General features: G+C 44.5%; 2 long non-coding RNA genes across 2 annotated transcripts; one reads left to right on the top strand and one right to left on the bottom strand.

The window, feature by feature from the left end:
- The first annotated feature begins 17237 nt into the window (after window positions 1–17237).
- On the top strand, window positions 17238–41405 carry LOC143823930 (uncharacterized). Its single transcript, XR_013226650.1, has 3 exons — window positions 17238–17429; window positions 17553–17690; window positions 40820–41405. It is a non-coding gene; the product is annotated as an uncharacterized LOC143823930 (long non-coding RNA).
- Window positions 41406–52850: 11445 nt separating this feature from the next.
- LOC143823329 (uncharacterized) lies at window positions 52851–61637 on the bottom strand. The gene is made up of 3 exons (XR_013226458.1): window positions 61547–61637; window positions 54203–54335; window positions 52851–53228 (listed from the first exon to the last, which is right to left on the bottom strand). It is a non-coding gene; the product is annotated as an uncharacterized LOC143823329 (long non-coding RNA).
- Window positions 61638–72089: the final 10452 nt, after the last annotated feature.

The raw sequence follows: 72089 nt of genomic DNA, 5'->3' as shown, positions 1-72089 counted from the left end.
GGGACGCTTGCTGAGTTGCTTCACCTGCCAGGCTAGCTGAGCAGAATAGCCTGAAGGAGGCCCAAAACATCTTACAATCGCCTTCCCTTCCTCTCCCCACAACAGACACCCCGATAGGTGGGGGAGGCCGAGAGAGCTTCTGACAGGACTGCTCTGTGAGAGGAGCACTATCAGGGCTGTGACAAGCCCAAGGACACCCAACTGGCTGCACGTGGAGGAGCGGGGAATCCAACCCGGCTGACCAGATTAGAATTTGCTGCTCTTAACCACGACACCAAGCTGGCTCTGGGCCCATCCACCTAGAGAGCAGCTGAAGACTCATGTGGCTTGAGCACAGACCCAACTGGCCAATAGCTTAAAGACCACACCTAGCCACACCTGGCTGGTCAGTTGCTTGGAGCAAGGGAGGGGATGGGGCTGTCCTACGGTGTCAAAGGTGCCGAGGCCCACTCTGGCTGGACACATAGTGTATTTAGCACAGCTTAGGACCCATTGTGTTTGTGTGTGGTGTGTGTGTTGCGGCCTTGTGGGCTTGCAGATCGAACTGGTAGGGGCAAGAAATGCAGTGGTCCAAGTAGACTGAAAAGGGTTGAGAGTTTTCTGATTCCCATTGGCCTGTGCAAAACCATCCATCTGCCCTGATACGAAACGCTGACCCCTGAACTGAACGAACAGTACAGCATTTCCCCCCTTAAATCTCCCCCACAGCATTTATTACGGTGCCTAAGAAAGTCTGGAGTGCACTTATGACATGCCAGTCCCGAGAAGTTCGAATTGTTTTTGGTTGTGTGGCCAAGAGAAATACCGACGGCGGGCGTGACAGATGAATGCCGACCGAACCTGTAATAACTATGCAAATGTAGAACTATTCATTTATTTCAAACTCATGCGGGCGGAGAGAATGATATCGCTCCTAATCTAGTGTTAGTCCATTCCCTGCATCATAAAATTAATTTGTCTAATTAATGGCATTAGTCCTTTTATACATGCATAATTCATATTAATTGATAAGTCCTCCCCCCCCCCCAAAAAAAGAGAGAATACCTTGCAGAAGAAAAATGATCCCATTAGCACCAGTTTAATCCAAATCAGGAGTGACAACACTCAGTTCTTCCTAGGCTTTATCGTCAGCCTTTGTTAATTGTCATAAGCATTCTAAATTGATTATTCTTACATTAGCATAGGACATTTCATTCATCAATGCTTGGGCCGCCAAGGAAATTTGTCTAATGGATTTGGGTAGAGGCTCTAAATAAGTACATCGGTCCATTTTTCCACCGTGGCTCAAGGGTACTCGAAGCATATTAATTCGCTCATACCGGGGGAAAAATAACTCCCAAATATATAGAAATATCATACAAAATGAGATTTCTGACACTGAATAATTTTTGTGATATTCGTTCCGGGGGTAATTGAGTGCACGCTCGGCCCGGTTTTTATTGCTTGTCTGTTTGGCGAATGTCTTGATAAACAGCAAATGTTAATATTTCTGATGAGCGATGGGAGAGGCCCCTTGCAGGGCTACTGGGGCACAGGAAGCACAGGGAGAATTAGTAAAATAAGCATTTTAAGGAGCTGCTCGAAGGAACAAAAATTATCACGTCGTCAGCCGGCGTAACGTACAGCCCTGTAGTTAACGTTTTAATAATTCATCTGTGGAAAATCAAGTTTACAGCTGGCCATCCAGAGGGCAAGAGGGAGAGGGTACGCTTTAAGTAAAAGCCAGGCCTTTCCAAATCCCTCTTCCCGCTAGGTTTACAATAATGCGTTTTTGAACGTATCCATAAACAGACAAATTCCTGTTTCCAAACAATCCGTCTGGGTTTTGGGGATTTTTTTTTTTTTTTTTTGGTATGGAACAGTTCATTGCACAAACTTTTCCATGAATGCTAACTTGGGACACAGAATGGATCGTCCTGCAGTGGAACGCTTTTAAAATGGCTCCCCGGTTTCTTTGCCCCAATCACCTGACAGGTTTTGTCAGGTGAGCCAGTTTGGTGTAGTGGTTAGGAGTGCGGACTTCTAATCTGGCATGTCGGGTTCGATTCTGCGCTGCCCCACATGCAGCCAGCTGGGTGACCTTGGGCTCGCCACGGCACTGATAAAGCTGTTCTGACTGGGCAGTGATATCAGGGCTCTCTCAGCCTCACCCACCCCACAGGGTGTCTGTTGTGGGGAGAGGAATGGGAAGGTGACTGTAAGCTGCTTTGAGTCTCCTTTGGGTAGGGAAAAGCAGCATATAAGAACCAACTCTTCTTCTTCTTCATCCCCATGCAAGACTTTGCAGAATCAGTATCAATGGCAGGGGTCAGGCAGCTAGTTACTTCACTGCTGAAAACTCGCTTCGGCAAAGGAAGATAATACAGTGGGGAACCAATAGAAAGCAAACGTTTTCTGTCTCTGTTTGGCGACTTGGCAACGGGGACCTTACGGATTAAGACGTGGGACTCTGAGAAGGCCTGTCCTCTATTCAACTAGCCCTGTTCCAGGGACTCCAAGCATGGGAATGTTCACATCTCGGGACTCAAGCCAACAATGTTTAGTTTTATTCTTTCAGCTGCATCATTAAAGTCAGACTTGGGAAGTTGGCCAATGCATGGTTTGTCCATTATTGGAGCGGGCAGGCCAAAACTTAGTTCAAACAGCCGTATATAAAAACTGGACTCTTCCCCACCCAACCCATGTTATGCTGGGTGGACGCCTCTGTGTTCTCAAATAGGCTTAGTCAGAAATGGTCAACGTGGAACTTAATGGGAAGTATGCGGAGGGGCTGCATCTTCAAGCCCAATTTAGATGTTCCACCAAATCTGTGATAAGGGAGAGAGCTGGTGCAGTGTAGTGGTTAAGGACAGCAGCTTCTAATCTGGGGGAAGTGGCTTTGATTCCTCCCTCCTCCACATGCAGCCATGCTGGTGGACCTGGGGCCAGTCATAGTTCTCTCAGAGCTCTCTCAGCTACCAGGGTGTCTGTTGCGGGGCGAGGAAGGGAAGGTGACTGTAAGCCGCTTTGAGACTCCTTCAAATAGTAAAAAATGGGGTATAAATAACAACTCTTCTTCTTCTTGACGTGAAGTTACAGGTTCTGATCCTTGCCTTTTCCATAAAATTTGCTCGGAGACCACGAGCTCTGTCAGACTAACAGACCTCACAGTAATGTCACGAGGAGTGATGAGATAATTAATTAATGTACAATTAATTTTATTATTTAAGAACACGAAGAGCTGTTTTTCTTAATAACCTGCTTTTCTCTACCCGAAGCGGTTCCAAAGTGGTTTACAAACACCCTTCTCTTCCTCTCCCCACAACAGATGGGGCTGAGAGAGCTCTAAGAGAACTTCTCTGTGAGAACAAGTCAAAGAGAACTGTGACCAGCCCAAAGTCACCCAGCTGGCTTCATGTGGAGGTGATGGGCAAGCAAATCTGGTTCTCCAGATTAGAGTCCGCAGCTCTTAATCACTGTACCATGCTAGTAGCTTGCCCTACCATGCAAGTAGGGGACCAATGCAGAAATCAGGAGATTGTCCACTAAATTGGACAACCTGGCCACCATATCAATGAACTGACTATGTACATATGTTGTATGTCCTATATCTGGAGTAGCCAAACTGTGGCTCTCCAGATTTCCATGGACTACAATTCCCATAGTCCATGGACAACTGGAGAGCCAAAGTTTGTCCACCCGTGTACTATATAAATCCAAAGGACTGGCTGATCCCGATATGGACATGTCCTCCTCACCAGATGTAATATGTCCTCCTCCTTTGCTCATTTCCATCCTTCCCATGCGACCAATGTGCAAAATGTTTGGTCTGGGTTTTGTATTTCAGTAAGAAGAGAACATTTCTGAAAGAAGTCCAGTTTAGTTAACAATGGACAATGTTTGTGAAGAGCCAAGGGTTTCATTAAATCTCAGTTACAATATAACAGATGTACATCTGGTGTGTGTGTGTGTGTGTGTGAGAAAATAATAATTTTAATTCCTATCAGTAACTTAATATGTTGTGTTTTTTAGACAGAAGGGTGCAGTCCAAGTAAGAAACGTTTCAGTATGGGCTTACAGAGAATGGTATGGACAATTCAGGGCTGATTAAAAGCCACTGCTCGTGTACAAGAGATAATAATAATAATTATTTATTAAACTTTTATATTGCTGCTCCTAGCCAGCTAGCCTGTGGTAGCTTGCAACATAATTAAGACAATAAAATCAAAGAAACAAACAAAACAAAAAAAGCTTCTCCCACCCACCCCTTACCAAGCTGCCAAATTTCTGCCATATGTGCCCAGAAGGTATAAAAGATAGAGTGCCATATGTACTGGAGGCACAGGGGGAGTGGGCCAGATCTTCAACAACCTGGCCTCAACCCAACGCCTGGTGGAAGAGCTCCGTCTTACAGGCCCTGTAGGACTGAAGAAGCTCCAGCAGGGCCCTCAGCTCTTCCGGGAGCTCATTCCACCAGGCAGGACAAGGGCTTTCTTGGACCTGGCTCCTGCCTGGCAGAATGAGCTCCCAGAGGAGTTCAGTGCCATGACGGAACTCACCAAGTTCTGCAAGGCCTGCAAAACAAAGCACTTTTGCCAAGCTTATAGTTGGGCCTGCGGAAATATACCTAGCACATTCGGGCCACCAGTTGGCTGCATGTGGAGGAGTGGGGAACCAAACCCAGTTCTCCAGACCAGACCACAGCTCTTAATCACTACACCACACTGGCTGCCTTATAATTCCATTTATTTATTCTAAATTTCTATGTCCAGAATATGATTTTATATCATCCGCCCTGAGACTCAAGAGACAGGGCGGAAAATAAATATAATGATGCTGATAATGCTGAAGAAGGTGGAAACAAATCACCTGACTTACCCTCTTCCATGGATTCCCCAGGGTGACCAGGCTCCTGAATCTTTGCCCTTTGGCGAAAGGCCTAAGAACGCTCTCCCAGACTTGAGCTTGGCTGTTTACAGTCCAAATAAGAGTTTCTTTGCTCTCTATAAAGCAAGGAATCGGCTTTTCTTTAGTTCAGTCCTAGGCCCAAACCTTCTGCTTCTAACATGTTTCCGAAAGATTATCTTTTTTAAAAAAATATATATTTTGTTCCAGAGCCGGCCACTTTCAAAGGGAACGGTGGCCTGCTCCCAAATAAGAGTTTAGCACAAATAAAAAATTGAATTTCGCCTTTGTGTTGACAAGCTGATTGATCTGTGAGCCCTCCTCTTCTCAACGGGTTCCCATTTATCATGTGCGAGATAGTTTCAGAATCAATAGCCACAGAGGCGTTTCTTCACGGACATCTTTTTGATTTTTTTTTTTGAACAAGCGGACTGCTTTCTCACCATCCGTTATTCCCCCTCCCGACAGAATTATCTAAACGTTTTCGCTCTGCTTCCGTGGCTCGGCTGAAGAATGCCTTGAAATGGAAGGTTTTCTGAGGCGTTTTGATAGGTTCGTTTTTTGAGTCATTCTTGGAGATTGCTCAGAATTACAACTGATTTCCAGTCAACAGAAATCAGAATTTCTCCAGAGAAAATGGCTGCTGGGAACAGGGGGGAACACTCTCTGGAAATATATTCTGCTGAAGTCCCTCATCCTGCTGAGATCCCTTCCCTAGAGAAAATGGCCGCCTTGGAGTTGGGTCTCTATGGCAGTCTACCCTTTACCCAAACCCTGCTCTCCCCAGGCTCCACCTCTTAAATTCTCAACCCCTAGCAATTATTTTTGTGTGGTGTGCAGTTGTGTCGTTGTCCAGGGTCTAAAGCAGGCATTCTCAACCAGGGTTTCGTGAAACCCCTGGAAAGGTTTCACTGATTGGGTGGGAGTTAATTCATTTCTTATATGTTTTTTAATTTTGTTAAACGTTTATTGGGTGACATGGCCATATATGGTCATGTTGCCCTGCTGCCCCTCCCAAAATGGCCAGTGATGGTCCTGGAGAGGGTGGGAAGGGTTGGGACCCTGGGTGGCTGTGTCCACAGTTCTGCTTCCTACCCGTATTCTGCACGATCCCACCATTTCTGAGGTTTCTTGAAGTCTGAAGAATGCTTCAGGGGTTTTTCAAGAGTAAAAAAGTTGAGAAAAGCTGGTCTAAAGATACCACTTTCAGGAACTGCTCACTTGAAAGCACATGGAAAAGAACACCCTTACTGATGCCAGGTTTCAGTGGAGGTAGATGTGACCCAAAGGGACAGGGCTAGCAGCCCCACAGGGAGTATCAAAAGACCATCTCAGACCAGGACAAGGAAAGTGTTCAACTGGGAGCCAATAGGAAAGGAGTCCCATGGTACCTTTGGGAAAGAAATCGTTTGCTCAAACTATTGAGATTGAGAAGAAGGTAAGAGCCATAGAATAATAAGGGGGCCTTCGGTAGGCTACAGAGAGATTTGCTACTTAAAGGATCAACTCATCAGTGACCATGGTGGGAAACCATGGAGAATGAAGGGACAGAAAGGCCCCTACTGTATGAAAAGGCCTTGGGGCAGTCTTCTTCTGAGCATTGGGGCTATACCCTCTGAGGCCAATAAAGATATCAAAGAGAGGTCATTGATTAATGCAACCAGGCTTCCCACCCAAGGAGACATCCGACATCTGCTCTCCAAGAGAAGCTCTCCTGCCTTGCTTCCGTGCTCTCTGTCTGGAGATCTGTTATAAGCCTGGAAGATCTCCAGACCCTGCCTGGAGGTTGGCAATCATAGACAAGACACCCCTCCTCCCGCAAGCCCAAGGAAAATAACATATGTATTAATTCCTGCTCCCCTTCTTACACCCCAGCTGCATTTCTGAAATATAGGCTGGATGTTTAATAATTTGTACGAAATGCCTCATGTGTGTTTCACCATAAATTCCTATTAGGCCTTCTTTATTTTCCAGAATGGGAAATGATGATAATTTATACATGCAGACAGATAAATGATTCAATTCTTAGTTACAAGAGAGGCTTGACAGTGATTACTGATGCTCATTTCCTTTCTGCGCATTACGTGGGGGATGAAACACCACTTTTAGTGGCCTCTTCATGTGACTCCCCCCCCCCTCCACGTAAATCATTGTGTAATAATAATTATTAATTGGTGCCGGGACTGAAGACGATGATACTTTATGGTGGAAATGCCTGGTGAAAAGCTACCAAGTTTTGTAGCTTCAAAACTGTCACTCTTAACTAGGGATGCCAGACTCCAGGTAGAATTTGGGGTTCCATTGGGATTGCAGTTTATCACCAGAATACAGAGGTCAAGTCCCCTGGAGAAAATAGCTGTTCTGGGGGCTGAACTCTAGGTCATGGTACCCCACTGAGAACTCTATCCATCCCCCCCCCAAACTCCAGCCCAACTTGAATCTAGCAACCCTACCCCCTACCCCTTCCCTGGCCAAAGGGAACCAGGCAAACCTGAACCAGAAGCAATGACTGATAACCTGATAATGTTATAAACTCAGCAAGGCTCTTGAGTCTGTCAACCATCTTTGTTAGGCTGTGTATTTGTTGGATATCTTCATGAGGATGCTTACTAATTTACTGCTCGTTTACTCTCTCATATACATCGTTTGGTGATTTTCGTTTCATTGTCTGAAGAAACGTGCAGGCACACAAAAGCTCATGCCTTGAATAAAAGTTTGTTGGCCACCGCTGACTTATGGCGACCCAGTAGAGTTTGGAAGCCAAGAGACAGTGGTTGGCCATGGCCTTCCTTTGTGTCACAACCCTGGAGGTCTGCCATTCAAATACTGACCAGGGCCAACCTTGCTTGGCTTCTGAGATCTGATGAGATCAGGGGGCCATTTCTGCACACTTAGGATAAGGCACTTTCAATGCACTTCAAAAGGTTTTGCTCAGGAAAATGCAGCTGCAAAAGCACATTGAAACCGCATATCCAATATGTGCGGAATGGGCCTTGGTTTATCCAGGTCAGGCCCCAAAGAAATATAAGAAGAAGAGCTGGGGTTTTTGTACCCCACTTTTTACTACTCAAAAGGTTCTCAAAGCAGCTTCTGATTGTCTACCCTTTTTCTCCCCACAACAGACAACCTGTGAGGTGAGTAGGGCTGAGCGAGTTCTGAGAGAACTGTGATGGGCCCAAGGCCACCCGGCTGGCTTCTTGTGGAGGAGGAGCAGGGAATCAAACCCGTTTCTCCAGATTAGAGGCCGCTGCTCTTGAACCACCAACAATTGATTCACTGCTTTACTGGCCATGTTATAACTGTAGCAAATGCTACCCCACTGTCTCTTCCAGTTGAATCTTTTCAACAACCTATAAAAATCCTTGTTTGTGATATGCCAAATTTTCCCACAAGCCGTGCCACATCCCACCTGCTTTAAAAAAAAATGTCCTTGGAACGCCCCCGTTGTTAACAGCCGCGATTGTTATTGCAATGATTTTCGTGTGCCCCAGCGGCTCATTTGCTAACCTTTCTATTCAAATTAATATTTAGCTTTGGGGATCCTTTGAGCTGGAACGAGGATGGGAGCGCCGTTCGATGTTTAGATCTTCGAGTCACGAAAACGTCCCTCGCCCGGCTTTACCCGGCCACACACGTAATCACAATAAATAGCATCTAATATGTTTACAGTAATGGATGGATTGAGCTCACTTCTGTTTTCATATTGATAGATTCAGCTGGATTTTAAATTCTATTGTTTACAACGAGTTACATTTTTGTTGTTGCTGTTTCCCCGCTGCCCATTAAAGCCTCCTTCCAACCGCTAACCCCTGGGATTCTCTGATATACAGAATATGATAAACAGTATTAGCCAGTCGCCTATGGCTGACGCTCATTAGACATGTGTGTGTATACGAGAATCATAATTTTTCCCCCCTCTGGAATATAGGACGAATCATCTTCTTGGACATTTATTTGCTTAAAAGCTGGATTAAAAAGTTTGTTCCAGTGAAGCTGCCTTGCTTCCACATGTCTATTAAAAACAAAAAAAACACAAGGGTCATTCCAGTTGAAAACGCAAAGAGATTTCTCCAGCTGAGCCAAATGGCTCAGGAGCTGAGAGGGGCTCACAGTCCTCAAGTGTTCCATTTTCTTTTTGTGCATGTAAAGTGCCTTCCACTTGCAGCTGGCTTAAGGTTACCCCCTCTCAAGGTGAGAGACTAATACAAGAATTCCCAACTGGGGGTCCATGGACTGCTGAGGGTCTGCAGGCACTCTGGAGGGGATCCATGGTTTTTCCCCTCCTACCTTAATTCCATCTGTGAACAGCCCTCACCACCAGAAAATGCTTTCTAATATTGACGTGGAAACACCTTTCCCATAATTAGAAACCCACTGCTCCTAGTCCTTGTCTCAAAAGCTGCAGGAAACAAGTTGGCCCCCTCTTCATCATGTCTATCCAGCCCAAGGAGTGGGGAATCAAAACTAGTTCTCCAGATTAGAGGCCACTGCTCCTAACCATGACGCTCTTGCACCACTACACCGCTCTTAACCACTGCACCTTGTGTCTGCTTTGGGTCCCCGTTATGGAGGAAGGCAGGGAATAAATTAAGGAAATAAATCATGAATATAGCTGAAGATGACGGAACAGATGACAGTTAGGTTAATGGGTGGGTTGGAATGATGAAGACAAAAAAGACGACGAAGATGTAGTAGTAGTAGTAGTGTAGTAGTAGTAGTAGTAGTGGATTTTATAGCCCTCTTTTCACTACTCAAAGGAGTCTCAAAGTGGCTTAAACTGTTACAAGACCAAGATCACCCAGCAGGCTGCACGTGGAGGAGCAGGGAATCAAACCCAGTTCACCAGATTAGAAGCCACTGCTCTTGACCACAACACCAATCTGGGACTGTCAGGAATGGGAAAGAGTAAATGTTGTTGTTGTTATTATTGTTGTTGTTGTTATAGATTTATTTCCTGCCACTCCCGAGCTGACTCATGGCGGGTTACAAGTCATAAAAACCCCATTAAAAAAACCCAATTAAAACATAATCCCCAACATGGCGGAACCCCCTCCCCACCCACTGCTATTAGGGGGGGGGAGGAGGTAGATGCAATACTCATACCCCGAGAGGGGGCGTAGACCTACCTCGCCAGCCCCAGCCTCAACCGTAAACCTGGAGGAAGAGCTCCGTTTTACAGGCCCTGCGGAAAATAGCGAGGAAGGGGGGAATGAGATGCCCCAGCAAGGTCCTCATCTTGTTCTATCTAATTGCCACCTACAAAGTCATCACTTGATATCAGAGCCATCACATGATAAGCATGTCTATGAGAACACTCCCTGAGTTCCACCCACCATTCAATGATTTCTGAAGCGCCTCACCGAATTCTGCACCAAGGCAGTGTGTTAACCTTTCCTCGGAGGGTCTCACATGTTCTGTCATAATTTCCTGTAACGGCACCCAGCGGACAGATTTACTTGAGGTCTGTGTCAACATTTCATGAAGCATGAAAAACGTTTCATCGGGGGATTCCGGCCCCGTGAATTACGGCGACCTGCTCTAGATGCCTCTGTGCTCTCCGGTTTGCTGAGGGATTGTATTTCACATTTGAAAAAGAGGCAGAAAGCAAGACAGTCCACAGCTACCCATCTGTCATCAAGTGATAAGGGCTAAGAAGTGTTCATCATAGTCTCTTCCCTTTCCCAGAAACTGGAAGAGGCATCTGAAACACGTCCCGGACAGTGTGAAGCCACGGTTGCGTAGAGGTTACAGCCTCAGTGTAGGCCATCACTTTGGGAGAAGCCCACGAAAACATCATGTGCCATTAAAACCACAAATGTTTTTTTGTGTTTTTTTATTCGTCTTCTCAGGCATCTGTATCCGGAGGCATTCAGGGGAAGAGGAAAAGGGATTTGTGTGTGTGTGTTTGTGTTTATGCAAACAGACCAAAGTAAAATTAATATTTCATATTTACTGGGTGCGGAAATGCCCTTGATCTTTTCTACTGCAACAGACAGTCTGACCCTGCTGCCCATCATGATCTAACGCAGGGGTAGTCAACCTGTGGCCCTCCAGATGTTCATGGACTACAATTCCCATGAGCCCCTGCCAGCGTTTGCTGGCAGGGGCTCATGGGAATAGTAGTCCATGAACATCTGGAGGGCCACAGGTTGACTACCCCTGATCTAACACCTTAGAATCCATTCACTGCAGGTAAACTGGTCTTTGTCGCTTAGAGATCCATTGTAACGCAAGGCGCTCTCCAGCCATCACCTGGAAGTTGGCAAGTCTATCCCTGAAATATTTGGCTCTCCTCTGCTGGAAATCAAATCCTCGGCTAAATGGCGTTTGCTCTGCGCCAGTGAAGCAGCCCTTAGTTCTCGTTGATAGAACTCTTTCTTGATTAAAAACGTTAAGGACGGAAGCAACTTTAAGGGCTTATCCCTTGCTCCGTAGATGCACAATCTTAAATGAAGGAGGGTTCCTCCTTAAACGTGGAAAGATCAAGGAATTACATTTTAAGTTGCATGTAGATAACCATTTTTATAGCTTCAATTTTATGGTAAATACAGCAGCTGTGGCAGCTTTTTGACTGCAAGGCATCTTAGTGTATATGCCAATTTCCCCCCCCCCCCTTGTATCAAGAAAGGTGTCTTCACATCTTGACTTAGCCCTGAATTATTCAACAGAATCTTTAATAACAAACCTCCATGTTATAAAACCCTAAAACACACGATAACTCAAACTGGGGGGAAAAAGAAATGTAATCAGAAGACAGGAGAGTTATAAAGTGGTAGGTTTCTTAAAAAGGACTTTTTGTGTGATTTTAGGTTTTTTTTGCAAATTGCAAGAGACTAGAGGCTGCGTGCATCAAATGGGTGCAGGAGATGGTAGGTGGAAATGTATATTTGTCGAAAGGGGAGAATTATAATTATCTCAGCAGGCTCTGCAAAGAAACTATCATTAATGACATAATTTATACTGCTCTTCACAAGTACAACTCTCTAAATTTTCTTGTGGCCATTCTCCTGAGGCTTCAAGCTGGGTTTTTATGTATCTCCCCGTAGAGAGGAGCAAAGGGGAGGTTAGCCAGTTGGACTGTTGCAACTCCAGAATAAGAAAAGCTGTTAATATGTGCCTTCATATAACAATGAACTAAAATACAAGTCATGCCCATTCCTTAATACAGCTAATAAAGCTAATCTTCTTGCAGTAATTCCCAATATTTGGTAATGACAGAAAACAGATGGATCTGACCATTATTCTGATGCCTCGCTGTCTCAGTTTCACAGGATGCATGACGGATTGTGAGGGGAGAAATGGATCCATCTAATATATATCTCACAGGGTTGTTGCCCAACCAAACAGTTAACCAATGTTCCCATTGAATAGGACAATCCCAGTTCATGGTTAGCCAATTGTACCAGCTCAGGATTTCTGAATCTTTATAATACATGAGCCCTGCTGGTGTAAGCTACTTTGCTCTATGGAGTTGTGCCTGACGACATTTTAAACAATTAAAAATAGGTAATAAAGTTTTGGTTTTATCTTCTGGCTTTCTCAGATCTTCTTTCAGTTGAGGCACACTAACTTGGGCTGTTAGGAGAGGGAAAGCAGGAAGAGGCCATGATGCCTCGATCCAGTTCCAGCTGAAACCTGGAGGTTGCCAGCCTCCAGGTGGGGGTTGCAAATGTCCTGGAATTACAAGTGATCTCCAGATTCCATCATTCATTCATTTGAATTGTAGCCTGCCATTCCCACACCATGGCTCATGGCGGGTGACAATATAAATAATACCCACAATAAAATCCCATTACAATCCTTTAAAGATAAAACGAATCTCGTAGTGGTGACATTGATCAGCTTGGAGCAGTGGTTAAAAGAGGAAGCCTCTAATCTGGATAACTGGATTTGATTTTCCAAGTCTCTTCCACATGCACCAGCTGGGTGACCTTAGTCATAGTTCTCTCAGAGCTCTCTTTTAAAGTATTAGGGGACAGTTGTCAACCCGAACCCTCTAGCTTCTGATTGGCTTACAAGGAGGGCAAGAATCTACCAGCTGAGACCCCCTCCCCTCTCCAATGAACATTGGTTGCCCAGGGGTTTTTGTATTGTCTTTTGATGCCTACAAGTTGCTTTCGAATCTGATGTTGGGCTGGAAAGCAGAAATGCGAATCAAAATAAGGAAGCCAGCACTTCAAATGATGATGAAGAGTTGGTTTTTATACCCCACTTTTCACTGCCCGAAGGAGTCTCAAAGCACCTTACAATCACCTCCCCTTCCTCTCCCCACAACAGACACCCAGTGAGGTAGGTGAGGCTGAGAGAGCTGCTGCTATGTGAGAACAACACTATCATGACTGTGACTAGCCCAAGGTCCCCCAGCTGGCTGCATGTGGTGGAGCGGAAAATCAAATCCGGCTTGCCAGATTAGAAGCTGCCACTTTTAACTACTATGCCAGGCTGGCCTTTGCACCATGACATGACCTTACATTTCGTACAAAGGAACTTCTTTCCATTCTTTCGGGGTTTTTTGCTAGGAGGGGAGACGTCTGCGTTAACCAAACCTGTGGCAGACGTCAAGAAGCTTTGTCAGTCTGGCTTTATGATGAAAAAGCCACCGGGGGCCTGTTCAGAAGGCCGGACGAGCTACAGGTGTCGCATGTATAAAACACAGCCCTACTTGCAGATTTAATTGGCCCCTTCTACTTCAGCCGTAACGTGCTCTCAAGAAGAAAACACACCCAGGAATTCATCCCCCCCCCCTTCTCCCCAATCCATGGCAGTTATTAATCTGCCTTGACTGACATTAGGATGGGAATTAAATCATAACTCCAACCTGCAAGAGGGTGGAGGTCGTCCCAGCCATGGCTTGCTGCTTGTCACTTTTGGCATATTTGTGGGGGGCTTTCCCCTTTATTATTATTGTTGCGTGAAGATTTCCATTTATCATCGTTTGTCAAGCCGTATCAATCCCAGTTCCCCCCCCCCATTAATATTAAACCTGTCATAACCAGCTGCAGGATAAGAGAGTTATCTGATGTTCCTAGCAGACCCAGGCTTAAAAGAAAGAACCCAGCGCTGTGAGATGAACCATATTCTGTTCTGGAAGCAGGATGCGGGAAGGCACTGAAAGCCTTGGGGAAGTGCAACTAAGGCTCATACGATAGTTTGCAAAAACTAAGCAACAAGAAGATATCTTGAGCTTCTTGGAATATGCAACATCTCTAGTCTGTAGGGTATATAATTCCAAAGGATATAAAGAATATCCAACTGGGGCTTTAGAGGAGATGCGTATTTAGCAAAGTTAGAATAGGAGTTTCCTGATATTTTGCAAGTGATCTTCCACCAGCATCTTGATTGGCTCAAATGGAGAGCCAGCTTGGTGTAGTGGGTTAAGAGTGGCAGCCTCTCTAACCTGGAGAACTGGGTTTGATTCCCCACTCCTCCACATGCAGCCAGCTGGGTAACCTTGGGCTAGTCACAGTCCTGTTAGAGCTGTTCTCACAGAGCAGTTCTCTCTCAGTCCCACCTTCCTTACAGGCTGTCTGTAGGGAAGAGGAAGGAAAGGTAATTGTAAGCCCCTTTGAGACTCTTTCAGGTACGGGGTATCAAACAATAAGCTCTACTTCTTCTTCTTCTTCTTCTTCTTCTTCTTCTTCTTCTTCTTCTTCTTCTTCTTCTGGAAGAGGGTATTGACAAGCAGATGTTAATGCCAGGTTTAGCCAAGCCAGGTACTAAAACTTAGGTCTGGAATATATGAAGCAATAGTATTCTCTGTCCCACATCCAGAGGACTTTTTTTTTTTTTGGGGGGGGGGGGGTCATACATGTGTAGCAGCCTGGTAGTGGTTTAGCAAACAGGCTGTTTGCAAAATCAAGTACTGCATTTACCAGTTAAACTACATGCCATTAAATAAACATTTACCTCAATTTGTTTCATCCTATCTCATCCCTTCCTGCTTAAGGAACAGAACACAGAAGGGAATATCATGATTTCTTGATCCCTGAAATGAACATGGAGATTTCCCCCCTCTCCCTTGACTGTCTGTGTGTTTAAGAATATTTCATTACTTCAAGATCCTTTGAAATAAGGATGTGATAGAAATTACCTGCACAGAAATAACTAGCAGTTGTGACATTTCGTTCGAGTTTAATTACACGAATCATAAAATATTGCTACAATTTTCCAAACTGTTAAACCTTAATTAATATGAACCTACAGGGACCACCTCAATAGTTCATAATACCTCCAGATCTGTACTTCTGCGATTCCTACAAATGAAGAAGCTCTTTATAATTTGCCAAGAGTGATCAATTATTAGAAATGAAGCCCGACAAATTAATTCAATATAAATGAGGTTGTACAAGGTTTGAGTAATTCTTTTTAATTACCTATAAGTAATTCTCTCCCCCCACCCCCACATCGTCTTACAAAGGAAAACATTTTCTTCCCCCCCCCTTCCGCGTGCAACTTCATTAATCTCGTTACCATATGGTATTAATATAATTTTATCACAAAATCCTAGAAAAAGGGGAGGGGGGTGGGGAACCGCGTCAACGATCTATAATGAACTGCAGCATTAGCACGACAGTACCGCTACATTAATTTCAGGACATGACCAGAGTTCGTCTGCAATTTATCCGCAGGTCCCCTTATTAAAACGGAGCCCGAATGAGCTTATAATTATGATAGCTGTTTCTTTTCAGGTAGCTCTTTGGAAACCAGTGACAATGGAATAACAGCTTTAAATATGTGTTAACACTCCGATAGCATATATAATTGCAATATGGCAATGCGTAATGAAGATTAAATTAGACCGCCGTGTACCTGACATATGCAAACGCATAATTGAGCTTCTGTAATTGTGGTGGGAAGATCAGCAAGGAGTGGGGTGGGGAAAAGCCCTCAGTATTTGAATCCAGAAAGGCAAAGCCGTTCTAAAGAGCAAAAAAAGAGAAGTCCTTCTTTTGTGAGGTGGAAATGTCAGTCGCTTGAATGAAGGGTGTGCTGTAGATTCCCTCCACTGCTGGGGTTCTGTCTTTTTTTTTTTTTTTTTTAACTCCATGCTAAAATTTCCCTCAAAGCCCCTCCCCACACATACACACTTTTTGACATTTTGTGAGGCCGTTGTTATTTATCGATATCTAATTTGTGAGATTCCTAGTAGAGATGAATGGGCATGGGCAACAACAAGAAAGATCTATGAACATCATTCCGCCACTTGTTCCGATTTAAAATCCATCCCAGAATCCCCCCCCCCCCCACACACACACACAGACACTCAAGTTTTGCAAATTTGCCATGTGGAGGCGTCTTTCCCCTCCAGAATTGGTTTGCATCCCTTAGAATTTCCCCAGTAACCTTGCTTTACTACATCTCGGTAAATGGAGTACTTTGACCGTCGCAGAATAACAGAGCTGTTTCTTCTGGAATTCAAGCAAAGAAGCAAGCTTTCAGTTGTAAACGTGTTATTGTGTTTGAAAAATGGAATGTAAACCAGTGAAAGCATGCACCATCGTATGGTCCAAAATATCCAGTGATCTAAAGCAGGGATAGTCAACCTGTGGTCCTCCAGATGTTCATAGACTACAATTCCCATGAGCCCCTGCCAGCATCTGCTGGCAGGGGCTCATGGGAATTGTGGTCCATGAACATCTGGAGGACCACAGGTTGACTACCCCTGATCTAAAGCATAAGCTGAGTGGGAGAGGAGACCTCCCCTGGGAAAGAGACCCCTCAGCCTTTCTCTTTCCGGTCTATACCTCTATGGATAAACAGATGTTTGCTTTCTAACTCGGGAATTAATTCACCTCAACCTTTCCTTGCCTTCATGGCAAAGCCAGCTAAACTGCTCACTTCCAGTCTCTTGACCTTAAATGTCTCTTGCATCCTATGCTATACTGTCCACCTTTCAAGGCAGCTATTTTCTTCAGAGGATCTGATCTTTATTGTATGAAGACGAGTAGGAATAATAGGAGTTCCCAAGCCCTAGGGATGCCAGCCTTCAGGTGGGACCTGGGGATCTTCTGGCATTATGGTTTATCTCCAGACTAAAGAGATTAGTTTCCCTGGAGAAAACAGATGCTTTGGAGGGTAGAGCTCCTTCCCCACCTCAAGTCCTTTCCACTCCTGGATCCCCCCCCCCCAAAGTCTCCAACCCAGAGCTGGCAAACCCTACCCGACTCCCATGTAGGCAAACCCACATCCAGGTAACCTGCAGTTTGGACCACTCATGCCTAAGAACCTCTTGATTTTGGCAGGCGGCAGGCAGGAAATTCCACTGAGAAGGCCAAAGTCCACACCCAACTCTATGAGCCGGGTTTTCCTGACTCGGTGTTTTGAGATGAATGGGACAATTGACAGCATCAGGCCTTTGCACGAGCCGGAGACGAGGGAAGCTGTCCCTCTCTGGGTGACCTCTCTGGCGGGTTAAGGGCTCCCCCCTGGGTGCTTCCCAGCCCATTCAATAATCTGTCTGAACCGAGCGCTCTCATGCTGCTCTTGCGAGCTGGCTCAGCAGAATCCGAGAAGACGTGGAGGGAAGCGTCTGCTGGAAATCCTAGGTAAGAAGTAATTGAGCTTCAGCCCATGAACCAAATCCCGCAAGGGCCAGGAGCTCGATATAGGATCCTGGAACCGCACTAATGTATACCAGCTGGTAACCTGATCTCCGTTGCCTTTTGCAGGCCAGGGAATCGGCACAGTGAACAAATGTGATCCCACCAGCAGGAGCCCGGAGGGGTAAACAGTGCTCCTGGCGACAGCTCTCCCCTCCTCTTGAGTGGCCGAAAAGGGAGGTGGAGCCAGGGACACCTAGAGTACAGGTACGAGGCATTGCCGACTTATATGAATGAATGTCTTCCAAAATGGTCTATGGTTAACAGCCCCGCTCAGGTCTTGCAAGCTGAAGATGCTGCCAGTTTTGAGGTGGGAAATACCTGGAGATTTGGAGAGGGGAGGAACCAGGATGGCCAGTGAGGGATGTGGGGGGTAAGTTAGCTTCATCCGGTTGGGAAACGCCTGGAGATTTAGGGTGGGGACGACTCAGTGGGATAAAATGCCCTAGAGTCTCACCCTGAAGGCCTTGGAGGGGTTCCCCAAAAGGGTGACAGTTGATTACTGTTTAATATATTTTAAAATTTTGCTAAACATGTGACATGACCATATATGGTCAGGTTGACCCACCCGCCCTTCCCAAAACAGCCAATGATGAGCCTGGAAGTTGAGGGGCCCTGCATGGGTGTGTCCACGGCTCTGCTTCCCAACCATATTCTGCATGCTTGCCCCACTTCTGGGGCTTCTGGAAGCCTGAAGAAGGCTTCAGGGGTTTCTCGACGGTAAAAAAAAGTTGAGAAAGGCTGGAATAGATTGTTTCAGCAGCAGAACCATGAATGCTTGCAACCTCGCCGCATATACCCGCGCACTTGGCGTCCTCCAGCTCCTGTTAGATTGCAGTTCACTTTATAACGTTTTAGAAATTGCTCGGCCGAGCACCACAAAAGCTGAAAACGCAGCCTGAGCAGAAATGAAATGCCTGTGTAGGTATTTAATGGGCAGGGGGAGCCCCTCAAATATGGAATAGCAAACCAGAGGTGGGAGAGGAACCAGGGGGGAAAGGTCATAAATAAAGAAAAACACTGAAGCACAAATGCCAACGGAATGCCTTATAACGAGGAGAGTGTACCGTTCATCTTAATCAAGTCATTTAACAGAGCTCAGGGGAGCATTAAATTAGGAGAAAGAGGGGGGGGAATCTTAATAGAGGGTATTGACAAGCTCTATGATTACCTTATGAATGCTGATTCTGAAAACAACTGTAGCGAAAATGCTAAGGGACGTTAGCTACGGGAAGGGGGGTATTGTGGTAGAGGGTGTTTATTTTCAAATGATCGGCTGTGAGTTCCCCACCCCTTTTAGGGAAGGAGAGATTGAGAGAGAGCTTGACACAATGTCTCGACATGCGCAAAGCAGAGCCATGCTTCCCAGCCATATTCTGCACCATTGTGCCACTTCTGTGGTGTCTCAAAGACCGTTTATGCACTGGAGGATCATGCCGGGCTGCAAGCTGGAATTTTAGTCATGGCAGGTTGCCCCACCTCTTCTTGTACCCACACGGGGGAGCATTTGGCCTAGTATACCTCATCCGCCCCCAACATGTGCTCCTGCACGGGAGCTGGGGCAGTGAAGTTCCCAGTGCGTAAATGGTCAAAGCCTGAAGAATGTTTCAGGGGTTGCTGAATGGTAAAACAGTTGCAGAAGGGGAGGACAGGGACCTCAGTGGGGTACAATGCCATAGACTCCATGCTCACAAGTATCCATGACTTTATCTCGTTAGTCTGGTGATAAGCTGTGCATCCAGTGGATCTCCAGGTCCCATCCCAAGCTAGTCACCCCTAGCAGGCGACCTAGGCCCATTCCGCACACATTGGATAATGCGGTTTCAATGTACTTTTGCAGCTGGGTATTTCCTGTGCAGAACAGGATAATCCACTTCTAAAGTGCCCTGAAAGTGCATTATCCAACATGTGCAGAATGGGCTCTAGAGTCCCCATGCCCTTAGCATCCGAGAATGCCTGTGAACGGGCCCAGCTGCATGCTGGAAAAGGTGTCATCCACCCAATCTCTGCTCGTTGTGCAGCCATTCAAGGCAAGAGATCTGTTCCAGGTCTGAAAAGCTCTTCCTGGAGAGAAACCGAGCACTGCTACGGCCTCCCCGATGGGCAGATGCTTGGGAGAGCCTGTGTGTGTCTCCTCTTAAACTTGAGCCAGCCTGCAGGTGTTTTTCGTTTTCCACATGGAGGAAATGACTTTTTTTACACCTAATTTAATCTGAAGCTATTCACAGTTGAAAATGGCTCAGCAACAGTGACCTTTGTAATGACTAACACATTGCAGGTGGTCCAAATGCCAGCCCAGTGGTTAATGTTTGCTGTTGGAGAGAAAGGAATTAAGTGTTTACCCCCACCCCCTCCCCACCCCGGTCCTGTTGTCTTCCATTTATAGTTTTGAAACAACAGCTGGCACCCAGAATAAAGACAGCCCCAACCCTCAATTAAAGAGTTGTCTCCAAAACGGTGATCGATTTCCCCTCACAATACGCGCCCTTATTCTTTTCCTTTCTATGGACAAATGGTAAACTTTAACATATGTCACTGCAATCCAAACATGTTATTAAGTTTCAAATATTGTGGGTCAAATCCTGCACTCAGGGTAAAAAGGGGAGGGGGACAAAACAGGCCAACTTGCACTGGATTTGGAGCATATGAAGACTTCATATCCCTCACTCCCTTTATTGTGATTTAGGCTGCCTAAGAGTTTTGTATGGGAAACTTGGAGGGTGTTTGGAGGAAAGGGCGGAGACACAGGTCCTGGCAGAGCTATCAAAGTTCTGGAGGACCTGCAAAATGGACCTCTTGCACCAGGCATTTGGTTGAGCCCAGGGTCGCACCTCTAACATCGATACTGGGCCCCCTGCCTGCCCTGCATCTGGCGTTTCACCCAGATTGTGAACTCCCATCTTGAGCCAGGCTATATGATGTAATCAGAGTCCAGTAGCACCTTTAAGACCAACAAAGATTTGTTCAGGGTGTGAGCTTTCGAGTGCAAGCAAGTTGAATAGGCTGTCCAAGGAGGTGTTGAGCTCCCCGTCACTGACAGTCTTCAAGCGGCGGCTGGACAGCTACTTTTCCCGAATGCTTTAGGCTGATCTTGCATTGAGCAGGGGGTTGGACTCGATGGCCTGTACGGCCATCTTCCAATTCTGTGATTCTGTGATTCAATGACTCTTAAAATCTTGTTTTTTTTCCACTCGACATGTTGCATTTATGAGAAAATCTCCACTTAACAGCTCACACACACACACACACACACACACACACTTTTTCTCTTACTGGGTGAAAACATTTGAAAAGGAGCTTAATCTTTAGATACCTTCGAGTGTGGGGGGTGTCTCCTTTGTCTCGAAATTAAAGCTTTTGAAGTTTCTTTCTTTCTGAGATGCGTCAGAAAGCACATACTTTACTTCAAAGTGAAGATATCCTGCTGGCTAATAATTATGGTAGCTTAAGGTTCCTGAGACTCCACCTATTTAAGAGGTTGGCTTGCTTCCCCCCTCCCCATTTCCAGTAGTTAATTTGGATGAGCCATATCAAGTCCTTAGCACAGTGCCCAGTTCTATAATATTCTCACTGTGGGACAATTGTGGGCTTTGTCCATTTGAGAGAACGGCGCAAACAATACTTGTAGATCTACCATCCACCCTTTTCCACCCTCTCCTTCTCCCCTCTTCCCCCCTAATTTTTGGGCTGTTTTAATTTACAACTGGATGACAGGATTCGATGGTTCACATTTTTAACGTTAATGCACAATGTTCGTTTCAAACGATGTTATAATTTTATTGCTAATTTACGGCTTGACGGGACAGATTCAAATGGGTAGCCTTGTTGGTCTGAAGTAGCACCTTTAAGACCAACAAAGATTTATTCAAGGTGTGAGGAAGAGTGCTTGCAGTTGAAAGTTTTATTATGACTCAACGGTGAATGGTCAACAGTTGTTGTACATGCCCCCAAGATGACCTCTTTGAGAGGGGACGGTATATAAATTGAAATATAAATAAATAAAAACTTGAAGAAATGGCAGCTCCAAATGCAAAGGATAGTAAACAAGGACAATCCTAGGTTGAACAGGGGTCATCGGAAAGTGTGTCCACCTGGATAAGAAGTATCTCCCATCACCTGCACGAAGGGTTCCATCTTTATAACATTGGTTTGGTTTCAAGGTCATATTTTTATTAGGCAAAGCTTTGGACTGTGGATTTCTCCCCATTTTCACATGCAAGTAACCCACCATGGCAGGGAATGAGAGAAAAAAAAAAGGATTGCTTTCCATATCCATCATGGGTCATAAGTATTACAGCTAGAATTCTTTCTACTTGAATTGGAATAACATATTTCGGTTGAGTTTTTCTGCTATTATTAATACTTCTAGGTTACCATTTCTCATCTAATAGGGTTTTTAGAAAACTAAGTTTGTTTAGATTATGTATTATACACACACACACACAAATCCCAATTTTCCAACCCACTCTCAGCAGTTTCTGATGAACAGTAACAGGATTCATTTTCTTGGAAAGTCACCAAGCTACACAGGCGGGTATGTGATTCATTAGAGATACTAAACTTTTCCTCTGTGGTTTGTTGCTAAAAATGGGTCCTGTCAAGAAGGTGGATTTGTGGATTTCTTCATACTTGGTTAGGATTTCATCTCTTTGCGTTAGAAACAACATTGAAATTACAATTTTTTTTATAAAGCCTGGGCCTCTTTTAAAAATGGATACATTATCAGCTACTGTGGTAGGAGAGAATAATATTCTTATATTTCCTTCACGGTTAATCTGGATTATTAGATAAGAACCTGAGATGGAAGCCCATAAGGAATTGCATGAGGGAGAAAAAGTGGGAAATCTCACACCAGATTCCAAATCTGGGTCGCATACTATTGGGGATAAAGGTGGGGCATAAATAAATCAAATAAATGAAAGTAACATCAAAAGAGTCCTGCTGGATCAGACCAGTGGCCCAGCTAGTCCAGCATCCTGTCTCACACAATGGCCAACCAGTTCCTCTGGAGGACCAACAACAGGTTATGGAGGACACCAGAAGAGCCCTGCTGGATCAGATTAGTGGTCCATCTAGTCCAACATCTTGTTTAAAGCAGTGACCAACCAGTTGCCCTGGAGAGCCGGCAAACAAGGCATAGAGTCCAAGGCCTTCGTAGTAGACGAAGGAGGAGGAGGAGGAGAAGGAGAAGGAGAAGGAGAAGAGTTGGTTCTTCTATGCCGCTTTTCTCTACCCGAAGGAGGCTCAAAGCAGCTTACAGTCGCCTTCCCTTTCCTCTCCCCACAACAGACACCCTGTGAGGTGGGTGAGAGAGCCCTGATATTCCTGTTCAGCCAGAGCAGTTTTCTTAGTGCTGTGGCGAGCCCAAGGTCACCCAGCTGGCTGCATGTGGGGGAGCACAGATTCAAACCCGGCTCACCAGATTAGAAGTCCGCACTCCTAACCACTACACCAAGCTGGCTCTCTGATTAACTACCTGATTTGTACACAGAAGGGATCCCTGGCTTCACTAGTTACATTGCAGGTGATTTTTTAAATGCCTGAGACCTTGTAGATCTGCTACGAGTACACTATAGCAAGAACATAAGATAAAGGAGAAGCCATGTTCGATCAGGCTAGTGGGCCCATCCAGACATCATCTTATACCAGAAGGCAGGAATTCACAAGGTCGGGAGAGATGGCTTTGTGCTAAATATCTGATTCCGATTGAATAAATCCTTCTTTGACATTCCCTTGCTGATGCAGGTGGCTAACACTTTGCCCGTTCCCTTGCCTGTTTTGGTGCGCTAAAGAGACCGTCTCAAGGTGTTGTGTTCATGGGTGTATGTGGTCGTTTAAAAGGGCGGCGTACCTTTATTCGTCACTGTTACCCACTCAGGGTGACTTGTAAAGCAAGCTTTCCCTCCGTGCAATACAGCTCCATATATATTATATGACACTTATAAAACCCCTTATGAATTAAAAGATAATTAGCGGTTCAGAAATGTTGAAGGCCAGAGAGCCAGAAGGGCCAGGAACTTTGCCCAAGGCCCATAAATCAGGCCCTCCCCAGGACCGATCGCTCCCCGAGTCAGTTTTCAAATCATCTCTTTAACACCTTGTAAACATACACATATCTCGGGGCCCCGGGGAAGACTTAATATGCTTTTCATCCATATTTTAATTTCATCTCCAAAGCACAGGGTTGCATAAAAATCAAGCCGGCTCACAAAAAACTCATTGATACTCTCTGGATAAAACCCGTCTGTCCGACTTCATTTAGAACCTTCCTCCCCCCCACCCCCTCACCCCCAAAAAAGAAGCTGTAAAGTTAGTCATGTAACAGTGAGGTCATTATGGATATCCTGTACTGTAAGAACTTTGGTGTAATTTTAAGAAGGTTCATTTTGTTATATTTACTGTATTTAAATACAGTGCCTCTCTCTCTCTCTCTCTCTCTCTCTCTCTCTCTCTCTCTCTCTCTCTCTCTCTCTCTCTCTCTCTCTCTCTCAACGAAAGGACAAAAGCCTCACTGTGTAACTGTATTGAAGGCAAACCAGAAGCTGTGAAAAGTGAGATTGGTTCTTTTCCTTGTGATTAATACACCTTTCTGCCAAAATTGAAACTTCTTAACTGAGCTCATTTAATACAAAGTAAATGAATTCTCCCCGCCTCCCCTTTTCGGATCTGATTTGCTGGCGAAGCTCTATAGATAAGGGTCGAACAGTGACTAGCTTTCATTGCAAACAAAGGATGTTTTCATAGGAAGGTCAGACCAAAGGTCTCCTATATTGTGATAGCAGGAAAAGGAAACAGCACATTAATAGCAATTCATATCTTGGTGGTCCAGTTGTATGTGTCGCCATCGGCTTTCCCCTCCGCCCCGAATGAAGATTCTGCGGGGTTTGGAGGGACCGGGGCATGGATGTTATTTTTTTACCCTCAAAATTGTATTCTTTGAAATAGCATTTTATTGCCTTTAAAATATCATCTGCTCTGTTGTGGGAAGGGTCACAGAAATGCATACATCCTTTGCTACCGGGGGTCGGAGTAAGATAGTCTCTGCATTCCTATTGATTTGGATCCTACTTTCAAACGGTGACATCCAACTGGAATACCAAGCATCATTAAAAGGGGGGGGGGGAGACAAAACACCCTGCTAACAAATGGAGATTGGTAGTTAATCTGTATTATGTGATCGACTTCAGGGCTGTGCTCAAGTGCTGTGAATAGGACACACAAGTTTTAATTAAGAACAGGGGTAGTCAAACTGCGGCCCACCAGATGTCCATGGACTACAATTCCCATGAGCCCCTGCCAGCGTTTGCTGGCAGGGGCTCGTGGGAATTGTAGTCCATGGACATCTGGAGGGCCACAGTTTGACTACCCCTGATTAAGAAGTTCTCACTTCCCTTCCCCAAGCCCAACCCTCCCCAGGCTTCACCCCCAAACCACCAGGATTTTTCTAAACAAGGGGTGACAACCCTATAAGTGGCATTTGGGAAATACCTATCACTCCACCAGAGCCCTGAAATTTCAGTACGGGAATCTTAATCAGTAAAATACCTTGCAAAGCGATTATTAAGGATTACTATAGGGGGAAAAAACACATGAAAGGCAACTTTTCACTTTCCTAACACATCCAATAAACATTAAACGTGTGGCTGTGCTCTTGTTAAGGAGCCTTGGACCTTAGCAGGGAGGCAAGGTTCATCCCAATTAGCCTGCTTTCAGCTGAAGCGAGCTGGAGACAATCAGGTCATGATGATTTCTGGTTCATCTATCAGATTCAGCTGGGGGCTCAAGTTGGGCTTTGTGGTTTGTTTCCTTTTTGTGTAACCCCCCTCCCCTTTCACCTTGGCTTGCACTTCCTTTTGGCAACTCACTCCCCCCCCCAATAGACGCTGCCCCTGTTTCCAAGGGGGTCACAACAAGCTTTAAAATGATCCGAGGTGAGAGAGATGGATTCTGCCCCGAACGCTGGCCAAGTTACCAATGGCACAGCCATGCACATTCCCCGTACCTGGCATCCTTCTCTTCCATAATTTCCACAATGTGTGATCATTTTTAATGGCCACGAAAGCATGATTTTTTTTTAAGTCTCAAAAAGAGACTGACGTTGTACGTATTTCTTTATGACAGTTAGTGTTAATGATTAGCTACAACTTGGATCATTTATCAGATGATATGACCGTATATGGTCATGTCACGCCCCCCCAAATGGCCAATGATGGGACTATAGGGGTGGGAAGGGGAGGGGCCCCGAGTGGACGTGTCCACCTATGCTTCCCAACCACATACTACGATCGTGCCACTGCTTGGTTTTTCTCCTAACCTGACTAATGTTCCGGGAGGTTCTCAATCATTAAAAAAAAACTTGAGAGTTTCTGTCTTAAAGTGTTGGGCTTGGACCTAGAACCTTGGACCTAGAACCTTGGACCTAGATCTCTCAATCAGCTATGGGAGCCTCCTGAATGACCTTGAACATGCCCCAATCTCTCAGCCTAACTTACCTCACAGGGCTGTTGTGGTTATAAAGTAGAGGAGAGGAGGATTTTGTAAGCCACTTTGGTCCCCGTTGTGTTGAAAGGCGGAGTAGAAATGAAGTCAGGATTTTTTTTTTTAAGTGTCAATGAGCGATAGTGTTCGATGCGGAGTGGAATAATGTGCAGCAACGGTAGCACATTTGCGGGGTTCTGTACAATGTTTGGAAAGAAGGGAGTTTGCCGGGGGCAGTCGGAAGGGCCATGGCTCAGTGGTAGGGCATCTGTCCACCCCCACCCAGTAGATTAAGGGAAGAAGAACATTTCCTCATTCTGGTTCTCATCAAAATGCCGCAGAAGCGACAAAAAATGCCACCCCGTTCTCCAAGTGTAATATTTGAAATATTAATAGTCATCACAGTATCATAATGAGACAACAGTTCTAAAACAAGACAATGTGACATATAAACAGTGTAGCTTAGCAGGGGCAAAACCTGTGGCTGGCTATTTTTGCAAGCTGCAAAGAAAAGGCTTGGGTGAGAATTTCCTTTTCCCTTTCAAAAAATGCGGTTCAGCAGACTTGTAAGCCACTTTGAGATTCCTTCGGGTAGTGAAAAGCAGCATATAAAAACCAACTCTTCTTCTTCTTCTTCTTCTTCTTCTTTTTCTTCTTCTTCTTCTTCTTCTTCTTCTTCTTCTTCTTCTTCTTCAGTAATATCAAGGCTCTCTCAGCCTCACCTCCCTCACAGGGTGTCTGTTGCGGGGAGAGGAAAGGGAAGGTGATTGGAAGCCGCTCTGAGACTCCTACGGGTAGAGAAAAGCAGCATATAAGAACCAACTCTTCTTCTTCTTCTAAATATTTAACAAATTTTAAATGTATATAAAAATTAGTTAACTCCCACCCACTTGGGAAACCCTTCCAGGGCCATCAAGAAACGCTGGTTGAAAAAGCCTGCTCTAACCATTACACCACACGAGTCTTCAAAGATCTCTAACCACTACACCATCCTGTCATTCAAAGACAGGCACCCCCTGTTCCTCCCCCTTACTATTTCATTCCCCTTGCTGTTATCACCCTCTGTTTCCCGCCCTGCCCTCCATGCAGATCTTCGCTGATATCCCGTTCCTGCTCCGAGGAGCTCCTTCAGCAGAGAGGCGAAGATCAGCCGTAATCAAAAATCAATGATTCCGACAGAGGCTGCTTGTCCTATGATGCCGTTTATGTAATTTGATAACGCCAATCCTAATAGAGTTAAATGTAATCTGTTGCCATTTCAACATGCCAGGGTCAACGGGGCGCACAATGCCTCCCTTCTCGGTAATTACAACTGATTACAGGGCCCGGGCTTTGGCAGTGAGACTCTTTCTTCCTCGATAAATAATATTTGGAGACCCCGCCACGGCAGTCAATAAGCATTCAGTTTCTTATCATCACGACTTCCTATCGGAATCAATACCTGCCCCTTGCGAGGCAGGAGATGGCTTTGGTTGCCCCCACACTAAGGCATAGAACCGTGCATTTCTATGATTCTGAAATTACATATCTGGTCCGTCACTCATGGCGCATCTTAACACTGCCTTTGAATGGACTCCCTTAGCTCAAGCTAACATGTGCAGCCATGCGCTCAGGGAGAGAATCTTTATGCTGAAAAGGCAGTTATGGGCCTTTATGGGTTCAGTTGTGGGTTCAAGTTTCATAGGCGTGAAGTCACACAATATTTGTATTGATGGTCATTTAAAACAGGGATCCCCGGCGTGATGCCTTTCCGGTCACCCCCAAGCGGGGTTAGACAATGTGTGTGTGTGTGTGGGGGGGGGCTTCTGGCCAGGTATGCTTCTAATTGGCCAATAAGATTTGATTGGCTGTGCGGTTTGGGCAGCCGCCGCCCCCTCAACACCAGCATCTTCACTATGGGATTGAAGGTAAGCTGTGGCAGCCATTTTGTGGCTGGTTTTGCCTCCTGGGGTAGCCATTTGGGGGCTGCTCTGTCTGAATTCCAAAGGTGCCCACAGAAACAAAAAGGTTTTGGGACCCCTGGTTTAAAGGATGGCATGTAATCCTGAGGACAACCCTGTGAGGTAGGTCAGTAGCCCCATTCCCCATACCGCAGGTGTTTTGTATACCGAATATCTCATATTCAGGCCCTGTCATGTCCAGTTAAAAACTTTCAATTAGCCAAGGCTGGAACTGATATTTCTCAGCCTAAGTCCCTTTACAGAGAAAACATTACAAGTTTAAACACCTCTCCTGCCTGTTTTAGCCAATGATGGGCCTAGAGGGGGTGGAAAGGGGAATGGCTTTAACCCCATAAAGATTCCAAGCTATGTCTGCAGCTCTGATTTTGGCCAATTTTCCTGAGTTCCAAGATCCAAACATCTCAGTATATTTGGGAACCTGGAAGTTGAGGAGGACCTTATCCATTATGTTTTAACATGGCCACTCTATAATGAAACAAGGAATAGTTAATGTTAAGGTTAATACCAGATGTCCCTGCCATGTCAGAGCACAATACACATTTTTCTATTGTCTGATTCCAGCCCATATGTTGCAGCCAGGCAGATCAGAGCTAAAACGGTTGTGTTAAAAATGGGATCCCTAGACCAGACTTTCTCAGCTTCTTTACCATTGAGAAAACCCTGGAACATTCTTCAGGCTTCAAGAAACCCCAGAAGTTGCATGATTATGCAGAATATGGTTGGGAAGCATAACTGTGTACGTGCCCACCCGGGGCCCTTCCCCTTCGCACCCCCTCCAGGCCCATCATTGGCCATTTGGGGAGGGGGGTGAATTGACCAAATGTGGTCATATCACTGGATAAATATTTTTTTGTTAAATATTGCTTGAGTGATATGACCATATTTGGTCAGTTGACTTGATCAATTTGGGTGAGAACTTAAGAAGTTATCAATCGCAGCATCCATATGATGTATCCATGACTTGGACAGGCCACGCTCACTCTCCGCCCACTTAGCCCTTAGTACGTTATTATAAAAGCAAGCCCACTACCCATTCAGGAAACCCTTCCAGGGCCATCAAGAAACCTCATTGTTTCACAAAACCCTGGTTGAGAAACTCTGTCCTAGACATTTGAATTCTGGGTCTTGTGGTAAAGGTCAGGTTGGTCCAATTGTGTATAAATTCTGTCACGCTCCGCTCTGTCCTCAACTCCTGTCCCTCATTCCTGTTCCCTTGGGTGTCTTGCCTATTTAGGACATAGTCTTCTGTCTCGTGATTGATTTGATAGGCTTTGGAAGACAATTGTCTGAAAAGCGGGCTAGAAATAAGAGGGCTGACAGCAGAGATCGGCTTCTCTTTGTGGAATTTGCTTCTGTCAGCAGAATGGAACTTTCCCGCCACCAGACTCCTTCTGCTACTCCCCAGTCCTGTTCGCACATTACAGTGAACATAAGTACAGTTGGTGTGCAGTGGTTCCTTTCCTCAGTGCTCGTGTCCTCGTATTACAATAGTATTCCTAACAGCAACACTTGTCAATGTAGAAAATAATTCCTACACTACTACCTTATATTACATCTAACAATACTCATAGGCTCCCGGCTCACGCGTTTCAGGTTAACATGAAAACGGCAAAATATCTAGAAAACGTTTTGGTTGGTCTTTTTGTATAAAATAAATCTTGTCACACTGGTTTTACCATATAGCCTTGGATAGGGGTGTTTGTCTGTTAGGCAGTATCTGGGTAGCCTGAAAAGCCCTGTCAGAAGCTAAGCAGGGTCGGCCCTGGCTAGTATTTGGATGGCAGACCTCCTAGGATTTGGGGTGGCAGTTTGTCCAAGGAAAACGAGGGGTCATGGCGTGAAGGCAGCCAATAGGAAACCACCTCCAAAACTCCCTGGCCTGGCTGCCAGGTAATCTTCAGATCTCCTGGCCACTCTGCACATGCCACACAATAAATAAATTTCTCCTTGCGCTCTTTAGAAGTTCTTACACTGCAATGATCAGCAAAGTTGTGTTCTTCTAAGGCGCCACTGGAAGTGCCCGAACTTTGAGCAGCATAACCCTGATAGGACATCTCTCTTGAACAGCTGGGATATGAAATTTCCGGGGCTTCCCGAAGGAAGGCTAGGCGAACAGTGCAATAACTAAACAAAATCTGGCATATGATTAGCGTTATTAATAGTCATAGCAATAAAATTAGGGGAAACAGAAGGTTAGAGAACTGCTGGAATTCCTAAAAGTGCTAGTTAGAACTATATATATATGTACTTTAATGAATGTGTCATTGAGTGGGATGGATGAATGTGTTTCTATTGACACATTGATGGCACCCGTGTTTAAACTCCTCCAAAATATTATCAGTAACTGACATATGATTATAATAACGTAGCACTTCATAACATGCTCTGGAAAAAAAAACACTGCATTGATTTTATAGCTCCCCGAACCGATTACATTAATATCTGTGCATAATTAGTTTACACATTACTAAATTACTGACAGATTAAAAGTGAAATAGTGCAGTTCATACTCAGCCACATAACTGCCAGAAAGGAAATTAATATGGATTCAAATGGTCCTTAGAGACTTGCGTTTGGGAGGGAGGGAAAAAGCAGAAATCTATAAAGACTGCCTGCATTAGGAAATTTCTATCACCAGCATGCTTGTGGATGGTTTTTTGTTCTCCAGGACTACTTAGTACAGGCAATATTTAGTACAGGAAATGATGTTTAAGCGATGCTTTTACTGTTTGGGATTCAGGAATGCTTTTATTAAAAAGTATATATATGTTCGTCAGGAGTCAAGTTAAGCTATCTGAGAACCCAGACCTGGAAACTCAAACATGGCTGAGATGCTATGCATCTGCGTTTGCACACTCAGATTCTGGTTCTTATCCCAGCTGTAACTTCAGCAGGAAAAAGCTTTGCTTCAGTCCAGCCCATGCTGCCCCTTCTGCGGTTAGTTCACACACCTCTGTGCAAACAACAGTGGCATGTGAAGGGCAGCAGGTTTTGAGCAGGAATGAGACTGATTTAGCAGGCTCATGGGGCTAGTAAGAGGCCTCTGTGCAAATGGGAATGCACCTGCGATTAATCCCTCACCTTGATATTTTTATTCCCTCTACTATGTTTTTCCAACTGGAGTTGGACCCAGTGGGCTGATCTCACCTGATCTCCTTACAAACTCAGCTTGTTATTCTAGCAAGGCTCTTGAATCGGCTAAGCAGCTTCATTACGCTGCATACTTGTTGGTTATTTTCATGACGTTGTCACCTAACTGCATTCTAATTTACTCTCTCTCTCTCTCTCTCTCTCTGCATATGTTGTCTAGTGATTCCCATTTCATTGTCTGAAGAAGTGTGCGCGCACACAAAAGCTCACTCCTTGAATAAACTTTTGCCGGTCTGAAAGGAGCCACCGGACTCAGTCTTGTGTTTCTGCTACTTCAGATCAACACCTGAATCTAGCTTGCCCAAGAAGTGTGCACAGTGGCTCTCCACCACCACCTGCTCACATTTGGTACACTGTGAGCAGAGAATCGAGGTGCATGCAAACGGTACCTAGGTCTGTAACATCTGGCATAGAGGATGAGGCCTTCTTCTTATGTTTCCTCCTGACACTGGAATCCAGAGGTTTACTGCCTTTGAATGAGGAGGTTCCCTTTAGTCTCCATGATTAACGCTCGCTGGGTAGACGTCTCAGGCTATGCTTATATGGAGGCCAGCTCTAAAACTATCCCAAACAGCAGGGGTGGGAGAGATGGACACACACCTGAGCTCCTAACAACACTACAGGGTCAGCACTTTGTTAACATTTGCAAACGGAGCCCTCTATTTGTAAGAGATCCTGAGTCATTCTCTCTAGCAACAAAGCCACAGTGATGGAGGAGAAAGAGAACCTCCTGCTGGCCGAAAAGCCATTGGACAATATTTCACTCTTATGATTTGGGAAATAGGTTGACTCCCTTTCTTCTTGTTATGCTCCAAAGAGCAAATGTTTCCATTCAGTGGGCCCTTTGACAGAAAGCGGAGCATCGGTCGGTTGATCGTCCCCTTTGAAAGCCAATCTCCTAAGGAGAGGGCAGGAAAAGTTCTAAAAACCCCCAAATGAAATTGCTCCCCCCCCCTTTAAGATGTTTTGATTATTTCTGCTGTTACTTAAGAATGGTGAGAAAGTTGGCCAGCCCGGGTCCGAGCTGGGTGTCTTGTTTATCAAAACGTAGTTAACCTAGTTAAATTGTTACATGATAGTTTCATAATTGTGCGAACACAAGGAGGAAAGGTAATGGGACGGGAAGGGAACGAGAGGATCGGCTTTAATTAGATGGAAAGCTAAGTCATGCAGAACTAATGCGAGCGGGGTGACTTTTCAAAAGCCCGAGCCAGGGGGCATGGCTGCCTCAGTTTCCCAAGCTGTATGAACAGTCGGTGTCCGGCGGTCGAGCCACTGCTGCGACAAGATGGGGAATGATGTTGTTGTTATGTGCGAAGTCGTGTCCGACCCATCGCGACCCCATGGACAATGATCCTCCAGGCCTTCCTGTCCTCTACCATTCCCTGGAGTCCTTTTAAGTTTGCACCTACTGCTTCAGTGACTCCATCCAGCCGCCTCATTCTCTGTCGTCCCCTTCTTCTTTTGCCCTCGATCGCTCCCAGCATTAGGCTCTTCTCCAGGGAGTCCTTCCTTCTCAGGAGGTGGCCAAAGTATTTGAGTTTCATCTTCAGGATCTGGCCTTCTAAGGAGCAGTCAGGGCTGATCTCCTCTAGGACTGACCGGTTTGTTTGCCTTGCAGTCCAAGGGACTCGCAAGAGTCTTCTCCAGCACCAGAGTTCAAAAGCCTCAATTCTCTGACGCTCGGCCTTCCTTATGGTCCAACTTTCGCAGCCATACATTGCAACTGGGAAGACCATAGCCTTGACTAAACGCACTTTTGTTGGCAGGGTGATGTCTCTGCCGATGCCATCTTTTCAATCGCTCCAGCCTCTGAAATAAAGCTGACGCATACGGCACTTGGGGTATACTGGTATTGTAACTCGAAGCCCCCATACAACTAGGGTAAAAAATGTCCCACCACGCTGGGACATTTAATTAATTACATGGGGCAGGGGGAGAGAAAATATAAAGTGCTATGGCATTCAGTATATGGCATCCAGATGTTGTTATCTATACATATATGCACATAGGTGTGTTGGGACGTCAGGATCTGTGTTATTCTGAGAGGTCCCCAGGCCCTACCTGGAGGCCGGTATTCCATTTAGGGCAATAATGGGGACAGCAAGGCACACTTCAAATAACATCCTAAAATCAGAGTCCAGCAGCACCTTTAAGACCAACAAAGATTTATTCAAGGTGTGAGCTTTCGAGGGCAAGCACTCTTCGTCAGACTATGAACTGACCATCATGACAGTGGGAATATACGAGCAAAAGTTAATCCTGTTACATTAGTAAACTGTGTCACAGCATCCAAATACGGCCATATGATGATTCTTTGTTAAACCAGCCAATCAGACCCCTCGAATTCAGTTGTAGTTTACAAAAATATAGGAGAAATAAAACCGCCAGCTCCAGTGATCAATGGCTTCCATCTCACCATTTATTGCTGGCCACATCCGTCTCCATACTAGTGTAGATCAGAGGTAGTCAACCTGTGGTCCTCCATTTGCTGGCATTTGCTGGCAGGAGCTCATGGGAATTGGAGTCCATGAACATCTGGAGGACCACAGGTTGACTACCCCTGGTGTAGATAACATCATTGGAGTCAATGAGCTACCCAGTCTGTTCTACTTCATAGGGCTGTTGTGCCTTTGGAGAAAGGTTCAGATTGAAACAGAAGGACAGATTGACGGGAATTCTACAGTTTGCTTTTATCTATTTGCTCTGGATCCACCTAGAAAGTGCTTATTTGCTTCTATTGTATTAAGACTACAACAACTCTGTCTTAAGTCTACACACCCCATAATGCAATTGGACAATCATTGCAACAAGGTAGTGTGTAGGGCGTACTTTGAAGATTGTAAGCAAGCGCTATACACATCTATATTATAATGATGGTGAAGCTGTAAAAGCACGGCTTGGAATTCAAAGCAAACACGAAACAAAAGAGTTGCAGTCTTTGTCGAAAGTTTACAGCTTTCTAACTAGAAAAGTGATGACAATAGAAATAATATAACTTAAGAGAAAATAGACATCTGGTAGGATCTTTATTTTCTGCAGACATTAGTAGCACACTTTATCAGCTGTTGTGTGTTCTAAGCCAATCTCCCTACCTGTGCCGCACAGGTATTAGTTAAACGGTGTGAAAATACATGGCAGAATTTTAAAGGAGCTAATTAAATGCACGGTATCTATAAAAAAAGAAATTATTTGAAACTTTCCAAGAAAGCCGAAAAATCCCACAAGCTGTTTCCCTGGTTCTAAATCCCTAGCCCTCTGAAACCAAGAAAATGAATATTCAATATTTTCTCTCCCCCGCCCCCTCCATTTGATTCTCTTGACATACTATTGATTCACTTTATTTTCCCAACAATTTCCCGACAGGCTTCCCAATGCGGATTACTTTTATACTTTGATATCCATCTTGCGACGGCCTTTGAAAAGCACGTCAAAATGGAACGTGGCAGCAAAAGTGAGAGATGCGTTTTATTCCCTTTTTAATGAGAACCAAGAATTGGGGTGTATGCTATTATATGTTGGACGTGCCTCATGAAGATGCTTTTGTCCTTTGCTCCAAACCCTCACATCAAACTGCTTTCTGCTGAATGACATCACTGGTCCACCAAGGTCAGCCTTGAATACTCAGCTTGGTAGTGACTCTCCAGAGTCTCTGGTCAAGGTCTTTCACACCACCTACCGCTTGGTTCTTTTAACTGGAGAAGCTAGGGATTGAACTTGCAACCTTTTGTGTGCCAAGCAGAGAGCCGATGTGGTGTAGTGGTTAAGAGGGGTGGACTCTAATCTGGAGAACCTTGTTTGGTTCTCTGCTCCTCCATGTGCAGCCAGCTGGGTGACCCTGAGTCAGTCACAGTTCTCTCAGAGCTGTCTAAGCCCCTAGTACTGCACAGGATGTCTGTAGTGGGGAGAGGAAGGGAAGGTGCTTGCAAGCCACTTTGAGACTCCTTTGGATAGTAAAAAAGCAGGGTATAAAAGCCAGTTTTTCTTCTCATTCTCTTCCACGGAGCCAAAGCCCCTCCCACAGCTACTTATCAAACCATATAAAAAGTGCCAGGTTCTTCCGATGATGTGTTGAAAGGTCCAAAGCCTCCAGAATGAAACCCCACCCATACAGCTCTGAGCAGTTTACATAGGTTAATTACGTAGAACATTCTAGCAATATAACAACCATAACATCAACTAGAACAATATTTCAACAGAGCCGGGATCTCTTCAGGGAGCTCGTTCCACCAGGTGAGGGCCAGGACAGAGAAGACGAAAAATCAGCTCGGAAGGTGAGCAAACCAGCGGGTGTTGGAGCATTTCACATGAGCAGTAGCTCTATGAGTATTATGCTGATTTTTTTTCTTGCCTTAGAAATGGACAATGTGATTTGTTCTTGTTTTTGAGGAAAACACTAAATAAGAGCAGGAAACCTACACGTTGAAAAGGTCTCCTTTCCCCAGTTTCAGGGATGAACTCCATTTTCTCCCCACCCATCACAGCCTCTGCCTCCACCATGGTACTGGGAAGAGCCCCAGACTAAATAACAAACATCATGACCTATGAAGGGGAAGGGAACATGCTATTGGCTACGTTAGCTGCAAAAGAGCAACCCATGAGCCTTGACTGCGAATTAATTATCTCATTAACTGCAGCCATTTGAACCTGATCTTCGTCGGAAGGTCAGAAACGAAAAGAGAAGCGTCCACGAATCAAAAAAGAAATTCCGATGCATCCTGTGCATTTAGAATGCGTTTAGAAGCTCTTTGGCCAGGATCTCAAGAAAAGGCCATCAGAGGCTGAGGAAATGAATAACAAAAAGGGCTTTTCCACAGAGCCAGGTCAAGGTTCTGCAAAGCTTTATGAAACCAGACTTAGGGGATTCGTTTATTTATTATTTAGGTATCTATACCCGACTTTTATTGTTGGCAGAGTTTAAAGATGCTATAGGAGCATGGCACCAAGCTGCTTAAAGAATAAAATACTTTTAATGTGAAGAGAAACACACTTGGTGAGTAAGAGAGAAGAAGAGGGGTTTTTGTACCCTGTTTTTACTTGAAGGAATCTCAAAGCAGCTTACAATCACCTTCCCTTCCTCTCCCCACAACAGACACCTTGTGAAGTAGGTGAGGTCGCGAGAACTCTGAGAGAACTGAGACTTGCTCAAAGTCACCCAGCTGGCTCTATGTAGAGGAGGAGTGGGGAATCAAATTTAGATCTCCAGATTCAACCATGACACCCACCACTACACCAAGAGTTGTGATGACAATCCTGTTGTTCTTTCATTCAGTCTGTTCAGGAGGCAAGCAGAGAGGAAGTGTGCTCAAAGGAGCAGGAAGTCTCCTACTGAGCCAATCGGGACATAGGTGGAGGGTATTTTAAGAAATTCAGGAAATATACATCCCCACTGATGCTCCCTGTAAGATATTATTATAAGCTTTTCAATTATGTACACTGCAGATCTTGCACATGCCAAGATTTATTTCTGATAGGGATCCACTGATAGTTTAACATACCTCCTCTCCTCCCATACATACACAAAAATCACTCTGGAGCCTTGATGAAGGAATCGGTGTCCCCCCCCCCCCTCGTCTTGGATTTTCCCATTTGCAATACTTCACCTACTGAGATGGTGGAATGGTCTGCCAACTTTAACCATTTCTGCAGGGCCTGAAAGGTAGAGCTCTTTCTTCAGAGCTATGGTTCAGGCCAGGAAGAGAACCCCCATATCATTGGGTTGGCTGGCCTGCCTGGTAGAACTCCTGCTCAAACATCGAGGGGAAACAATGGGAGGGAAAATAAAAGATTATCCGAAGAACAGAAACCCCCTCTGTGACTGAGTCAATTGTATAGATAACTGTAGAATGTTTTAACAGTTTTAGAAATTAAAATTATTACTGTTGTTGTTGTTGTTGTTATTATTATTAATAGTAATAAGATGAATGTTGATCATTCTGAAGTGGTCAGAACGGAATGGGCTCCGGTCTCATTTTCTCAAGTTGTAAACTGGCAAAACATCCCCCCCTCCCTCAAAAAAAAAGACTCTTTAGGAAGGAAGTTTTAGGGTCAGCATTACTCTGGACACCAATTTCTATTTTTAAATAGAGATTTGTATTCAAAACATCTATTAAGCCAAAACTTTTCCAGATGTTGCAACCACCAAAGCCCTCTAATGGAATTAGGGGGGATAACGCTTTCCTTTCCCGAACACTCCGTTGCGTTGCAGTTTTCTCACCACCCCATTTGTCTAGAACAGGGGTAGTCAAACTGCGGCCCTCCAGATGTCCATGGACTACAACTCCCAGAAGCCCCTGCCAGCGAATGCTGGCAGGGGCTTCTGGGAATTGTAGTCCAGGGACATCTGGAGGGCCGCAGTTTGACTACCCCTGGTTTAGAAGCTCTTTCCTGTGTGATCTGGCAGCGGAGCATATGGTGAAATCAAAGATGCAGGCTCCACGGTTCTTCACCCAAGGGTGCAAGCACTCCCCCACCCCAATGCTTTGCTTTGCATTTGCAGTGAGAGACGTGTCAGAAATTTTATAATCTGTAATTGATTTATTTATTCTTTGATTTATATACCACCGCTCTCAAAGATTCGCGGCGGTTTACAGTAAAATAATAAAAACACACAACCCTTAAAATCCCCAATACATTAAAAGATGGCTATCCATTGGATTTAACTCCCCGTCTCCTCCTCCCTGCCCAGCTAGCAGTCCAGAGCTCTTTCTTTAGGAGCGAGGGTCCTGATCCGGCCAGCTCTTGGGAATCCCCTGATGATAATTCCGGGATCTCAACCTGGCCTCAACCATACGCCTGGCGGAAGAGCTCCGTCTAACAGGCCCTGCGGAAAGCTGATAACTCTGGCAGGGCCCTGTGCTCTTCCGGGAGCTTGTTCCACCAGGCTGGGGCCAGGGCCAAGAAACCCTTGGCCCTGGTTAAAGCCAGGTAGTCCTGGGGGCCCTGAGTGCCCTGCCGGGGGCATAGACAGACAAGCAGTCCTACAGATTGCTCAAGCCACATATAATTATTTATTTATTTTATTTATTTATTTAGATTTATATACCGCCCTCCCCGAAGGCTCAATTTCTTAATTTCAAGTGTTAATTTCTTAATTTCAAAAAAATTAAAAAAAAGGTGTCAATTTCTTAATTTCAAGTGTTCAAGATGATCCATATGGGTCACCTGTCCAGTTCTGATTAAACCTGATAAAGTGAACTACTGTTACAGGACCGCCTGTAAAGTAGCCAGTTTCTCTCTCTCTCTCTCTCTCTCTCTCTCTCTCTCTCTCTCTCTCTCTCTCACACACACACACACACACACACACACACCACATACATTGTAGAAAAAGCTCTCCTAGTTCCATGGTGGAGGAATTTCCCATCAGGAACTAGTTTGCTCAAACTGGTACATACATGTGTCATTTCTGACCACTTCCATGCCTGGTGCTTTCAGAACATGAGTAAGAAACTGCAGAAATTGCCAACGACCACATGAGGTCTGGGGACCTCCCAGAATCACAACTGACCACCAGATGACAGAGATCATCTCCCCTAAAGAAAACGGCTGCTTCAGAGGGAGGACCAAGTGGTATTTTGCCCCTCTGTGGTCCTTTGCCACACCAAACCCTGCCCCCCCAAACACCAACTCTCCCCCCAATCCCTGGGAATTTCCCGACCCAGAGTTGGCACCCCTACAGAACTGTGATATCAGAAGCGAGTTGGAATGTTCATCTAGGGTTACAGCACACAATCTTCCGGTCTGATGCTTCATTGCCGGAAATGCAGCTTTTGTTGATCTTTGCCAACCGGGTTCACAGGGCGAGACCTTGTCTTGGTCCAAAGAACTCTGACAAATTGGCTGCAACTTGAAGGCTGGCTTTGAACTTTGCAGTAGCAACACATCTCTCCTGTCCCTTCTCTGGCATCCCCAGAACCCATGGCGGATCCAGCAGATGGTGCTGTGTTGCATCTTATAAATCTCCATAGCCTGCCTATGGTTGAATGAGAGCATTGCCGTGTTTTGTTTTTTTTTAAAGGAAAAAGTTTCAAATGCAATTCCCGAGCTCAAACAAATGTTTGTCGAATTAAGTAGTGATTTCCTTTGGTCTGGAAGAGTATTTTACTGGCAGTGTTTTCAGGCTTAAGTTGCTCACATGTCTTCTTCCCCTAGTGGAGCAGTCAAAGTTGCCCATTGAAACTGGCATTGTGATGCAGATCTCTTCTAAACAAGGGAGGCAAAATTCTGAATCCAAATCCCTTTTTTAAAACATTGAGAGGGGGGGAAAGCCATGCAAAAAACTGTAAGTAACCTTTGTCGTTGTGGTTGTGATTTAGACCAGAGAATGGGGGGGGAGGGGAGAATCCATTTATGACAAAATTGAGAAATCTTTCAATATAACCAATCGCCTAGTGAAGTCACTTAATAATAATAAATAACTGGGAATGAGCAAGGCGGGTGTGTTTTATTTTGGTTTTTAGTTTGGGGGGGGGGACCAAAAAGGCTCCCGAGATGTATTTTCTTCTCTTTTTCTAATTTATAAAACGACACAGATTAAGAAATAAAGCTTGATATTGAGACTTTCTTTCTTAGCGTGGAGGTTATATAACCCCCCCCCCAAAAAAAATTATTTTTGCAATGGTTTCCAGACAGTAAAAATCAAATGCACAGGGGGAAATGGAAATCATTTGAATTGTAGATCAGATTGTTCCAAGGTTTCTTTCTTTCTTTCGTTCTCTCTCTCTTTCTCTCTCTCTCTCTTTTTTTTTTGCATGTGTTAGTCCGTGACAAGTACAACGTGTTTTTTTTTTTTTTTATGTGGGCTATAAGACGAGCCCTCCTCATGGTAAACAAGCAGAGGTCTGTACACTTTTTCAAGCAACTGGTTAGGGTTCTATGTATACCACTTTGTCTCCCATAATGTATTCAAGGCCCGTATAAATGAAAACACTGTATATCAGGCAGCCCCAAGGAAGAAAAATAGCTAATGGCCACACACAAAAATAAATCTTGATTCCGGATGGACCGGGGAGACCTTTTGTCAAGGTGGATGGAAAGCAACTCTGCCTATCAGAACGCAATTGGTGATCGAGCCTTGCGTATGGCCTGTGAGTGTAACCACTTGAAACACACACAAGAAAAAGAGTTTCACCTTTCCGAAACCATGGTGGCTTCTTGCATTAAACAGAAATGTACTCTGTGCCTGATTGAAATAACTCGGAACCGGTGGGCTACAGGGGGATTGGCAGTTGTGAGCTACACATCCCCCCCCCCCCTTCCCAAACAGGAGACAATGACAGGGAACAATTAAAGTTTTGCATTGTGTAAGTATTTGAACTCAAGGGTTTGGGTTTGTTTGTTTTTTTAGTGACATTCCACTACAAGCAGTGCATAGCTGCCCAGGGAATCTTTCCTTGGAGGACGTTTGAAGACTTTTTAATAGCAGGCCTTTGGAAAATCTTCAGGTTCTTATGGCAAAATTATCCAAAAAGAATGATTTGTTTTAAAAAGTCAATAAAGTGCAAAACAGAGACAATGCTCTGACCATTAGAATAAGGCAGGGTTGTGCCTGCTTGTAAGGACCAACATAATATTAGATTTGGACAGGGCTCCTTTTTGTTTGTTTGTTTTGAGCAATAAAATGGATTTGATAGGAAGCTTTTTTTTCTTTTTCTTAAAGGCTTGAAATAAAGATCAGAAGCCACTTTGGACAATGTATGTAATTCCTTTTTTCTTTTCTTTTTCTTTTTTTTCTTTTTTGTCTTACAGAGAATGCGTCTTGCCCTTGGATGCTTTTGACCGCAGGAATCAATGCGAGGGATCCGTGGCACGCTATGATGTATTGGATCATTAGCCATGTCATTATAAAGCTCTGCTCACTTCTGAGAACAAAACAGAGATTTGAACTTAATGTTCTCGACAATTTTATATGTATATGGGAGGTAAAGGGTTTTGAAGTTGAAAAGAACACATGTGAATGGCCCCCCCCCTTTTTTTTAAATGCATGCCAGTAAAGTTAATGTAGGTGAGACAAAACACATACAGCAAGTTTTAAGGGCTCTCAGGAATCTCTTTAGATGTGAAGGCCAGTTGTGTGTGTGTGTGTGTGTGTGTGTGTGTTTTAGTAGCAGATGGAACTTTAAGGACTCCGTATGTCTATTTGAGAAGCACACTCTTATAGAAATGTAACCTAAATACTTTTCAGAGCTCTGCGAAGAGGCCACCGGACTGAACCGCTAAACATTTTTCAAAAGCTATTTCGATGCAGTCCTGTCGAACTACTCCCTCGGAAACAACCGTGTCCCTTTGATTAAAAAAGCAAATCTACACTTCACGTTTTTATTTTAAAAATAAAAAAATCCAACGCCCTGACGGAATTGTCTTTTGAGGACTTCTGAACTCTTGCGGCCGTCTTTGGGAAACCGATGGCCTTGAAAAATAAATAAATAAATAAATAAATAAATAAATAAATAATAATAATAATAATAATAATAATAATAATAATAATAATAATAATAATAATAATAATAATAATAATAATAATAATAATAATAATAATAATAATAATGCAGAATCGACACAACTGCAATGGCTGGCAACATTTCCAAGAGATGCTTCAAAAATAAAATTGCAGCTTTATCTTAGAAGGGGATTTGCTGCTGTTTAGGCACTCTGGAAACGTGTATTCAAATGAGCTGAACCCTCTTGTCCTTCAGCTCGGTTGGGTCCGTTCCCTTCCTCTCACTTCATCATTTAATTTGTATGGTTTCCAAATCGTCCTGATTATCATCTATTAGTACCCCCGGTGACAGAGGGCAGGACACTGTTGTATCGGAGTTAATAAAGCAGAAACACCAGGCTAATTACACTGGGAGATAAGCCCCCCCCACACCCTGCTCTGCTTTACCTTCTGCAGAGTTTATGTGTAGTTAATTCTTCTTAATAAATAAAGATGTAGAAAGGAGAGGCTGGAGGTTGGCCTGCGATGTAACCGTTCAGGAGGGCGGGGGGGGGGGGGCGATCGTAAACTTTCTAACTCAGACTGTTGCCCTTTTCATAAACATGTTTACTGCAGAGTAAATCCAGTTGGTTGGAATTCACTTCCAAGAAAGAGGGTTTTCGGAGGACGGCCTGAATTTTCTGTGCGCCCGCGTCAATCAAGGTTGTTGGGGTTTTTTTTAAGCGTTGGGTGAGGATGAGTAGCAACAGAGACAGACACAAATTCAAAGAGTAGACTAGTGTGGGGAAAATGTATATAACAAGAGCTGTGCAGTATACATGCATGTGATTACATGCATCATCTCTGTGTAATATGATTTGGAGGTTCAAACTCCAGAAAAAGACAAGCACTCCCAGTAGGGTTTAATGGGCCACGACTGTATGGACTTTTGTTATTTGGCTTCAACATGCCTCCAGATATTGCCTGAGCACATGTCTGTGTGCATGCCCTTACCTGAGCATGTTACAGAATGCCACCCTGGTGCTGTGCAAAAACATTGCATAATGTTTGCATCTCATGAAATGTTGTGTACATTTCAAGAGTCCAGATGGATAGCCTTCCTTCTCTCCAAAATGCAAACGTTATGGATCTTTATTAAGGATGATGGGAACCTTTCCTGTTCCACTCAAGGACAAAGAAAAGAAGAAGAAGAAATGTCAAGAGCCCATGTATGTTACGTAAAATGGAGCAAAAGTGTTTCATTTGTGGAAGGTTTGTTCGAAATAGAGCATCTGGCTTTTCTTTTGGGGTTTTCCATCCTGGATCAGCAACAAGTTGCCTTTCTGATGTGCATGAAGGGAAGGGACCATGGCGGTCACACTAAATAACAGTTTAAAAAATAATAATATAATACTCAGGTCAACAGATTTCCTTGATGGCCTGAACAATTCTACAAAAAAACACCACAAACCAAACAAGCGAGGAGCCGAAAGGAGGAACCTCAGAATCATGCGCTTTTAAGTGACCTGGGCTGCATCTCTGTGTTTTTGAAACCAAATTAAATTTCATACTTAGCCCAATTGAGATATATATCATTCTCTTAATCTATCTTTGCTGAGCATTAAGCATGTCTGGAACACTTTAAGTCACTGTCCGGATGTTTTAGTTATGAGGTTGATGAGTTAAGAGATTAAGATGTTATTAACGGGGAAAGAAATATTTATAATTTGTACTCTGAGAAGGAGCACTTGTGGAGGGGAGAATGTAGACTCTGGTCAGCCTCCTTTTTGAGCATATATTTGTTTTGTTTTTTTAAATTCTGATGGATTTGACTGTATTTTCCTGTCAATTGGAAGTTTTATGATTTGGCCCTGTGTCTATTTTTAATTTAAGTGGATTACACTCTTTCTTCTCAGATCCTTTTACTGTATTGACTTGGATGTACCATATTACCAGGTCCGATGAGTTCAGCAGCGTCCAATCTACTAAATACATAAAGCCATAAGAAGCCTCTTAAGTCCAAGGCAGGTTAGAAGGAAGACAGCTGATTAATATTTGATCATGAAGAAGTGCCCTTTAATCAGATCAACTTATTTCTCCTCACCATGTTTCTGCAATTATCATAATTGTTCTGCTAAATATGTTTGTCTTTGTAGCTGCCTTCTCTCCCTCTCTCTCTCTCAAAAAAAGGGAAAAAAAACCTCTTCCTCCTTGTATTGAGATTCCTGCACTAGACCCAATTAATATTAAGATGACAGTCCCCTGTGATTTCTCCTGGAGCCAGGAGCCGAACGGAGCCTCTGACATCCTTTAAGTACAGCCTACTTGAATGAACAAGAGCATCTAAGGGAAACATACCATTCAATAATCCCTTTTCTTGGGGAAGTCAAGAGTTCGGCGAGATAAGAGCGAAATCAAAGGAGCACATCAGAAGGAAAATGACGGGTACAGTGGTGTCGTGTCTCTATTAAAATGCAAAAGTTATGGATTTTTGTTAGGGATGATGGGAACCTTTTCTGTCCCATTGATTCCTTTTGATAGTTTGATGATTTCTCAGAGATTATCTTAAAAGCTTAAAGAGGGAGGGGGAGAAGAGAGGTTTCATCCAAAGGATATCTTACATGACAGGTGTGTGCGTGAGCACGGTCTGTTTGGTTGCCAAAGAAACACATTTCACGGGGGGGGGGGGAGGAAGCAGAGAAAACTCTTATGGATACCCCCCCCCAAAAAAAATTCCTTACAAGTATACCCCCCACATTTTACACCCTGAAATCTTGTTGGTCTCCTAATATCCAGGCCCAGAAATAAGAATCAATTGTTCAGCCACCATTCCTGAGATGCTCATAAAACCCACATACTGACTAGTAAAGGAACATTTTAGGTGCCCCTTTCTCTAAAGAGGAGGCACCCCTTCCAAAGCTGTTAGATTTGAATATCTGTTTTTAATTTAATGAAATCAGGGTGTTATATGCTATTTTATTGTGTAATATCTTATATGATTATGTTGCGAGCCACCCTGAGCCCCCAAGGGCATCCAAACAGAAAAAATAAAATAAAGAGTTACCAGATTCAGATCTGGTTCCTCTTGTGGCTATAGCTTCTTCAGTGGAATCTTTTCCCAAATGTGGTCTTCACAGATGATAAGCCATAAACTGATCATGAGCCACGACCGCTGAGTGGAACCTCCAGTTTAAGAGGAAGTATACCACTGAATAAAAGATGCTGGGGGCAACCCCCCTCCCCCAGTGGTGGTCATGCTTTCCCCAAGAACATCTGCTTGGCTGCTGTCGGAAACAAAGGCCTGGTCCAGCTGGGCTTGTAATTTATTTTACTTTTATGTTCAGTTATACTGGGGGGGGGGGTGGAGAAAACCCTCCCTGCTCCCCAAGCAGCATAGAACTGCAGATAAAGCACACGTTTTAAAAAGAGCAGATATTAAAACAGGGGAAATCCTAGCCCTAATGGAGCCCACCATGATTAACTGAAACAATTCACCAAGGACAACAATCTGTTTTGCCATGGATGTGTGCATTCCCGAAGGATGAAGATAGATGCATCGCTCCTTTCAGACAAGATGGCGGCTGCACCCATAGGGGTGCAGAAAGTTAATGACGGAAAAGGGCCAACTGCTCTAACTCCTTTCTGGAGTTCCCCTACATTCCTCACTTGACCGGACAAGTCAAATGGATCCTGTCCTGATTGAACAGGCCTGGCCCTTCCAGAACACTTTCAAAACCTTGGTCCACATGTCTGCTTCCGCTTTCCCCTGGCTTAAAAGGCTCTATGGAGACTGCTGTTCTCATCGCCCGCTCTTTTGTGAAGGCTGTGCTCTCTGTCCCTTTCCTAACGGCCACCCGCCTGATGGCGGGCAGGAGACGACATGCTAATGCCATCGACCGGCAATCAGATATTGGTTCCCTGTCACTTTCAAATGGATCGGAGCACTAAAGCGAGGCTTTGGCTTTTAAAGACGCGTCTCTTTCGTTAACGTGGCAACGCACATGCCCAGTGCCGATTCTTTGGAAAGCACTGAAAAGCAACATGATGCGGTATTCGTTGCAGAGTCTGTCTTTCCAAGGATCTCAAGAATCTAGGTCTTCTGGCACATAGATAGGCATGAAAGTGGGGTCGCCACAAAATTAAATTTGTGCGTGCATTCTTTAGGTATTTATTTACTTCATTTATCTGTCACCTTTGTCACTGGGCAAATCAAACTGAGCTGGATTACAGAATGATTTTTTTTTAATCAATCAGACACATCTCATAAATGATGGAATGGAACTTGGATTATGGGATTTGATTAGAATATGGAAGGAAGGAAGGAAGGAAGGAAGGAAGGAAGGAAGGAAGGAAGGAAGGAAGGAAGGAAGGAAGGAAGGAAGGAAGGAAGGAAGGAAGGAAGGAAGGACAAAGAGCTGTGTTGCAAGGTAGACAGGAAGAAAGGACACCTCATAGGCTGGTGGTCCTGTGCCAACATAAAAGACATTACATACGTTAATATGCATAGGTGTGGTTTTGGGAAGGAGCTGCAGCTCAGCAGCAGACCATCTTCTAGGTATGCAGAAGGTTCCAAGTTCAATCCCCGGCATTTCCAGTTGAAAGATCCAATAATAAAAAGGTAAAGGTAAAGGTATCCCCTGTGCAAGCACCGAGTCATGTCTGACCCTTGGGGTGACGCCCTCTAGCGTTTTCATGGCAGACTCAATGCGGGGTGGTTTGCCAGTGCCTTCCCCAGTCATTACCGTTTACCCCCCAGCAAGCTGGGTACTCATTTTACCGACCTCGGAAGGATGGAAGGCTGAGTCAACCTCGAGCCGGCTGCTGGGATTGAACTCCCAACCTCATGGGCAGACAGATTCAGACAGCATATCGCTGCCTTACCACTCTGCGCCACAAGAGGCTCTTCAATAATAATCCAATAATAGGCATTGTTAAAGACCTGCTGCCTCTCTAAATTGACAATATTGACCTTGATGGACCATGGAAGTGATTTGGTATACGGCAGCTTCATCTATTCAGCTGGAATTGATATATTAATATTGGGACAACTGTACCTAGACAAATTCTCACTGCAAGGTTGTGTCCTGAATGTGGCGTTCCTGCCACCTTACAAAACCTTTGGGTGGAGTTCCCCAGATTTCTCTACTTGCCAATAGTGCTAGTCAAACACTGAAAAAAACTGAAATTGACAAGTTGAGAACCAAATAATACCTAGAATATTAGATTAAAGGAATCCAGAGATCATCTAAGAAGAGGCCAAGGTATTATCCACAATACTAAGGGTAAATCAATCTGAATCCCATATCGGCTAAACAATTTTTGTGTACCTCACTGTAAACTGCATGCTACTATATGACCACTTCGTAATCCAGTGCCTACTGCATTATACTTTATTGAAGGATTGTCTATATTATGTTATCATATTATTAGAACAAGAATAATTTATCTTATGTTATCCCGATAAAGGTACCCTCTATTCTGTATTCGATTCTGTTCCTCAATGCATTTGCAACCCAGTGTAATTTCAGTGAAAGCATGACCTGCCACCACCAGCTTTGTGTCCAGTTGAAAAATGCATTTTTCAGAAGTTGTCATATTTTCTAGTTAACGAATTAGACCAAGCAAGAAACTGGATGTTGTGTGTGTGTGTGTGTTTGAGAGGGATATGAATGCTTACATCCCACAAACCTATATGCCTTCAGAGCACTTATAATTCCACGAAATAACCCCTCACTTGGTTAAAAATCCAGCGCACAAGCCAACATACAAAGGTGACTGCTCTGTAATCGTAGACATATCCATATTATGTGGGCATGTTACAGCCCCACCAGAATCTCTCGATAGTAATTATGGTGCCAAGCACCCCGTTGGCACAATTATACCAAGGCACTAATTAGTAGCAGTAAGATTAGAACCCCTACATGTTAAATCTGTAGAAGCAACGCTGAGTGAAGGATTTAAAACAGTTTCAAAACATTGTATTGTCTTTATTACAGCCTTTATGTTTCAGTAAAGAAGGGTTTTCTGTAAAACGCAACTTAAAATAATCTGATCCTGTCACTAAAAATAGGCAAGGGGGGGGGTTAATTGTACTCAAAAACTGTGCAAGCGCGGGGTTTTCTATCAAGACACCTCTACCAGCTAAAGTCACAAAGATTGTGAACTTCACCTGGAGTGTACTTTGTGGGAGGGAGCTGTGATTTTGTTTCCCCTGGATGGTCAGACGTTAGCATGGATGGAGGATGTTGAATTTCTCATCCCTTCGGTGTCCATTTAGCAGCTTCACCCCTGGGCAAATCAAACCCGTGTTGTTGACTAGTTTTGCTTTTAAACCTTGCATTATTTCCTTGTCCCTATGTAGGCTTGCTCGTGATTATTGGTACACCCCAACATCGCATCACAAGCAATGTGTGTTAGCTATGAGTAACGTCTATCCGTTTGGCACCAAATCTGCAAGAAGTACATTTCTTTGCAGCTCAGATGGTAAGAATTCAGGCCACAGGTAGACTGGGATGCCAGCCTCCAGGTGGGAGATAGGGATTAAAGCACATCTCCAGATGACGGGATCACTTCCTCTGCAAACAACAACAACAACAACAAAAGGGTGCTTTGGAGCATGGAGTGTATAGCATTGTTCTTGCTGAGGTGCATGTCCTCCCAAGGTTCCATCTTCAAATCTCCAGGAGTTTCCAAAGTTGGCTGCCAGATTTGGTGTCAGTAGGATTCTCAGGGTCCTATCTGCACTATCTTGGTATTTATTGAAGTCCCTGGACCATGAATGGCCCACCTTGTGTGTGTCTCTCTTCCCATGGAACCAGCTGCCTGCAGGACTTCCATGGGTTCCATAGGAACATGCAAGGCTGCTCTTTTTCGGACGGCCTTGGAATGATTGTGATCCACCAGGCAGCTGGTGTGCTTCTGCTGTGTCTTCACCATCCCCTCATCCTGTCCTACTTGAGAGTGGATAGACTTTAATGATGATAGATTTTTAATCATTTTATATATGTATTTTAAGTTAATTGTATCTTTTGTATTTTTGTATCGGGTGTATTTTGTATGCCATTAGCCACTCTGAGTCCCATTTGGGAAAGAGAGAGTGGGATATATTATTGTTATTGTTATTGTTATTGTTATTGTTATCGTCATCGTCATCGTTATTGTTACTGATATTGGAAATTGCTCCATAAACCAATGGCCACTAGAAGTTCATTTTGGCTGTATTTTACTATTTTAAGATTTTTATATTGTATCTTAACATAGCCCTATGTTGTATTGTAATTACATTGTTAGCCCCTCCGAGACTCTGGTGAAGCATGGGGTACAAATCCAATAAATAATAATCATTTTTAATGCTAATCTGGTGTGGATGGGATACTTTCCCTGCTTTCTGTCACAACAGCCTTAATGAGTGTGTTTGGCCCTAGGTGAATCTGGGGATTCCTTCCCATCATTCTTTGTACAAGACCATGCCCTGAGGTCCTTGCTTTCTCACCACCCCAGCCAACAGGCACTCCACACCACTGAGAACCTAAGCAGATGCTTAATGGGAGATCAATACTTCAAGGATCGAACCAGGAAAATAGAAGCTTATGAAAACAGGCCCTGTAAGAATAGCCATGTTTTTTTTATTACAGCTGAGAACGTCAACATTAGGACCATTTAGTGGCTACCTTGGGGTTTGGCACCTCTGCCTCCAAGTCACAGAAGAGAAGGCCTGTGAGTATAATGCTTTACATGTGTTTTCCCTCGCTCTTCGAGTTTGGTGTCTGGCAAACACTGTGTCAACATCTGTCCAAGGGTAAGTAGTTTCTGCTTGGCTGGTGCCAAATTGTTAAAACACTCCCAAATGATAGAACTTCCTTTAATTTTCAAGACGAAAATAGCCCCGTCTTAGTTTTGCACTATTGTTAAGAGATGGTTGACTTCTTCAGCGTACGCAGAGTGCGTGCCATTCATTTCAGCCTGTTTTGTTTTTTAAACAACGGTTTGATTTCTGATTCCTTCACATTGCATCTTTAGGATGGGCAGAAAGCTATCTGAATCTATGTAAAGGATGAGTTTGACATGAATGTCTTTTCTTAACAAACTAAAATCATAGGGAGCAGAAATCAGGGGTTTCCAGATAGCTAATCAGTGGGGACTGCCACTCAGCTGTTTGATTGTTTGGAAACCCTTGCTTTCTGCTCCCCACAGCTTTTTGAGGGGAGCAGAAAGTAGGGTTTTAAATGGCTCTTAGCCATTTCAACCAAATAGCTGAGCAGCAGGGAGCATGCTATGCTTCACAAACCACCATGAACTGCATCAAAATTCATGGAGGTTCATAGTGGTTCTTCAGTTTTTGGACATCGCTTTGTGAACCACGAACTGGCTGAAATTGGTGATTCCCTTTACTTTGTCAGCCTGTTTGTGCCCATCCCTACCTATGTAACTATCTTCAGTTTTTGTGAAACATGAGAATTTTATATGCCCATCTTTATTTTTCATCATGAAAATGATTTATCCTGAGTATTTTCCTTTAAGGATATCAGAGGTGTGAGTGAAAATGAGAGATATTTTAATTTCCCCAAACATCCTTCTTGTTTTGATTAATATCTTCTTTCTTTGTATTTAGCACTATTTTCTGAATCTACTATTTTTTCTTTCCATGTACGACAGTACATTAAAATATAAATTATGTTCTTTAAACATATAACTATCATACAAATAGCCTACAACGTATGTTTACCATGCAGATAAATCTACCCAACCAGCAATAGAAATCAAAGAACTAGATATTCAAAAATCATAAGGAAACAAAAGAGGGAACATTCTCCAAGCCCTGATGAAAACATTACCATGTGAATGGCAAAGTCCCAGAAAGTCTCCCATTTTTAAAATAATCGCATAATTTTATGATTCCATAAAGAATCTGAAAATGTCAAAGTGTTTCTTTCCATGTTACAGAACTATAAAATATATATTAGCACGGTCATTTTTATTTAATGGAAACAAATAACAGTTAATCTTATTGGAAGGTTAAGTGGGTTTATTTTGTAAAGGGCAAATCCCAGATGAATGTTTTCTTTAAAAAAAAAAATAGCTTTAGTCCCTGACAGATGGCCTCTGTCTGAGACTCTCAGTAGACAGATACTGTTTCCTTTTACACATTTATGAATGTTGTAGATATACATATTGAAAAATATGCCCTAACAAGAGAAGATGAAGAGCCAGTAAATTGGCAGAACTGAGTGGATTAGATTTCCAATCAATGACAGATGGCTCGTTTTAACAAAGGGGTGTATAATTCGCAAAACAGTTTACATAAAAAAAAAGCTCCCGGCTGCTTACACAGAAGAAGGGAGGTCCGTACCTTTCTTTGAGAAGCTCTCCAGATCCAAAGTAGACACGAAAACATCAGGTTCACAGCTTTATACACAGTTCTGACCCATAACATGCCACACAGGGTTAGAAGGACTACTTAAAGAGACATGGGGAAATGCAGATGGGAGGTGCCATATCCTCCTGCTACCCTCTGCTCTTTGACTGCAGAGCACCCCTGCACCAAACAGAATTCATGTTGCAGAGTTTGACCTGCTTTAAGCGAGAAGATCCAACTGGAATCCATAGGCCATCATTCAATCAGGCCGCAGAGAGCCACAAAGAGTATGGAAGGGAGTGGAAACAGATGAAAGAAGAAGAAGAGTTGGGATTTTTAATACAAACACCTTTCCCTTCCTCTCCCCATGACAAACATCCTGTGAGGTAGGTGTGGCTAAGAAAACAGAGGCGAGAACAGCCCTAAGAAAAATGCAACTACCCAAGGTCATCCAGCAGGCTGCATGCAGAGGAGTGAGGAATCAAACACAATTCTCCAGGCTAGAGTCTGATGACCTAAACCACGACACCATGCAGGAAGGAGGCCTGCTTCATTTTGGGGCATGTTGTACAACTATGCACCTCAGCAGTTGATTGGTTCCTCAGTTTGGCCACCCCTGCCGTGCATACTCTGTTTAAGTGTGTGTAGGAGTGGAATCAAAAAGAATCTGAGAGATTCCCCCTGATGAAGATGTACTTGAAATCCATAGGGGGTTGTCCAGTTATTAGAGATTCTAGTCCCCTCTGCAACAACTAGTTTCTTCATCTTTGTTGTGAGAAAAAAAAGGAACACAGACTCACCCAAAGAACCCACCAGGTACCCTTCACACTTTTCTTGTTCTTTCCTGGTACCCTTTCCTATGGAAGAAGAAGAAGAAGAAGAAGAAGAAGAAGAAGAAGAAGAAGAAGAAGAAGAAGAAGAAGAAGAAGAAGAAGAAGAAGAAGGAGGAGGAGGAGGAGGAGGAGGAGGAGGAGGAGGAGGAGGAGGAGGAGGAGTTGGTTCTTATATGCCGCTTTTGCCTACCTGAAGGAGGCTCAAAGCGGCTTACAGTCGCCTTCCCATTCCTCTCCCCACAACAGACACCCTGTGGGGTGGGTGAGGCTGAGAGAGCCCTGATATCACTGCTCGGTCAGAACAGCTTTATCAGTGCCGTGGCGAGCCCAAGGTCACCCAGCTGGCTGCATGTGGGGGAGTGCAGATTCGAACCCGGCATGCCAGATTAGAAGTCCGCACTCCTAACCACTACACCAAACTGGCTCTCCAGTACAGTACACCACTGTCATAGTACACCACTGTCATTCGTTCTCTCAACACACAATCTCCACTGGACGGCAAATATTTTTCTATTATTTTTCTATAATGAGCCAGTCTTTCTAACCTACAAACCTTTTTGGCCCTGGCTCCAACATGGTGGAATGAGTTGTCGTCAAAAGTGCCGGCCCTCATGGAGCTTCTGAGCTCATAAGATGGCATTCTTCCACCAGGTATTTCGTTGAGGCCGGGGATTATGGTCACCACCCAATGTGGCCCCCAGCCAAACTTCCATCAGCCTCTCCCCTGTGCCTGGCCACTAATTGAACATCTTAGCGGCCAGGTTTGCTGAGGTGCTGGAGATAGGGCAGGAATTGATTTTGATGTATTTTAGATTTTTTTAAACGTTGTATGGGTTTTTATTCGCTGCCGTAAGCCGCCCCGAGAGAGGCGGCATATAAATTTAAATATTTAAAAAATTAAATAATTCTTCTGGTTAAAACTCAGCTTCTCACTAGAGAGGTCTTTTTTGGTTTGTTTGTTTTTTTGCTACCTTTAAAGTAATAACATCATTATAACCTTCGTCAGATAACCATACACCATATTTAATGGTGATTTGTCACACTCAAATTATTCATAGGTGCCTTAACTTAAGTCCTGTGATATTTTATGTGCGATTCCAAAGCATTTCTTTCTCTCTTTTTTTTTCAGGCAATGCCATTTGCAAGATTTCATAGATTTACCATGTCGGCTCTCTTTTCTTTATGACTGACACTGCAATAAGCCGATTGCAAAGATATTTATGCTCTTTGTGGCTTAGCCAGATAATTAAAGAATATAAATTAATCAAGTGCAATTAATTAGAAACTTTATGTTCGCAGCAGTCCTTCTTTGCATGTATAATTTATATTTATTGATTTCCCAGCTTTCATTAGCCTATGAGATAACGGCAAAAAAAATGCATTAGAGGGGGAAATGTACAATTAGCGCAAGGGTGAAGCCAGCCATAATGGATAGATCAGCACATGTTTGGGGCAAATATAAAGCTTTGTTATTTGTCATAAATAGTTAGAATTGATGAGTGAGAGTTCACGGCATATCTCTCTGCTGATTGATGATGTTTCTTTTTCCCCCTGCAGGAAAAAAAAAAAGAACGGAAAGAGAATCCTCTTAATGGCAAACCAGTAACTTGGCTGAATTTACATTTTAATCAGAGTATTTATGACAGGCATTGACTGGTAAAGGAGAAAGGACACCTCTGAATAGGATCTAGGGCAAAAGACATCATTTGGAGGGTTCAGGAAAATTTCAGAGAGAATATAATCCCCTCCCCCACACACTTTTGTTCCCCTGTGCCCCAAGTGGCATTGTTTGACATGGTGGAAGAATGGCCAGCATGGCGTAGTGGCTAAAAGCAGTGGCTTCTAATCTGGTAAACCGGGATTGATTGCCCAATCCCCCACATGCAGCCAGCTGGGTGACCTTGGACTACTCACAGCCCTGATAGGACTGTTCTCACTGAGCAGTCCTGTCAGGGCTCTCTCAACCCCACCTCCCTCACAGGGAGTTGGTTGTGGGGAGAAGTGGGGCATCATCTGGGCATGGAATCGAGGTAACTGTGGTGGGCAGGTAGTTGTAAATTTCCTGCATTCTACAGGGGGTTGGACTAGATGACCCTGGAGATCCCTTCCAACTCTATGATTCTAACTTGGGTTATGCAGGTCATGGTACACAAAATCTGGACTCTTACAAAAAACAATATGCATTGCATTTCCTTAGCTACACCCAACCCACCCCCTTTCCCCTTTTTTCATATTCAGGTCTATTATTTCAAACAAAATTGTTTGAATAGACTTTTGTATCAGGCCTTTGAAATGATGATTCTGCCTTCCAAGGCTTCTCTACAAACCAGCCGAAGAATGAAATTTGATAACTGTAAGTATTAGTAGTTACACAAGAGGTTTAAAGGTAAGGTAAGTTTTTAATTCCCACTCAGGCTAATGCACTGACATCATTCGCCAAATCTGGTTATGATTGTCTTGCTGTTAAGGGCCTGTGACCTAAATAAATGTTCTTATGGTACTTAAGAAAGGGCTTTCTTTGTCACCTAGGAGGAATGCTTCCACCAAATCCCCAGCATGTCTCATCTCTTTTCAGGATTTGGCCATCAGGTTTTGACTGGGTGAAACCTTGGTTCAGATTCTCATTTGGGTGATGTACTTGCCCTCTTCTTCCTGCACCTGTATCAGAGGGAAGGCATAAAAATCAAACGGGAGACGTGAACCACCTACGCATGTCAGATGGTTCTGAAATTGTGCATCGCTGTTGTTCGGACTTGAAAGCGCTGCGTTGGTTTTGCTTCTCCCTGATGCAAATCGGGCCCATGGTTCCTTCTCTTCACACCCTTTTCCATTTCTTTTCCATCCCCCCCACCCCTGCAAAATGTACTTATTTCTCCATGTTGCCTGAGAGGCAGCAAATTAGCATCGTATCTATACTGCACGTGTAAATGATGTGCATTAGGTAAAAAAGATGTTTTATTTCTGTGCCGCTCCATCCCTGTTGGCTCGGAGAAATTAACATCTCAAAAACAATACATAGAATCATAGAGTTGGAAGGGACCACCTGGGTCATCTAGTCCAACCCCCTTCACTATGCAGGACACCCACAACCCTCTCGCTCATCCACTGTCACCTGCCACCCCCTTGAATCTTCACAGAATCAGCTTCTCCGTCAGATGTCTATCCAGCCTCTGTTGAAAAATTTCTTCTTCTTCTTAAAACATGCTCAAAATTAATTTCTACCCAGGGCCATCAAGAAAACCCAGGGTTCCATGAAACCCTAGTTAGGAAAGGCTGGAATAGCGGAAAGATAGTTGAGCAAGAAAAAACCAAGATGTCAAAACAAGGACAACGTCAGAACACTGGGCTTATTCTGAAAGCTGACAACATCAAACATAAGTACTACCAGAGAGTTAAATGGATATTACAAACAAAATTAAATGGAGGCAGGAAAATAAAGGGCCTTAACATGTAAGCCTTCCCAGGTCGAAGACACCCACCTGGCGTTACCAATTGAAGACAAGCCGAATTAGAAGGTAGGAATGGTTCATAAAGCCTTCAAGATAATGACAACACATCACTCACGACGCTCTAGAAGTGGTGTTGATTGTCTTGACTTACCGAGAAAATTAGGCAGAAGAGGCCTCCTTTAAATTAAGCAAGCAGCTGAAGAAGAAAAATGAACCCTGAATGATTAAAAGGTAAAGGTAAAGGTATCCCCTGTGCAAGCACCGAGTCATGTCTGACCCTTGGGGTGACGCCCTCTAGCGTTTTCATGGCAGACTCAATACGGGGTGGTTTGCCAGTGCCTTCCCCAGTCATGACCGTTTACCCCCCAGCAGCAAGCTGGGTACTCATTTTACCGACCTCGGAAGGATGGAAGGCTGAGTCAACCTTGAGCCAGCTGCTGGGATCGAACTCCCAACCTCATGAGCAAAGCTTTCAGGCGGCTGCCTTACCACTCTGCGCCACAAGAGGCTCTTATGAATGATTACTCCGCGCAAATTGAGGAGAAGCTTCTAGCAGAAGTAGACTTATTCCAGGGAACAGAAACCAAAGGAGATTACAAAAAGATTGCCATGAACGTTCGCTTTGACAACTGGAAGGAAAAACGCTTGCACCAGCAAGATCTGAATGACACAGAGAATAATCGCAAAAACACCTGGAAGTAGCTCCAAAGTGGACTCTTGAAGAAAGAAACAGAAGGACTCGTCCTAGATGCCCAAGAGCAAGCACTCGAAAAGAAAACGCCAAGATTCAGAAGACCGGTGATGACAGCCAAGGTCAATTTTGCAAGAGAAAGGGTGAAACGGTCGACCACATGCTCAGCGTCTGCAGTCAAATGGCTCAAACTGACCGTCTATACTATTTTAAGACATGGAGTGGTTTAATGATTACTGCAGTGCTTTCCATGGTGGAATTGTGACATATTTAGAGGTGTTTGATGATAGCTATCTGTGTGTTCCAGTGTTATAGGTACGTATCGCATTACAGGTGTATATATCACATTAAAATTGGACAAGAGGAGAGTTGATTCATTTGAACTCTGGTCCTGGAGAAGGCTTCTGTGGATTCCACGGACAGCAAAAGTCGCAAACAAGGAACTACTAGAGTGTGTAAAGCCTGATCTATCCCTGGAAGGCAAAATCACAAAACTCCGACTCACTTACTTTGGCTGTATCCTGCGATCCAACTCAATGGAGAAAGCAATTATACTAGGATTGGTCAGCGGTCAAAGGAAACCAGTCCGACGAAGAATGCGGTGGTTAGATACAATCAAACCACTGGGCAGAGCATTCTATAACTGAAAGAAGTAGTGCAGGATCAAAAATCGTGGCTACATTTGAACCGTAGGATCGCCAAGATTTGGATTCAACTGAATGGCTAACATCCCCATCATGGTGTTATAACTAAACTAGGCTTTAAATTGGTTGACATCCTTCAGCACACAATGAGTTCTAGCAGTCCTTTACCAACTTTGACATCTGACCTGGGTCAAGGGAACTGTCAAATCGGAAAAAAGATTATGACTCAATGCAAATTGGATGGGTGAAAATACAGGATGTAGTGGTGGAGGACCATTAAAAGTGCAGTTCAAGGAAACATTTTTTTAAAAAGAAAATTCATTAAAATAGTCTTGACTGTAGTGGGAGGAATCATGCAGCTATATCAGGCCTCCGAACGCCTTGGCCCTTCTCTGGTTCCTGCAACTGATAGCTTGTTTCCAAGGAGGGCTGAAGTCCTATGCAAAAATTGCCAGGAAAAGCTGAACATCAAAGGGGAAAAAATATAATCAAAGCTGTCTACAGCTGTAGGCATGATCAGAGACTTTGCTTTATGCCAGGATTGCTCGCAACGCCACTTAAAACAGAGCGGGATGAAATATTGCAAATGTCAGCTACTGTACAATATTTAAAATAAATGTTTCCTCGGTTCTCAGTTTACAATGGAAACGGATTTGATTCTGAGGCTCCTCCATACAGGAGGAGAATGCATAATGATGCCGGACTGCTTAACAGAGTATAGTCGGTCTTCTTCAGAGTAGGAGAGAAGGGGGGGGCATGAAAATTGCCTGGGAAAGTATGTAGCGATTCTGTGCCAAAATATATCTCTTTGTGTCCCTTGGAAAGGTTTCTGGTGGCTGGGATAGGTTTTCGAATCAGCATGCATCTGCTTTAAGTAGAATGTAAAGTCTTTCCTTTAGGAAGTCTGCAGCTCTCTACCCTAGAGGTGGTCTGCTGAAGCAGGGGTAGTCAACCTGTGGTCCTCCAGATGTCCATGGACTACAATTCCCATGAGACCCCTGACAGCAATGTAGTCCATGGACATCTGGAGGACCACAGGTTGACTACCCCTGTGCTAAAGGATGGTCCTGGATAAAGAAGACAGCTGTGTATTTCCTTTTTTCCACCAGATTGTGTTACATGGCAACTTTGGAACGTGGCTCCGTGATCATACTCCGTGGGCAGAAGCTCCCAGTTCCGATTCCATGGCCTATCCCGTTGAAAGATCTCTGTCAACAGGAAACGTCTTTTCCGTATATGGCCTCCTTTACGTTATGGCCAACATCTCATCTGGATCCTGGGGAATCTCTTTGACACAGGGGGTTGGTTAGATCAGTGGTGTTCGGTCAAGGAGAACCACACTCAAATCTACTCGCCGTCAAAAGATCCATCTCAGTATTGAGTCCCTTGTGCACCAGCCCACCAAACATCATAGAATCATAGAATCATAGAGTTGGAATGGATTTCCTGGATCATTTAGTCCAACCCCCTGCACTATGCAGGACACTCACAACCTTATCACTCATCCACACTAACCTACCACCCCCATGAACCTTCACAGAATCAGCTTCTCTGTCAGATGGCTCTCCAGCCTCTGTTTAAACATTTCCAAAGATGGAGAGCCCACCACCTCCCGAGGAAGCCTGTTCCACTGAGAAGCCGCTCTAACTGTAAGGAACTTCTTCTGGATGTTTAGATGGAATTTCTTTTGAATTAATATCATCCCATTGGTTCTGGTCCGTCCCTCTGGGGCAAGAGAAAACAACTCTGATCCATCCTCAACATGGCAGCCTTTTAAATACTTGAAGGTGGTTATCAAATCCCCTCTCAGTCATCTCCTCTCCAGGCTAAACAGACCAAACACCATCACTTGGAGGAGGACAGGGAGGGGTTCCTGTTGGCAGCAGAGGATAATAACCACAGTAACGACTTTAAACTACATGTAAAACCATAGTGGCTAAATATCGGGGGGGGGGTGTCACAGATGAATCTACTGTCTAAGTAGATGGTGAGAAAGAGACCAGGCCTGTAGAGCAACAGGGACAGTGGGCATCTAGCAATGTCACGGATCATCCAAACTTCTGAGATAGACTGCAGAACCCCCAGGGTGTTCTCACAAAACCCCAGCCTTCCCAAGACCCCTGGTTGGGAATTTCTGCTCTTGCCATAGAAGCAACTATCACACTGGAGTAAGGAACGTGGCAAAGCCATTTTCTTTCCCAAGAAGAATGATGTGATCATAGGGTTCTCAGTTTTGCAGAATTTATTTTTTCATCCCTTGGCTCCTCTGGCTTCCTGTGACTTAATTTCTCATTCTTAAATTGCACCTGTTCTATGTGGTCATTATCCAATCTCTTCTTAGAAGTGTTCCCTCTCTAGCAAACCCTTTGATGTGTTTTATCAACTGGATTTTTATGGCCTCGGTGCTTATGGCCTTCTCTCTTCTTGGTTTTTTTTTTTTTTAGAGCTAGAAGGCACCAGGCAAAAAAGGGGAGAGATTCTTGTAGGCCTAGATGATAAATGGGTTGCGAGCAAAAGTTTAGTAGATTAAAGATGTGTCTTATCCCCATCCTGTACTCCCGCTCCGGAGCCTTTAATATCAAATCTGCTGAATTTTGAACACAAGGATTAGTTTTGTGTTTCTTTAATTATATGCTGACAAATATCAGAAGAACCCAGAAGGTAGACGATTAGGCTAAAAAAAGAACATGAAGATCAGCTATTCTTTGTCAGATGTTGAGTTGAGATCAGAGTTTCTTGAGTGAGAAGAAGGTAGATATGCTGGTCCTGATCCAGCAAAACTGGTGTAAACACAGCCGTAACCTAAACACCAATGGGACCGCTGGGCTTAGCAGGCCTTTCTCTATTGGAGGTCGTATCCTTCCCTTGGTGGCAATCAGCTGTCAGTCAAAGCAGAAAGGAAATAGTTTTTTGAAGGAACTACCTAGGACTACTGCTATAGCAGGAAGCCATGTGGTAGCAGCCCTAGTTGCCTGCCACCACTCCATAAAGCAGCAGGAAGTAAAAATAAATAAATAAAAAGGAGACTTCAGCTATGCTGCTACATCACTTCCAGGGGAAGCCAGAAAATGACACAGCTAGCTGTAAGTATCACCAATTTTACCATAGTGTTTCTGATGATTCTTGTGCATTGCCATTTCATGTTCCTATGATGGGCTGTTGCTGTCACACTGGGAATGGTTGTGTTGACATGGGACGTGGGAGCCAACGCCATGCCTCTAAAGAGCTGCAGGTTTCCTCCAGCATAATATTTGAAAAATACATCTCAGATTCGATTCACCATTTCCTGTTGTATAAAGCCAAAGACCTCGGTCAAAGCCAAATGAACGCCCAGCGATGTATTCAACTTAGACAACAGTGTATGTGATTTGAACATGGGTTGGTCCGGGCACAATATAAATCATACACCCTGGACTCCAGTAATGATTTAAGCTAACACAAAGAGTCTTATTTCGAAGAAGTAAATCACAGTGGCTTCAGGAGTCTATTTCCCTTCTTGTACATAAGTAAACCGTGGGATCAACTGGGAAGTTGAATCAGTGTGCTATTTATTACTGTGAAACACGATGCCCAATTTTTAAGTGCCTCACTCCCTTATGATTTAAATGGAGCCCTGCGTTTCTATTCAAACAATTTAGAAACCAGTTTTACTGTTAATGGATCCCCACCACCACCCACACACACACTGTAACTTTGAAGGATTTACGCTGCTCCAAACTTTCACAATTTTAATATGCGATTCAACGGGATGGAGTTGGGAACGAAAGGAGGGACAGGGGAGCAGAAAACGTAACTGAGCATCATGCTGTCCACCAGTATTAAATGTTGCTTTGTAGACCCCCCCCCCCTACACACACACAATTTTCTTTTCTCACTATCTGTATCAAGTCTTTTGCAATGGAATGTGGTATCAACTGGTCGGGAGCACACAGGTGCTTGGTTGAGGCTGCTGTGGTTTAATGTTTCTTTAAGAATGCATTTGCCAAAACAGTAATTACATCTTGTGCAATTCAGGACAATTAAATCACCTTGGTATTCAGCAGTGGTATTTGTTAACAAAGCGCCTTCCATCTAATTTGTAGTTTCAATGTGTGGCTCTTGTTCGGCTTTCCCAAGAGCTGTGTTTGAGTATGCCCCCATGTTGATCTTTTTCGCCAAGGGAGGGCTGAGAAACTAGCAAGGGGGCAGAAATATTTCCCTGAAAATCCCAATTAGATGGTGCGAACATTCACCTTCCCTTGACACTAGTGCTTCTCTGATTGCTACTTCGTAGAGATCCCAACCAATCAAAGAGGCCAAAGTCAATGGAATTATGGGGAAATGGTATATATCCAATTAAATTCCCCTTTTTTTAAAAAAAATGCTTTAAAAACTCACCTGGGCAGAGTCTGCACTTACGTTGTTTTTTCCATTGTCAATCCTGTTGAATTCAGATCAATTTGAACTGGGGTCTTCCTCTCCCCCCCACCCATTGAAACAGGAAAGTGTTCTGCATGTGGCTAAGGTAGTTCAGAAGGGGGGGGGGAGCCAAGCCTCCTTCTTTCTTTTCTTGGAGGGGGGGGGGGAGAGAGAGGATTGAAGAAGGCAGAGGAGGGAAAAAAATACAAGACGGAGAGGAGAGGAGAGGAGAGGAGAGGAGAGGAGAGGAGAGGAGAGGAGAGGAGAGGAGAGGAGAGGAGAGGAGAGGAGAGGAGAGGAGAGGAGAGGAGAGGAGAGGAGAGGAGAGGAGAGGAGAGGAGAGGAGAGGATACTGGCTATTACATCCTGTATCTATCTACCCATTAGATAGCCAGACAGACCAATGTACGGATGGACAGATGGATAGATATGGGCTATTACAGCATACATACATGGGTTTTAAATATATTTTCGTAATATGTATTATCCAATGTAATATCCAATGATAGTGAAGAAAATTAAATGTGACAAGGCCAGCAAGCAAAGAAAATATGCAGGGAAGCCATGGGCCTCGACCTAGTTTCCTGAAAAGGCTGGACAGCCTATCATAATGAAAGGCTGGTGGGAAACCTGATGCTCATAAATTTGGATTTTATAGGAGTTTAAGCCTCCCCTCCCCAACCCTACCTTAAAAGCACTCATGTAGGGGATCCCGGCTTCCTGAGAACAGCTTCTCTTCCCCACACAGAGGACAGAGGTGATGACCCTGAGATTACTTTCATTTTTATGGATGCGTCTCCTCCAATTTTACTCTGACAAGTTGGACTTTAATTCCATCAGCTTAGCAAACCATGAAAATGATTTACCTTCTCTGCTGATCTTCCCCCCACCCACCCAAAAAAAAAAGTTAGCAAATGGTGTGGCACCCAAAGTACAGACAGATCGGTAAAGCTGTTCTCATGGAGTCCCGATTTTTGCCAGAGTTTGAATAGGCAGAGAGAGCCAAGCACCAGGCTGCTTGAAGAATAAAATAGCTTTATTTGGAAGGGAAACAGAGCGAGAGGGAGAGAGAGAGCTTCCTGACTGTTCTAGCTGCAGTAATTCTTCTTTTCAACTATTACTCCGGAGGCAAGCAGGGAGGAAGTGTGCTCAAACAAGCAGGAAGTTTCTTGCTGGGTGAGTCAGGACACTGGAGGAAATAATTTGAAATCCATCAGGAAGTTCCTATCCCATCTATGTCAGACCTAGAACTTATCACCCATAGAAGGGCCTTCGCCCAAGCAAGATGCTCATCTCTACCCACTGCTGTGCTGGAGGGGCGCTACCAAAAGAAACCCCTTGCTCAGAGACTCTGTCCTTGTGCCAGCGGATGGATAGAGTCAGATGAACATGTGTTTCTGTTCTGCCCCATTTATGACACTATCAGACGCACCTTTATCCAGCCAATTCTGAACACTTACCTGAGATCTTCCACAAAGGAGAAAATCAAGGTACTGCTTCAAGACGCAGATAAGCAAACAACTCTCTGCACAGCTAAATTTTGCACCGCCGCCATGAAATTGCGTACTCGGTATATGGATCAAAAAAATTATTTATGATCCAACCCTATAAGTACAAAGCCATTTTTTTTTTAAACTGGTAACTTAAAGTATGTTTTAAATACTGACTATGATGTCAGACTTTTAACATTTTTATAGCATTGGCAGTTTTCCTGCTTTTTGGATTGTCTTGGTTTTAACTGCATGTATTTGGGTTTTGGTCTGAATGACCGTGAATAAATATTGATTGATGATATCCCATCTATGCTAATTATACACCTCCTCCAATGCCCCCTTACAGATAATTACAGCTCATGTCCAGAACAGCAGAGAGCTGTTCCCACAGATGGATGAAATGGAGGCCCTGAATGCTAGAACTCAGGGGTGTCCAACGAAGCTGATGGATAGTAAGTTCAGGATGGACAAATGGAAACACTACTTTACACTACTGAGATGATTAAAATGTAGAATTTCCTGCTAGAGGACTGAGTGATGGCCACAGGAATGAATATTGTCCAAGTGGAATGAGATAGCTACAGAGTGGAGAAGTCCATCAATGGTCACTAACCATGGTGACTGAGCATGCAGAGCTACTAATTTTTTGAATTTCAGAGCCAGGAGGCAACGTCAGGGGAAGGCTTCAGCCTCTATGATCTATTGTTGGCCCTCCAGAGGAACTGGTTGACCTTTGTGTGAGACAGGATGCTGGGCTAGATGAACTATTGGTCTGATCTAGCAGGGCTCTTCATCTGTCTCTATGATCTCTACGGTATTGTACCCCCCCCCCCCCACTGAGGTTATTGTGCCTCCACCCCCAAACTCCAAGAGTTTCCCAATCTGGCAACTCTCCACCCCTCAGCCCCCATTGGGGGTCAGGGCAACCTTGCAACCCTAAACATTCATCCAACGCTAATTTATATATAGTCACATAATGTGAGCTTTGAATAAAACTCCACTTGAAAAGTGTTGCTGGATTTGACAAGCGCTCCTATTCTCTCTCCTCTCCTTTTATTACAGGGCACCCTGTATGTTCCCCCATAAAGTCAGGGAAAGCACATGGCCTCTGGCTTGAACCTCTGTAATTAATCCGTCTAAGGACTATTTCCTCCTAAAGTTATTTCTAATTTTACTGCAGCCTGTTCCTGCAGTCCCCCCCCCCCTCACACGCATACAATCACTTGGGCAATCTTTGCATCGAAGAAAACGACACAAAGCTGTGCTTAACAAAGAGGTCACCACTGTTTTATGCTACATGGAAATGAGAAAGTGATAGATTTCAGGTTTGGGTTTGTTTGTTTTTTAACCCTGTGCACAAGGCATATTGCAGCATCTGAAAAAGACGGCGAAAACGTCTCAAGTCCATGTAGCTCTCAACCACAGACCCCCTGAGCCTTCCCCCCCATCCCCTATCAATAGTAGTGAGCCCTGCATAGCTCCCAGCTGCTGGACTTGCCAAAGCTTCTTCTGTCCCATCAGAAAGAGTGGTACCAAGACCTGTGCAAGTCCCCAGCCACTGGGGCCCTTTGCCCTCACCACTGCCAGCCTCTGCCCCAGCTCTGAACGGTAAGTTCATTGTCTGTGCATGCGATTTACCGCCTCTTCCATATTTTTGTTAAGATTGGAGATTTTCCTGCAAACTTAGCGGGTCCCCAAGGGGGCAGCAAAATCTCTTTGCCCTGCGCGTGGCCCCAAACTGCAGATTTAGCTATCCGCAAATCATGGCCACAAGTGGCTAATAGCACGTATATGTGTGTATTTGTGTGTGTGTGATATAGTGAACCATTGATCACCCCTCGTTGGTACCATCTCCACCTCCCAATTCTGAAAAGGGGTCATTTCCACCGGAGCAGGACTAGAAAGCCGTGCTTGTCAGAGGACGTTATCTACAGACAGGGATACACTCCCACTCCTACAGGCAGCGGCTCCGCTACTTCCACCTGCAGGGAAAGATGAAGTATTGGACTGCGGTTACACTCGTGGATAGGCTTCAAGCAGGTGAGTCATGACATCACCACATTCCTCACGAGGATCCCTTTTGATGTGCCGCCCCCCCCCCCCATCCAATGACGGATAGAATGTGTTGAGTTTATGAAAGAAGCAATTAAGTGGGCGGAGCCCTTGGGTGAGCATGATGTTTAAAAGTAAGCTCGTTTACCGCGGCAGTGGTACTATAATTATTCAGAAAGACCCCCCTCCTCCGAGGCCTGAATGCAGAGACTGAAAAATAAAATCCCCGTTTTTTCTGTATTTTGGTTGCTTGGATGGAATCTCTCTTTCCCCTTATTGGTTCGGTACGCACTGAAGTGTTATCTGTTTGGCCGTAATGAAGAAGACTTTGGTGACAGTTTGTTAGGGTCTTTCTGTGAGCTTGCTAAGCAGAGCTACACCTTTCCCAGTTCATTTGAATGGCTTAACCTGGCTTAGGATGGCGCTATCAGATGGTTGTCCTGTCCGAGGGATTTACAAATGCTGGCAGGGGCTCATGGGAACTGTAGTCCATGGACATCTGGAGGACCACAGGTTGACTACCCCTACTCCAAGGGAACAATTCAAATTCTGATAATACAAGGCACAAAAGTTACACCTGGAATGGGGGGCTTGAAGGAGAAGAGTTGGTTCTTATATGCCACTTTTCTCTACCCAAAGGAATCTCAAAGCACCTTACAATCATCTTCCCTTTCCTCTCGCCACAGCAGACACCCTGTGAGGTGGGTGAGGCTGAGAGAGCCCTGATATTCCTGCTCGGTCAGAACAGCTTCATCATTGCTGTGACTAGCCCAAGGCCACCCAGCTGGCTGCATGTGGGGGAGCGCGGAATCGAACCCGGCATGCCAGATTAGAAGTCTGCACTCCCAACCACTACGCCAAGCTGGCTTGGATCATCTCCTGGCTATAGAGGAGCCAATAGAGGCGTTGGGGACATGTGATGTCAGTCTTTCCCCACAGCTCTTATGTTTCGGCAGCTGCTGCCCTAATCGGGCCAAACGTCTCCTCCAGGCAGGGCGATCCCAAGCAGGCTGACATGTTTCTGGCAGGACATGCCTCTCACCTGAGCTGCAGATAACACGTCTTTGCTGAGTGAAAGCATGCTCCTGAGATATACGTGGGGTGGCTCGGAAGGGCTTATAACCGCCCGTCATCAAAGACTGACGATTGCAGCGTTGAAAGGTGATACGGCCTGCATTTGTCGAGGGGATTAGCCCCAGTGAAACTCCGCCGATAGACCTCTTCTTTCGACAGCTGAACAGCCACTTTATGGTGGAGTCAATTCACCCACTCAGCTGCCGGTTGTCAGGGGTAGAGCGGTGATGTCACTGAGATGCTTAATGATCCGGTGCAGAATTGGAATCGTTTGTGAGGCTCAGATGTGTTACGGGCTGAACTTCGTTTCCCGGCTCATTCTCATACTACGAGAATGGAAAACGGGATCCTGCATTTATGCTGAACGTGGTTTCAGTTGAGGCTTATATTTTCAGCCCATGGGCCTGAAAGAGAGCTCAGAGCTCAACAGAAAGGTACATTCTGCACCAGGGGTCATAGAATCATAGAATCATAGAATCATAGAATCATAGAATCATAGAATCATAGAATCATAGAGTTGGAAGGGGCCATACATGCCATCTAGTCCAACCCCCTGCTCAACGCAGGATCAGCCCAAAGCATCCTAAAGCATCCCAAAGCTTTGCCACTCGAAGAAGAAGAAGCTAATTTTTCCGAGCATGCTCCACCAATGCACGAATTGACCGGCGCTTAAGTCGGATGAAAGCACAGCTCCTTTCACAAGAGGCTGGCAATCAAGCGTACATGTGCAACAGGCATTTTGTGAGCCGTTCAAACTGTGTCTTTAAATGTTAAAAAGCTATTATTTCAGCAAGCAAAAAAATTTAAATCTTCATGACACTTACCATGTTCCGTTGAAATAAATGAGCTGAGATCTGTGAGAACACAAGACTTCCACCAGAAGCCAAATGAATACTGTTTTAGCAAGCGTAACGTTTCATTTTGGAGCAAAGACTCGCTCATAAATGATTCATTTTGGCGGCTGAGGGAATCACCTTTCTACGTCCCGACCTACAGAAAAGGGTTTTATCAGAGTCCTACAGCAGGGCGATGGGCCAGCTGGCTCTGAGCCACGGAAAGTTTGATGGCCTCAAGCCAGTTGGCTGGGCCATATTTCGTCTTGGCGCTGCGGGGACAGGAGTCCTGCTCCTTGATCATTTATTCCTCTTTTACAATATTCTACAGACAAGTGGCTTCAAAGTAGGTAAAGGAGCACAGCTATATAGTACTGGCCTTTAGATGGTACAGCTTTTTGCACTGAGATCCATCCTGCAAACATGCCTATTGAACACGCAACAGAAAATAGGCTTTCTATCCTTGGCCACTGAAATGCTTCCTCAAAACTCACCAAATGGCCCTGATCCAGCAAAGAGCATCATGCACATGGAATTGGGCTTTTATGAAGCTACCCCATGTTCCTTTTCAACTGTTTCACACCAATGGGTGTTGGATACTTTTAGCAACCCATTGCTTGTGGGAAGAGAGGACACGGACAAAATGGAGAGGGTGCAGAGGAGAGTGATGACTATGATCCGAGGGGACCAGGCCCTCTGAGGAAAGGCTGAGGGACTTGGGAAAGTTCAGCCTGGAGGAGAGGACGTTGAGAGGGGACAGGATGGCTCTCTTGAAGTATTTGAAAGGTTGTCACTTGGGGGAGGGCAGGGAAAGGTTCCTGTTGGCAGCAGAGGAGAGGACTTGCAGTCATGGGTTTAAACTATGTGTACAGTGGTACCAGCTAGATATTGGGGTGTGTGTGTGAAGGATTCACAGTTGAGTTGTTCAGCAGTTGAATAGGCTAAGGAGGTGATGAGCAACCCCACACTGGTGATCTTTAAGCAGCAGTTGGACAGATACTTTTCATTTATGCTTTTGGTTGATCCTGCAATAAGCAGGGGATTGGACTAGATGGTCTTTTGGTCACCTTCCAACTCTATAACTCTATTATTAAGATTAGAAACCCTAGAGTTTCCTGATGGACCTGTAAAGGTTTCTTGACTGGGTAGAAGTTAATTTTTTGTTAAACATTTTTCAGGTGATATGATCATATGATCATATATGTTCATGTTGACCCACCCATCTCCCAAAATGGCCAACCATGGGCCTGGAGGAGGTGGGAAGGGGTGGGTTCCCAACCATATTCTGCACAATCGCACCACTTCTGGGGTTTCTGAAGCCTGAAGATTGTTTCACGGGTTTCTCAACAGTAAAAAAAGTTGAGAAAGGTTGACTAGGGAGACACACTCTTTGGACCTCTACCCACCAGACCGATCTTCATGTCCAGGAAGATCCTCATGCTTCTGTGAGAAGTGCATGGCCAACTTTTACCTGTAAATATCACAACAACAAGTTCAATTACTGAGAGGGCACCAGCATTCCACCCCATTGAACAGCCGCACTGATTTTATTTTATGTCATCTTCGCCGATTCTGAAGCCGAGGGAAATACAGCGCCAATCTCCTGATGCTAAACAGGCTGTTTAGCTACATAAGAGTTTCACGTGGAGAAAAATCTCAGGTGACAGCTGAAGATGCTTCAGGGCATTAATCCCAATATAGAAGCATGCCATATACTGACAAAGATATCCGAGCTTAAGTAATTAAATCTCTTTTTGAAGACACTCTATGATAAGGAGTAAGTGTCCTGAGCAGATTAAATTTTTTTCAGCCACACGTGCTCATGAGGAGCCTCAGTGGCTCTTCCCTTCCCCTCCTCTCCTCTCCTCTCCTCTCCCTCCTTTCTCTCTCTATTATTATTAGCCCTTTGGGGACTGCTTTTCAAAAAAATTATAGTGCCGCGATTATTTTCAAAAGTAGAGACTGAATTCCCAGCCCTTTAAATACAAATCTAGATCCTCCCATTATGTGCTTTCCACATTATAGGCAGTTATTTAATCTTGTTATCTTATTTCCCCTCTCTGCAGTACATCCAGCTCTTAAGAGAATGAGAATCTAAATTTACCCCTCATTTAAGCCCTCGCGGCATCCTGGTTTTCACACGGCATCGTTGGTATTGGGTTCCTGAAAATTCTCACTGGGGCGGTCCAGAGCAGTTGACTTGTCATGGGTACCAGTTAGGGATGCTGATAAAATAACAATGGCATGTTTTTTTATAGGCCAGTAAGATATTGAATGCCCTGACCTGGATAGACTTGGCTAGCTTGATCTTGTCAGATCTTGGAGGACAAGAAGGAGCGTTTAAGAACATAAAAGAAGCCATGTTGGATCAGGCCAGTGACCTATTCAGTCCAACACTCTGTGTGATACAGCATCCAAAACTCAGGTGCCATCAGGAGGTCCACCAAAATTCCAGATGCCCTCCCATTATTCCTCCTCAAGCACCAGGGATACAGAACATGAATGTGCCAGACATATAAGCAAAGCCAGGTTGGATCTGGCCAATGACCCATACACTCCAACTATCTGTGTCACATACTGGCCACATGTCAGGGGCCATCAAGAGGTCTACCAGTGGGAAGAGAACTCCAGAAGCCCTCCCACTGTTGTCCCCCAAGCACCGGGAATACAGAGCATCACTGCCACAGACATAAGTCCATAAGAGAAGACATGTTAGATCAGGCCAATGACCCATCCAGTCCAACACTGGACTGAATCAGCCAAAACTCAGGGGCCATCAAGAGGTCTACCAGTGGGAAGAGAGCTCCAGAAGCCCTCCCACTGTTGTCCTCCAAGCACCAAGAATTGCCTACCAAGGGAGGTCCCAAGCCTGCACATGAACTGGCATGCTAAATGCTGCAGGCTGCAAAGGGGCAAAACCGGCACGTACACTCTTTGGGGGGAATGCTGGGATATAAATCAAATCAATAATAATAATGTTGTTGATTGTAAAGTCTTGATCCATGCGACTTGCCCTTGATGGCTCTGCACACGTCCAAGGCAAACGAACATTGTGAGCATGCACCAGTCATGTTTACCCCATCAACTGTCATGACAATTGGCTCCAATGTTGCAGGGAATACCAGATATATTTCTTATGAAAAAATGAATGAATATTTAGAAGGAGAAAGATGAACAAATAACCTTTCTGCGAAGCAAGGCTCAAGAGAAATGGGCCCTGCGAACTTTATGTTTGATTTTGGAAAGTCCCTTTTGCCAAAATCGAATACTCTCTGCTTCCCAGGAAATTGTGGTTGGCAGTACACCCGTCATATATCATAACCATTCTGGAGCTGGAGGGGGACAAAAATATCAATGTGTTTGCGATTGTACTTCATACTTTAAAGAAATCACTTAAGATTTTAAGAAGCTTAGAGATTAAGAGTCCCGTATCTTGAAAGCCTTTCTTCTTAGTCTAAGATTTCTTAATCAAACATTACAGTTTTTGTAAATGTAGGCTGCACAGTCGTCTGGGAACCGTTTCAGGAAAACAGCTTTCAGGGCCCATCTGAGCCACCTTCTGTTCAGCAACTTTGGCCAACTTTACAAGATCCTGGTAGATCTGTAAAGGGATGTTTCCTGGTGGATTTTACAGGCTGAAAGTGCCCTAGTTGGATCGTGGCCATGATGGGAGGGCAGGGCCATGGCTCAGGGACAAAATGTATCAAAGGTCCCGGGTTCAATCCCTGGTTTCTACTGTTAAAAGAATCAGGTAGTAGTGTGAAAGATCTCTCTGGAGAGCTGCTGCCCATCAGAGTAGGAAACTCAGATGTTGACAGACTCAGGCAGAAGAAAAAGGAAGACGAAAAGCTGGTTTTTATGCCCCACCTTTCATTACCCAAAGGAGTCTCAAACTAACTTACTATTGCTCTCCTCACAACAGACACCCTGTGAGGTAAACGGGACTGAGAGAGCTCTGAGAGAGACTGCTCTGTGAGAGCAGCTCTAACAGAACTGTGATGAGCCCAAGGTCACGCAGCCAGCTCCATGTGAAGGAGTGGGGAATCAAACCCAGGTTAGAGGCCAACACTACGCCAAACCTGCTCTGAAATGCAGCTGTATGTGTCTATGAATGTATATGGATGGAAAAAGAGAGCCAGCTTGTATAGTGGTTAGGAGTGTGGACTTCTCATCTGGTGAGCCAGGTTTGATTCCACATTCCCCTATGTGCAACCAACTGGGTGACTTTGGGCTCGCCACAGCACTGTTCTGACCGAGCAGTAATCTCAGGGCTCTCTCAGCCTCACCCACCTCATAGGGCAGGGGTAGTCAAACTGTGGCCCTCCAGATGTCCATGGACTACAATTCCCAGGAGCCCCCTGCCAGCATTTGCTGGGAATTGTAGTCCATGGACATCTGGAGGGCAACAGTTTGACTACCCCTGTCATAGGGTGTCTGTTGTGGGGAGTGGAAAAGGAAGGAGATGGTAAGCCATTTCTTCTTCTTCTTCTTCTTCTTCTTCTTCTTCTTCCCACAAGCAGTTTTGCAGAGCAACCCAAAAAAGATTTCCACCCCAGGAAATCTGGAAGAGGGAAAAGGAAAACAAGAGATGGAAGAACCTTGGTTGGAAATGGAATCTTCAACGGGAAGGCACAGCTTCCAATGAGTCCACAGCAAGGCCGGACCTGAGCACAACCGAGCAAGACTTTATCTGCAATTATAGTATTGAATTCAATAAGAATTTTAGCAGTTCTCACATTTCCTTGAGGCTGGTTCAGAAGTTCACTGTTGTTTTCTTGCCCAAGTTTATTTCTTTGAGTGGTCTTTGCACAGGGGAGTTCTTGGGGGAACCGGGCCCGACGCAGATTTGCAGCCGTTCCAGCCTGCTTGGAAAATATTATTAGAGCCATTGATCTCCTTAGCAATTCAAATAATCTTGATAACCATATTAAATTTAATCTCCCGATTTAGACAAGGGATGCGTAGGCTGGCGTCGGTGCCACAGCTTCAAGGAATTTTTTTCTGTTGGTTCCAAAGACAATACGCAGGAAGGCGGAAACGGGCATTGATCTCCCACCAAGCAAAGGGATTATTTGCAAACAGCCAGATTTCATAACATTATCCCCAGGAAACAATTATGATTTGAGACATGGCATATGAAACAGCCTTGTCCTAAGTCCTGCTTCTGGTTCATCTGGCTGAGCCTTGTTTACTCAGACCGGTAATGTGTCTCTAGGGAGGGGATACATAAGAGGAAGAGGGAAAAGAAGGTGTTGTTTTGGACCCCACTATTGGCAGGGTCATTAAATGCTTTCCCCCAAAACACCTCTGAAGCTGCAGAGAGCCCTCTCCAAGCAGCCTCAGAAGGGTCCATCAGAGAGAAAGTTCCTGCCAGTCACCTGATCAACAAGGTCTTTAAATGCTTCACCCAAAGATCTTTCTGAAGGATCTTCAGAGGGGGTCTGAAGGGGTGACATTTACAGCCTCTGCTGAACAGAATCATCTTGGCTCATTTATCAAGCTGCCTGAGAAACAGATGGGTGATTTGGAAGCAGCCCTGGCTAGAACTGCAGGCTGGCGGTCTGCACGCCTGTATGTATAGCTCTTCACAGGATCATGACCTGGTGAAGTCTTTGCAGGATGAGGCCCCAGAAACAATGCTCAGCACAGGTGGGCTGCTTCCCTCTTAAGGTTCAGTTTTAGCCGGCTTTTGCTGTTGGTATCTTGCACTGGGGTTTCTGAACTAGCAAACCTGACTCAAAACCAAGTGCTCTTCTTTGTAGGGCAGGCCTGTTGCCG

The sequence above is a fragment of the Paroedura picta genome, chromosome 14 (genome assembly GCF_049243985.1).
Source record: "Paroedura picta isolate Pp20150507F chromosome 14, Ppicta_v3.0, whole genome shotgun sequence".
NCBI lineage: Eukaryota > Metazoa > Chordata > Lepidosauria > Squamata > Gekkonidae > Paroedura > Paroedura picta.
Note: the sequence above shows the minus strand (reverse complement) of the source record. Positions and strands in the feature narration are given on the sequence as shown.